We start from the raw sequence: 72,089 nt of genomic DNA, 5'->3' as shown, positions 1-72,089 counted from the left end.
TTTCCGTACGATTCGAACAAAACACCGACCGAACAGAAACTAAACACAATTCCGATCCTGAAAGGAGCCGACGTGACGTCGGTACGCATCCAGCCTACGTTTCACGAACCAGGAAGTACGATTCGAACCGACGTCATCCCGCACGGAAAATATTTACTGGCTGCCAAAAACTGCCGGGAAATCAGGACGACACACGCAAGGAGCAGCTGGACGCGACGAACAGACATGGACCCGAACCTACGTGCCATCCCTGCCCTCCTAGCAGTCCACCTGGCGTACAGGAACCGACGCAGACGCCGCAGAAGGTCAGCACAACAACCAGGGGCAAAGGGGGGGGCAGGGGCAGGACACACAACACCAACACATGGTACCAAATCACACATGGCCTGGACATACCTGACCATCAGGGCCTGGTCACTTCCAGGGGGTGGGGGCGAGGCCAGCAACGCAAGCGTCCGCCACAACGGAAGTGGATGGTCACGCGAACCGGTACGTACCCTACCCAGGCCGCAAGAGCGTGGGTACGGAACGTACCACGCGTCCCCCTACGTCACTCCAACAATAGCGGTACGGCCCGTACCCACGTCAGAAAGGCCTTGGTACAGCTCGTACCAGCATTGCTGGGGTCATGTAGGGGTACGCGTGGTACGACCCGTAGCCACGCCCCCAAGGCCTGTGTACGGTGCGGACCCCACGGCCCCGCAACAATGGTGGGACGCACCGTACCCACCCACCAAAGGCATGGGTACGGCCCGTACCCAGGCACGCAGAGCGTGGGCAGGGGTATGTACGGACCGTACCCCCACCCGTGGAAGTACGGCCCGTACCCCCACCCGTGCATGTACGCCCCGAACCCCCACTCGTGTATGTACGCCCCGAACCCCCACCCGTGTATGTACGCCCCGAACCGCCACCCGTGTATGTACGCACCCAAGCGCCACCCGTGTATGTACGCCCCGAACCCCCACCCCACCCTGGTATGTACGCCCCGAACCCCCAGCCGTGTATGTACGCACCAAACCCCCACCCGTGTATGTACGCACCAAACCACCACACCAGCCGTGTATGTACGCACCAAACCCCCACCCCAGCCGTGTATGTACGCACCAAACCCCCACCCGTGTATGTACGCACCAAACCACCACACCAGCCGTGTATGTACGCACCAAACCCCCACCCCAGCCGTGTATGTACGCACCGAACCACCACCCGTGTATGTACGCACCGAACCCCCACCCCAGCAGAGTATGTACGCCCGAACCCCCACCCGTGTATGTACGGACCGAACCCCCACCCCAGCCGTGTATGTACGCACCAAACCACCACCCGTGTATGTACGCCCCCGAACCCCCCCCAGCCGTGTATGTACGCACCGAACCACCAGCCGTGTATGTACGCACCAAACCCCCACCCGTGTATGTACGCACCTAACACCCACCCCAGCAGAGTATGTACGCACCGAACCACCAGCCGTGTATGTACGCACCAAACTCCCACCCGTGTATGTACGCACCTAACACCCACCCCAGCCGTGTATGTACGCACCGAACCACCACCCGTGTATGTACGGACCGAACCCCCACCCCAGCAGAGTATGTACGCCCCGAACCCCCACCCGTGTATGTACGGACCGAACCCCCACCCCAGCCGTGTATGTACGCACCAAACCACCACCCGTGTATGTACGCCCCCGAACCCCCCCCACCCGTGTATGTACGCCCCCGAACCCCCCCCAGCCGTGTATGTACGCACCGAACCACCACCCGTGTATGTACGGACCGAACCCCCACCCCAGCAGAGTATGTACGCCCCGAACCCCCACCCGTGTATGTACGGACCGAACCCCCACCCCAGCCGTGTATGTACGCACCAAACCACCACCCGTGTATGTACGCCCCCGAACCCCCCCCAGCCGTGTATGTACGCACCGAACCACCAGCCGTGTATGTACGCACCAAACCCCCACCCGTGTATGTACGCACCTAACACCCACCCCAGCAGAGTATGTACGCACCGAACCACCAGCCGTGTATGTACGCACCAAACTCCCACCCGTGTATGTACGCACCTAACACCCACCCCAGCCGTGTATGTACGCACCGAACCACCACCCGTGTATGTACGGACCGAACCCCCACCCCAGCAGAGTATGTACGCCCCGAACCCCCACCCGTGTATGTACGGACCGAACCCCCACCCGTGTATGTACGCACCCAACCCCCACCCGTGCATGTACGCACCTAACACCCACCCCAGCCGTGTATGTACGCACCGAACCACCACCCGTGTATGTACGGACCGAACCCCCACCCCAGCAGAGTATGTACGCCCCGAACCCCCACCCGTGTATGTACGGACCGAACCCCCACCCCAGCCGTGTATGTACGCACCAAACCACCACCCGTGTATGTACGCCCCCGAACCCCCCCCACCCGTGTATGTACGCCCCCGAACCCCCCCCAGCCGTGTATGTACGCACCGAACCACCACCCGTGTATGTACGGACCGAACCCCCACCCCAGCAGAGTATGTACGCCCCGAACCCCCACCCGTGTATGTACGGACCGAACCCCCACCCCAGCCGTGTATGTACGCACCAAACCACCACCCGTGTATGTACGCCCCCGAACCCCCCCCAGCCGTGTATGTACGCACCGAACCACCAGCCGTGTATGTACGCACCAAACCCCCACCCGTGTATGTACGCACCTAACACCCACCCCAGCAGAGTATGTACGCACCGAACCACCAGCCGTGTATGTACGCACCAAACTCCCACCCGTGTATGTACGCACCTAACACCCACCCCAGCCGTGTATGTACGCACCGAACCACCACCCGTGTATGTACGGACCGAACCCCCACCCCAGCAGAGTATGTACGCCCCGAACCCCCACCCGTGTATGTACGGACCGAACCCCCACCCGTGTATGTACGCACCCAACCCCCACCCGTGCATGTACGCACCGAACCTGCTATAAGAATGGGGTGTGCAAAACACCCCCAGCAGTGCCCAGACACAGGAGGGGTGGGTGCAGGGTCCTCCCAGCAGTGCCCAGACACAGGAGGGGTGTGTGCCTATCACTCCCAGCAGTGCCCAGACACAGGAGGGGTGTGTACCTATCACTCCCAGCAGTGCCCAGACATCGGACAATATACCCCATCAACAAGTTCAGTGACCTACAAGGGTGATACCCCAGATGCAGGCGGAGCCATCGCTGAGCCAGCATGGCTATATTGAAAGGCAACCCTCACACATCCAGGAAATGTAGACACAGCACAGCACAGCATTTGGGAGACACCCTGCAGGAAAAATGGCCTGGGCCACAGAGGATGGAACACACCTTGGGACAATGTCACCATACAGTGAGAGCAAACATGACCAAATACCATTTGCAGAGACCTTTGTGATGGCACGCAGATGGCAGGGTACACCCCATGAGCAGCACACTCCAACATTTCACAGACCCCTAACACATTATCACCACCCCAACGCAGGGAGCACCAGCACCAACAGCAAGTCCAGGAAAGCATCAGTGTGCAAAACAAAAAGAAAAGGCTTTATTCAGCAGGAAAATATATCAGAGAAAATGTCCACTATGTACAAGGGCCATGGGCCAGCCCAGCAGCAATGTCCGGGGGGGGGGGTACACATCGGGACGTGTGTCCCCTAGCTTACCTGCACAGTTCACAAGTCTATTTCATCCACAGAAGAGGGGGCATCAGGGGGGAGGGTGGAAACAGGCACCGCAGGGACAGGAGGGGAAAGGGTAGGTGTTGTGGGTGCAGGGAGGGATGAATCTGCCACAGGGGGGGTGCCAGCGCCAAAGGTGGAGGACAGAATGGCGCTGCACACGTCGGCAAGTTCCCCCAGCGACTCCCCCGTACCCAAACCAACCACAGGCCCCAAGGAGGGGGGGGGGGCAAAGGGATGGGTCGCAGCGCCACTGGGGGAGGGTGTGGACAGGGTGGGGGACTCAACTCCCCTGGCCGGGTCCCGCCTCCACCGCTTGCGGGGTGGTGTCATCCTGGGGCTGGGGGGCACACTCGCAGTGGATGATGCTGTCACTGACTGTTGGCCAGGAGAGCTAAGGGGAGTGGATTTGGAGGGAGTGGGTTGTGTGGAATGCGGACTCCCACTGTGGCTGCGTGTTCTACGTTTCTCCCCCGACCCAGTGGGTGTGCCTTCCTCACCCTGTGTGTGCGTGACAGGAGGTGTGCGCTTCGCCTTCCCTGGTGGTGTGGTGCCTGTGTCTGTTGGGGTGCGTGCACGCTGACGTCTGGATGTGCGTGGGACAGGCACGGGAGTGGGAATTGTGGATGGGGCAGGGGTAGGGGGTGTTACGCAGCGCTGCAGGAGATCCAGTGCTGCAGTCAGTGTGGAGTCTATGGACCTCAGCAACTGCCGTTGGTCAGACTGCGCAGCCGACATGCCCTCCATGTATGCCTCCATCTGGGTCAGCACCTGGGTGTGGGCATGGAGGACATTTAGCATCGCAGTCTGACCAACCTGCAACTGCCTCAGGATGTCCACAGACTCCGCACTCACCGCAGCAGTGGTGACAGGGGCAGGGGGTGCGGTGCCTGGCAGGAAGGAGACATGTGGGGACCGAGCACGGAGGGAAGGGCCACGAGCATGTGGGAGGCCGGTGATGGAACCTGAGGTGGCGGGGGGATGTGGAGGGCTGCCATCAGCTGGGGGGGCAGACTCCGCCACCTCTGGGAGCTCAGCCTCGGACCCGTCTGCGTCATAGTCTGTGTTGGCAGTCAACAGGTCCTCCGCCTCACTCCCTTCGGCCTCCGTGCCACTCCATGTGCCAGACAGGACAGCACTGCTGGTACTGGTGCTCAATCTCTCCTCCCGGTCCGTGCTAGTGTCTCCTTCCGTGTCCCCCGGCGATGCTGTGGGCAAGGTGAAGAGACAGGAGAAAATCAGACACCTGTACACTTATGTCACATGAGTCAAATATACATAGGTCACATTGCATAGCCTGAAAAGCAACAGGAGTAACACCTACAAAACAATGTACACATGTAGGCCATGGAACACACAGTTTTTCTACCCACCATGCCACTGAGACACAATGGAGATCATGACACAACAGCAAATCACTGCACCTGAAATTTTAGAGAGGAGTCAGCCTCTGGGGACAAATGTGCACAGCACCTGCACCACACTGCGTCGTCAAAAAGGGATGAGCATGAATCATATCCATTTACTCTTGCCGCATGCTGCAAAGGCAATACATGAAACCAGGCCACACATGACAGGGTCACTGCACCTTGAGCGTATGTCCAGTCAAACATCACACACAGGCTAAACCCAGCAAGGAGGATGAAGCTTCTGACATGTAGGCCTTGTACGCACAAACCACCCACACCTGAGACAATCTCATTGAGACGGAGGAAGTATGTACACCTCTTACTCTGGGATGGAAACACATGGCCTCCACTAATTCATGACTGTACACACACAGCCCCTGGTGGCCATGTCCACACATCATTGACAGGCAAACATCATCAGATTGTCTCAACAACACACACAGGTAATGCCCACTATGAGTATGCACAAGCAAAATGGGTCCCCCTGTACAGTGGACACATGTAGCAACCTGTAGGTCCTAACAGTTGAGCCCAGGGTACAATGCCACCCTACGCAACCCATGGCAAAGACACAGTGAATGGCCATATTGTTGGATGACGCACATGATACCTAGGAAGAGGTGCCCCAGGGCACAGTAGTGCCCACACTCCTCCATGGTCCAGGATGGACATGACTGCAAATTAAGCAACCGTCCCTGCACTTAGCAGGCCTCCCACTCAGGCACATCATGTCAGAGGGCACACAATTGGACATGCATGCTGGAAGGCTGTACATTTTGGAGACACACCCCTATGTCGTGATTCACAATCAGTGCCAAGTGACATGGACACCACAATGACTGAAATTGGCCATGGCACACGCAAGGTCCCCATACCTGTGGCACATCACCCCCACACATGATGCTGATAGCATAGGGCACCTGCATGAACTGCCTGCCTAAATAACCGTGTGCAAGAGTGGCGACAGACCAGGGAACACATTGCAAGGAGGGGAAGGGAGGGAGTGAGAACAGCACTGTGCTACTTTGTGGAGAAGTTGACGCACTGCACAATCAAACCCTGGCAGTGTATCCATGCAACTGCACACTTACATTGGCTGGGGACACACACCTGACACACATGTACCTACCCCCTTCCTGCTGCTGCCTCTCCTGTAGGCGCCTGTCCATATCGGGGAAGACCACCGCCAGCACACGCTTCTGGATGTGGGTCAGACGACGGCGGCCACGGTTCTTACGGCTCTCAGGTGAGTCCCCCAGCAGGAGCCGTGCAATCCTCCTCGTCCAGCACCGGATGTCCTGCCAGCGTTTCCTCACCTGAGACAGGCTCCGCCTCCGACCCTCTGTACCCCTCACGGCACTGACGGCTTCCCTCCAGATCTCCCCCTTGGCAATGGCGCCTACCTGTGAGGATGCAAAAGAGAGAATACATTAATCCACATGAGCAAAGACACAGAGACACACATATAGAACAATCCTCATTATGAACAGGCCATGGTATGCATGCAACTAATTGCACCTTTGTCATAGGGACATTATCCACTGTGGAAGGCCAAATGCACTACGTGCCAGTGGAAGCACACGGGTGGCATGAGGGGTACCACACACTCACTGACCAGGGATCACACTGTGCCTCACAGGCTACACCAGGATTATGTACAGCACCTCACAGCAGTCACCTGCCCCAGCACACTGATGCTACCTCAGCAGAGTACACAGACACACACAGGTACAGGACAATCACATGGCATTGCCAACTGCGGGTACACACCTCACTCTGCCCATGTGCCAGTAGACGGGGGTGTCACAGGTGTGGGGCTGGCTCAGCACGGCATGCACACAGCACTGCTCCCTGCTCACATCCGATGGCCAGGCCATATCCATCCCTCATGCTGCTTGTGTGCAACACTCCCCATATGCACTCACCCACATGACAGGGGACTAACACACACACCAATGTGCAGGGGACGAACACGGCCTTTGGACACTCACAGCACAGGTACACTGAACAAACACACATCCATGGGTACTGACACCTGTCACACTGGGGGGAACACAGGATCACATCAGGACTGTGGAAACAACATCCCCAGGAGGAGTATGCAGGCAGAATGTGGCATGCACCTTGCATTCATTGTCACAGTAGGCACTATGCAAGTGAGGAGTGCACACAGGAAACACAGCATGCTCTGCATGGGTGACATGAGGCCTTCCACACCCTGGGACCCACTCCAAACAACAGTGCATGTCTGTCACACATGGACACAATGCCAGAAGTCACTGTCACACAAAAGGGGCACAGTCTAAGCTAGTGGAGTCTGCACTCACCTGAACCCCTGGTCGACCATACAGGCTCTGGAACTGTGGGAGGATCACATCTATCAGGGCAAGGTTCTCCTCCTGGGTGAATGGCTGTGACCTCTCCACAGTCCTGGACATGGTGCCAGAGGAATCACTATCAGCAGCAGTGGTCATGGATGAATGGATGTGCAGGCAAGTGCTCTCTCATGGGACCTGGCTGCCTTATATATGCCTGGCTGGCCTGTTCATGTATAGGAGTACAGATTGATTGGTCAGTCACATTAGCATCCTACGTTTCATCCAATCCCTTCAAACCTACCCCAGTGTGTGGCTTTGCATGGTTTCAGTTTTGATAATGATGTCAAGTCAACATCCACATTGCAACAATGTAGATGCTTTCAAACTGACTTCTGCTGTGCACCTGGTGCTCAAATTCAAAAATTTAACTCAGTCTCCATGGCAACCATCAGGCATTTAGGCCCTTATACTTGTCCCTCATGTGTCCCCTATGTGTTTTCATACATTTACACACAGGTACGGTGCGTTCCACGCCCTAGGCACCCCACAAGCAGTGATACCGACCGTACATGCGCTTGTACGGTCCGGATCACAATATGGGCGCTGGCGTATGCGTACGCCACAGTAGTACGGACTGTACACGCGCTTGTGCGGTCCGGATCACAATATGGGCGCTGGCGTATGCGTACGCCACAGTAGTACGGACTGTACACGCGCTTGTGCGGTCCGGATCACAATAAGGGCGCTGGCGTATGCGTACGCCACAGTAGTACGGACTGTACACGCGCTTGTACGGTCCGTACTACTGTGGCGTACGCATACGCCAGCGCCCATATTGTGATCCGGACCGCACAAGCGCGTGTACAGTCCGTACTACTGTGGCGTACGCATACGCCAGCGCCCTTATTGTGATCCGGACCGTACAAGCGCGTGTACAGTCCGTACTACTGTGGCGTACGCATACGCCAGCGCCCATATTGTGATCCGGACCGCACAAGCGCGTGTACAGTCCGTACTACTGTGGCGTACGCATACGCCAGCGCCCATATTGTGATCCGGACCGCACAAGCGCGTGTACAGTCCGTACTACTGTGGCGTACGCATACGCCAGCGCCCTTATTGTGATCCGGACCGTACAAGCGCGTGTACAGTCCGTACTACTGTGGCGTACGCATACGCCAGCGCCCATATTGTGATCCGGACCGCACAAGCGCGTGTACAGTCCGTACTACTGTGGCGTACGCATACGCCAGCGCCCATATTGTGATCCGGACCGCACAAGCGCGTGTACAGTCCGTACTACTGTGGCGTACGCATACGCCAGCGCCCATATTGTGATCCGGACCGCACAAGCGCGTGTACAGTCCGTACTACTGTGGCGTACGCATACGCCAGCGGCAATATTGGCCCAGGGACCCTATACACGCGCTCCGAGCGTATGTACGGTGCGTATAACAACTGTCAGTGGTGACAGGCGGCACACAGACAGGAATGGAGCGGACAGGTATTGCCAAGGGTGGACACAAATGCATTGTCTGTGCAATACCACCTGTGTGTGACACAGGTGTGTCAGGATGTGATGTGGCACTTTACCCCTGAGGTGTGGGCAAAGCACATGTACGATGAGCTGTGTACACATGTCGTGTGTGATGGTGCGCATTGTACCACACATCCCCTGCACTCCTTTGACATGTGTGCATGTCGTACACACTAGTGGAGCCATGAGTCACTTGCATGTCCCAGTCACGGACACCCGCACCTGTCCCCTGATGCCAGGTACACGGAATATTACATATGACACGTGTATGGCTGCGTTGCATGCTGCAACCATGTCATGTGTGTGGCATGTCTTTCCATGATTTTGCTGTAGGTGTGTGGTTCAATGCGTCAGCAGTTGCTGCTGCCAACATGTGTCTGTGTGTCGATGGGCATGGCACACTGTTCCGCACACCAGCCCACATATGTGATTTGCCATGAGGTGTGTATGTATCCAACTACACGGAGTATCAACACAAGTACATATCCACATGCTCCCTATGTATGTTCTGTCTCGACATGTACTCCTCAAAGGCAATGTGTGTGGCCTGTCCTATTCCTATGACATGTGACCAGTGCATATCGCATCCAACTACCTGTCTGTACCATACGCATACTACTTCTGCACATGTGTGGATGTCTGTGAATCCTGTGATGCGTGTGCATGTTCACTTACACTGGCCCACAGCTAGTCTCATGCCATGTCATCGTGATCTTGCCCCCCTTCGTTAGTGGCTGTCCCTTGGTAGGAGTGTAACCTGACTGGCGTACGTGTCCAGGAACTGGGGCACAGACCTGACTCACAACGTGGCATATGTGTATTGGCTGTGTAACATGTGCTCAGTGCATTGACGATGTTGTTGTACAGTGCTCACTCTTAGGTGTTCCTTCCATTTCACTGCAGGGCTCCGCCTCTCCCTCGACGTATGCCAGACATTGCTGCCCTGCATGAACGGGACTGTATACGCCGCTACAGATTCAGCCAACGGTTGATTGATGAGTTGACTGGCCGGCTGGAAGCACAACTCCTCCCGCGCCACAGGTATCCAAGTGCACTGACACCCAAGTTGAAGGTGATGGCAGCCCTACATTTCCTTGCCACGGGTACGTTCCAACATACCATTGCTGATGTCGGGGGCATGTCCCAGACGATGTTCAGCCGTGTTCTGCATGATTTCTTAGAGGCCATGTTGGTTCACCTGGATGAGTACATTAAATTCCCAAATCGTGAGCAGTTGACAGATGTCAAGCGTGAGTTCTATGCCCTGGGAGGGATGCCCCATGTCATTGGGTCCATAGATGGGACACATGTTGCGTTGGTACCACCACAGGCACAGGAGGTGGTGTATAGGAATCGCAAACATTATCACTCCATTAATGCCCTTGTGGTGTGTCTGTCCAACATGGTGATTTCACATGTCTGTGTTCGCTTTCCAGGATCAGCACACGATGCCTTCATCATGAGGCGTAGCAGGGTGCCAGAAATGATGCTGCAGCTGCGGAACGAGCGAGCATGTATTGTTGGTGGGTAGACTCTGGCAGTTCAGTGTTTGGCGTCATCTTCCAATCTCACTGCCTGTGCTGACACACTTCTGTCCATGATGTTTCCTTGTAGGGGACGCTGGCTATCCCAACATGCCATGGCTGATGACGCCTGTCCGCAACCCCAGCACGGCTGCCGAGCACCGCTACAACAACGCACATGGGCGGACCAGGAGAGTCATTGAGAGGACGTTTGGACTTCTGAAGAGCCGATTCCGGTGCCTCCACAAGACCGGCGGAGCACTCCCATATGCCCCGGTGAAGGTGTGCAAGATCATCATCGTCTGCTGCATGCTGCACAACATGGCAGTGGAGGAAGCTGTTCCACTCATACTGGATCAAGATGACCAGGACCATCCACCCGTGGAGGATGAAGGGCTTGGTGACGGGGCAAGTGATGTGGAGGAGGAGGAGGCTGTGGAGGACATGCGGAGTCGGCTCATACGCAACTTCTTTGCTTAGTGGTGAGTTCCAGTGTCTGAGTGTGCACGCATTGGGCCGTGTGTGGCATGTGTTGCAATGTGTGTGTCCATCTGCATGTCTGCCAAGTGAGTCAGTGGTGTGTATTGAAGTGTCACTCAAGTGATGGCGCAATGGAAGGATGTTGTCTGAGGGTCATCATTGTCACCTGTCATGTTAACAACATGATACGTGTTAAGTACATGCTTGCGGATGTGCTCCTTTGTGCTGAATCCTTGTGTGTCTCTCTTCCACAGGTCCATGTGCATGCTGTCTGCTGGTGGCATTGTTGTGCTCCTGCTACTCCTCATGAACACAGCGACATGTGCTGATTCAGCGTCACATGCACGGGCAAGTGTTGAAATCTCCTCAGGGTAAGGGATGCCTCACGTCGTTTTGGGTGTGTGAATTGTTTGTAGTCTGTGTGCACTTCTCCGGTTCATGTGTGTTCCATTTGCATACATGGTGATCCTACATGGGGAACATGACATGGGGCAGGCTTCACCTGGAGCCATGCTCAGACTTGGTGACTGTCATGTGGCAGGGGATTGGGGATTGTGATGAGGCCATCATTGTGTGTAACACTGGCCTCGGAAACATACAGGTTGCACCGGGTTGACATGGTGTGTGATTGCCCCATCAGGGCCTCAATGGTGTATAGCGGCCTCTCCGTGGCAGCAGGGGGTGTTTAGCTGTTATCCGTCACTTGTGTGCCAGGTCAATGGGATGCCAGCATCTGTGTTGCAATGGGGGGTGCCAGTGTTGCTCCCACATGTACATCCACATGACCTGTGTATGTGTTGACAGAGTATCATTGTCATTCCAACACACATGACTAATAAATTTGTCCCTCTGTCTCCAAGGTGCCTCTTCCCTGTCAATGGTGCCCTGTTGCCACTGTGCGTGCCGCAGGTCTGGCATAGTTTTCATAGGTGGTGCATATGTGTCTATGTGTAGAGTGACAAGATGCTAGGGGTTTGTCAGGGAGTGGGAACTGTATTATGCACAAGATGCACAGTTCCATCCACCTCAAGGCAAGAGAGACCATCCCCCAGGGCAACTACAACATCCGTGTCGAATCCTACCCTGCAGTCTACGGACATGTGCCTCACGACTCCCATGGTACTTGTCCATATCCGGAGTGCATCTGCACAGCTCTGCTACTGCGTCGGGCAACCAGGCCACATCAACGTCCTAACGGGATGGGGGGAATGTTTCACAGCCAGCTGCAGGATGACCTTCTAGATCCACGCCCACACTCATGATGCAGCCCACAACCCCAACACAACCATGTGGCACAGTGATCCTAAACTGCATTCTGGCATCTCCATGCATCCAACCTTGGCCTAGCCACCATTCTCAACATCCGCCTGACGCAAGCATGCTGCACATTGTAGGGACACATGTCTAGACATACCTGGGAGCGGCAAGCCAGGTCACTCAACATGATCCCTGACCTCTGCGCATGACTGTTGCTCCCCTGAATGTGTCTGTAGCCACAGTTGTGCGGGAACCACTCAGCTGGTTGGGCCCAGCACAGGTGAGTTTGGTACTCCATGTCTGTATCAGATGAGACATTGGGACCCATGTGTGTCCTGGGCAAGACTGCGACCCCACGGTTTGGATGGTTGGAGTTAATTCTGAGATCAGGCATGCTTTGACTGTACGACACACACATGTATTGTAATAATGTAGAATCACGGCATCATCTTGTAAGTGTGATTAATTTATTTGTGGTGGGGTACGGGTTTGTGGGGATGACAAGAGGTGCACAGCGGGAGTGTAGAATCCAAAGTTCACTGGGGGAGTTGGTATCCTTGTCGTAGCAAAATGTCAGAGTCCATGCCACAGTCTTCGTCAACATAGGTCAGACAGTGACCAGCAAGTCCATGTGGCAGAGAATGTCATGTGCTGCTATTGGGCCAGAGGGCCAGGTGCCAGGCCAGGTGACCTGGGAGATGGTGATGTTCTGCTGACTCTCACAGTCTTTTTCGTGGACGACCCACCTTCCTGCGGGGACCCTCGGAAGCAGTCCGTGACGATGTCTGTGACGCTCCGTCGGATGAATCCTCCTCCTCCTGATCCCTCCCTGTGTCTGGTAATGGCCTTCGCCTGGTGCCACAGGGAGGGTTGCCCATGTTGTCGGCAATCCGACGGAGTACACCGGTCATTTGGGTTTGCACCGCCACGAGCTCAGCCTGTCTATCCTCCATCCTTCCTTGGTGTTGCAGTTGACAGGCATGTTGCTGGGACTGCAGGGTCTTCATCTCCTGGAGGGTCCCCTTGATGTCATTGAGGGTGGACGCAATCTGGTCCATGCCCCTGGTGTCACGCCGGTATGTATCCAGGATGTTGCTGACCTGGGACACTACCGGGTCCTGAGCTGCCTGGTCAGGTTCGCGCCTCCGCCGTCCTCCACTCCCGCCACCCCTGCCCACGTGCACCTGGCCTGCCGTTGTGGGTGCATCGGGTCTCCGGGACCCCTGAGGGATGGCATCTGCGTTGCCGCCTGCCTCCTCCTGGGTGCCCGGAGGACCGTGTCCCTCCTGGGCAGACTGGCTGGGTGGTCGTGTGCGGGCAGGGCTCCTGGACGTCTCCTGGGATGTGGCAGGAATGGGGGTGGTGGTTGGCACAGTTGTACCTGACGCAGGTGCTGCAGGTGGTTGGACACCAGAGGGGCCAGGTTGGTCTGGGTCATCCACGGAGTGGTGAGAGTCATCGCTGGCGGTGGGGTCATCATCCCGCGGAGCCTGGTCCTGTGTGACTTCCCCCCCAGTGTTGGGGGGTGTTCGTCGACGTTGACCTGTGTGTGAGAGAGACAATGTTAACAGTGTCACATGTGGCATCCATGTTGCATGCATTTCTGATTTGGCACTCTTCCTCTGGGTAGTTGGATCTGTCCTGCATTCCTCTCACAGTGCACTTGTGCATGGCTATGTCCCTTGGCCACAGCTGTCAGGGCTTTACGCATGTGTGAGACACAATCTTAGTTGATGCATCTATTTGGGTACACAGTCAGCAGTGTGGTGTGCGGGCGTAGCGAGCCATGCAGAGGCGCCTTACGTGTTGCACTGTACGTGGCCAAATGGTGTTTTGGCAAGGCAATTTGATGTTGCAGGTAGGGGACTGAAGCATTTGTGACAGGGTTCTTACCGACACGGTGGGTGGGTATACTGGGTGTGTGGTTAGGTCTGTGCCTGCAGCACGGATGGACTCGTGCACAGATTGACACATGGACCGGTCTTCATCTACGGAAGGGGGGGTTGAGGCACTGCCAGACCTGGTCTGCATGCACACAGTCCACCGGCTGACGAGTGGACATGGCCACACCACCCAAGGGTGATTTAGTCTCCCTGTGTCTCCCTTCCTCCCTCCCTCTGTCACCCTCCTCCCTCCCTCTGTCGGTCTCCCTCTGTCACCCTACTCCCTCCCTCTGTCTGTCTCCCTGTGTCCCCCCTCTGTCTCCTTCCCTCTCATTCCCCCTCTCCCTCCCTCTCTTTGTCACTCTCTGTCACCTCAGGCCAGCTTCCTGGGCACACACAGTTAGCCGGTCTTTGAATGGCCATTGGCTTGTTCATGTGAGTTAGTCCCTGTTCTCCGGGCACCCATTGGGCAGTGTGTCTGAGTGTAGGCTGCTGCTGTGGCGGTGTGTGCTGAGACTCTATCAGAGCGATGCATCTTCATTGTCTGCTGTTATGTGCAAATTGTGCCTTCAGACCCATGGCATCCTGCATGGCAGCCATCATTTGCAGGCAAGACAGTACTGTGTGGGTACACACAGTTTGTATGGCTGTGCCCTGGGCCATATGGGCTGAGGGCATTGTTGTGTGCTTGTGAGTTGCTCAATGTTAGTTTTGCTGCCCCCACTCCCAGCATCGACCACATCCTGTGTTGTGTTGGTGTTTTGTGTGGCCTGTGACTTGGCATGGCCCTGATTGATGCATGGGGCATGGAGGCGCCAGTGGCATGTGTGTGTTTGTGGAGTGTTGTTGTGTCCGGTGGTGGCTTGGGGGGGGGTGGCATGCATGATTGATTGTGTATGGCATCCCCCCCATGTGAGGTGAGTTGTTTGTGTACTCACCAGGGTCTGGGAGTCCTGGCAGTCCGTGTAGTCCCTCCACCGCCAGCGTGGACATCACCTTCTCCTCCCAGGGATGGTATTGTACCGGTCTGGGGGGCGGCCCTCCTCCAGTGATGTTCCCCTGGTTGTGATTGTCAGTCATCTTCCTCTTGACCGTCCTCCGCAGATCGTACCACCTGGATTGGCACTCGTGCCTGGTCCTTCTGGTTGTCCCAACAGCATTCACAGAATCGACGATCCTCTGCCACATGGCGGTTTTTTCGGATATGCTGGTCTGTCTGACCAATGTCCCAAAGAGCTGTGGCTCGACTCTGAGGATTTCGTCGACAAGGATCTCCAGCTCCTCCTTTGTGAACTTTGGATTCTTGGTGGTGGACATGGCGTGGGGTGTGGTTGTGGGGGTGTGGGTGTGGATGGCTGTGGGTGTGTGGGTGTGGTAGTGGAGGTGTGTGTGTGAATGTGATGAGGGGGTGTTTGTGTAGGTGGTTGTGTGAAGGTATGCAAGTGTGAGGTTCAAGTATGGTGGTGTGGGTCGTCTGTGGGCTCTGGCAGCAGTGGGTCTGTTGCAAAGGCTCATGGTTTGTGTGTGTGGTCCATTTTTATTGGTCCATTTGTGGGTGTGGCTGTGTTTGAAATTTGTGTGGGTGTGTTATGAGGAGTGATTGAGTTTTGGGCCTCTGTTTGGCAGTTTGGCAGTTGCAGGTGAGTGTATGTGATGTTTGTGGGGTTGTTGGGCCTGTTTGGTGGTGTGGGGAAACTCTACTTGACTCTCCTTGTGTAAATATGGTTTGTCCGGGTTCAGTACGTGTTTTTTTGGCGTCAGTACGGTCCGTACATGCACTGGTGGGGGTGCGGTCCGTACATTCCCTGGTGGGGTGGTGGTTCGGTGCGTACATACACGGCTGGGGTGGGTGTTTGGTGCGTACATACACGGGTGGTGGTTCGGTGCGTACATACACGGCTGGGGGGGGTTCGGGGGCGTACATACACGGCTGGTGGTTAGGTGCGTACATACACGGCTGGGGTGGGGGTTTGGTGCGTACATACACGGCTGGGGTGGGGGTTTGGTGCGTACATACACGGCTGGGGTGGGTGTTTGGTGCGTACATACACGGGTGGTGGTTCGGTGCGTACATACACGGCTGGGGGGGGTTCGGGGGCGTACATACACGGGTGGTGGTTCGGTGCGTACATACACGGCTGGGGTGGGGGTTTGGTGCGTACATACACGGCTGGTGGTTCGGTGCGTACATACACGGCTGGGGGGGGTTCGGGGGCGTACATACACGGGTGGTGGTTCGGTGCGTACATACACGGCTGGGGGGGGGTTCGGGGGCGTACATACACGGGTGGGTGTTTGGTGCGTACATACACGGCTGGTGGTTCGGTGCGTACATACACGGCTGGGGGGGGTTCGGGGGCGTACATACACGGCTGGTGGTTCGGTGCGTACATACACGGCTGGGGGGGGGGTTCGGGGGCGTACATACACGGCTGGTGGTTCGGTGCGTACATTCACGGCTGGGGGGGGGGTTCGGGGGCGTACATACACGGGTGGGTGTTTGGTGCGTACATACACGGCTGGTGGTTCGGTGCGTACATACACGGCTGGGGTGGGGGTTTGGTGCGTACATACACGGCTGTTGGTTCGGTGCGTACATACACGGCTGGGGGGGGTTCGGGGGCGTACATACACGGCTGGTGGTTAGGTGCGTACATACACGGCTGGGGGGGGGGGTTCGGGGGCGTACATACACGGCTGGTGGTTAGGTGCGTACATACACGGCTGGGGTGGGGGTTTGGTGCGTACATACACGGCTGGGGTGGGGGTTTGGTGCGTACATACACGGCTGGGGTGGGTGTTTGGTGCGTACATACACGGGTGGTGGTTCGGTGCGTACATACACGGCTGGTGGTTCGGTGCGTACATACACGGCTGGGGGGGGTTCGGGGGCGTACATACACGGGTGGTGGTTCGGTGCGTACATACACGGCTGGGGGGGGTTCGGGGGCGTACATACACGGCTGGTGGTTCGGTGCGTACATACACGGCTGGGGGGGGTTCGGGGGCGTACATACACGGGTGGGTGTTTGGTGCGTACATACACGGCTGGTGGTTCGGTGCGTACATACACGGCTGGGGGGGGGTTCGGGGGCGTACATACACGGCTGGTGGTTCGGTGCGTACATACACGGCTGGGGGGGGTTTGGTGCGTACATACACGGCTGGTGGTTCGGTGCGTACATACACGGCTGGGGGGGGTTCGGGGGCGTACATACACGGCTGGTGGTTCGGTGCGTACATACACGGCTGGGGGGGGTTCGGGGGCGTACATACACGGGTGGGTGTTTGGTGCGTACATACACGGGTGGGGGTTCGGGGCGTACATACTCTGCTGGGGTGGGGGTTCGGTCCGTACATACACGGGTGGGGGTTCGGGGCGTACATACGCGGGCGGGGGGTGGTGGGGTGTTCGGCGCGTATGCGGGCACATGTCTCCATGGTTGCTATGGGAGTTCGGTTCGGACGGTGTTTTTTGCGTACGGTTGTGAAATGGGGAGGACGGGAGGGATCGTACTTGCGCAGTCGGACTTTATTTTTCCGCACGGTGGGTTTCTCGCCCGGGGACGTGTCGGTGACTTTTCCCGACCCGAGGACGTGTGGGGAAATCTTCCCAATGCGATTCGTATGGACTTTTTTCCGTTCGAATCGTACTTGGCAGTTTGTACGCTACTTTGACGATTCGGACGGAAAAAAATCCGGATACGAGTCGGACGGGGAATTTTTTTACCGGATCGGAATTGGCACCTAAGTGTTTTGCACACTTCTGTCATTGGGCTATATTTGGGCTACATCTGGGTGATTTTGGGCTACATTTGGGCTCTTTTGTCTCCGGTGGCCATCTTGGGAGATTTATTTGTTATGAAGTTTCCTAATTTCCTCATGTACTGCAGTCTCCTCAGTAGGAAATGCTTTCAGTTTTTTACGTTGATTCCATCATGAAGGTATTCAGATATGTCACACATTTGCCATAAATTCTGAATGTTAGCACTCTAGTTGCTCATTAGATCACTGTAGTAAAACTACTGTTCACCATGGAAGTCTGCTCCTGGTATTAAAAGTGCATGTTTCAGTCTGCATGTCAGAATTTTTTAATGAAATAGAAGAGGATTTGAGAAGTCACTCAAAATGTGCCCTCATTTTCTTTCTTCAGCATTAATGATAATTTCTATGGCAAAATGAACCCCCTCATTGTGTTCCTTTTTAAATTAAATGTTTTAAGTCTTACCAGTTTATTCCAATCAAGATGGCTTCAGGTGTGCCATACTTTTGTCATAATGATGACAGTAAGCGCTCTAGTTGTTTTTAAGAACATTCTGGGACATTCTGTCATTGGGCTATACTTGGGCTACATCTGGGTGATATTTGGGCTACATTTGGGCTCTTTTGTCTCTGGTGGCCATCTTGGGAGACTTATTTGTTATGAAGTTTCCTAATTTCCTCATTTACTGCAGTCTCCTCAGTAGGAAATACTTTCAGTTTTTTACTTTGATTCCATCAAGAAGGCATTCAGATGTGTCACACATTTGCCATAAATTCAGAATGTTAGCACTCTTTTTGCTCATTAGATCACTGTAGTAAAGCTACTGCTCACCAGGGAAAACTGCTGCTGGTATTGAAAGTTCATGTTTCAGTCTGCATGTCAGAATTTTTTAATGAAATAGAAGAGGATTTGAGAAGTCACTCAAAATGTGCCCTAATTTTTCTTTCTGCAGCACTAATCATACTTTTTATGGAAAAATGAACCCCCGCATTTTGTTCCTTTTTAAATTAAATGTTTTAAGAGTAACCACTTTAATCCAAGCAAGATGGCTTCAGGTGTGCCATACGTTTATCATAAGTAGGACTGTTAGCGCTCTAGTAGTTCTTTGGAACACTCTGGGAAGCTGCAGTAGAACACAAAGGAATCAACTGACAGTCTCTGCCCTTGTTGGATGTACATGTTTTACTGAGAATGTCAGAATTCATTCTCACATGACTGAGAAAGATAATGTGAATTTACAGAAAATAAGCTCTCAGTTTAGCTTATAGATCACCTTCCAAACCTCTGTGGTAAAAGCATGAGAAAATATTTTTCTCTCAATCATGATATCCCAGCAGAAGGCTTTTTCACATGGTGAAATCACCTTAGAACATACCACAATTCCTAAAATGAGTATGGTACCATCAACAAATGATTTATAATGTAACTAAAGTCTTAAAACCTTCTATTAACTGCAATGCTTTTTAATGAGGTGCTATCATGTATATTGGTCCCAAGATGGCTGCCAACACTTTTGGATGAAGTGCTGACAGCCAATCAGATCTCAGGATGAGATGTGTGGTTAGGCTCCGCCCACATATATATATGCTTTTAAATGCTATTTTCTCAGGAAATACTGAACAGATTTACACCAAACCTACAAAAGGCACTTCCTTGACCTGAGGACTACCTCTCTGCCAAATTTCAAGTAAATCTGTTCAGCCGTTCGGGCTGTAGCCCTGTCTAAAGGTCCTATGGAAAAATGCATGGGAAAAACGCGTTTTGGGACCCCCCTTTTATCTCAGCCCCCGCTTGACGAATCCCCCCGAGACTTTTAGGGTAGGAGCGGAGCGTAGCGCCCCACCTATTTTGAAATATTCGCGAGGATTCGTCGACCGGCGCCAAAGTTATTCAAAATAGAATGTTGCGGATTTCCTATGGAAAAGGGGTCCTAACTATAACTACCTACTGGCGACCGCCAGTAGGTAATATATATATATATATATATATATATATATATATATATATATATATATATATATATTTTTTTTTAAGCAAATGACACTCGCACTCAGGAACCTTGATGAAATTTATTGTTAACAGAGTTCCCTTCTGTTACACCTACGCGTTTCAGCCCTGTCGGCCTTGTTCACGGTAGGTGATTGTACTTCCTGTTACATTTTAAAGCATTTCCTGTACAGAGTTGTGGGCCCGGCTGATAAGGGCGGCAATATCGTGATTCTCAATACCAGGGACTATCTAGAACATGGGTACTCACAAACTTTCTCTCGGGGGCCAAATTTACAGTGTGGTTTCTGGCTGAGGGCCGCACCGGTGGGGGCGGGGCCAGTGGGGGAGGGGGCGGGGCTAGAGCAAAACATGGGTACTCACAAACTTTCTCTCGGGGGCCAAATTTACAGTGTGGTTTCTGGCTGAGGGCCGCACCGGTGGGGGCGGGGCCAGTGGGGGAGGGGGCGGGGCTAGAGCAAAAAAAAACTATGACCATGAGGTTGAACACAGGCCACTGCAGCAGACGCCTTCATCTACTGAGCCACCAGACCCAGTATGCACACCTATCTATCTATCTATCTATCTATCTATCTATCTATCTATCTATCTATCTATCTATCTATCTATCTATCTATCTATCTATCTATCTATCTATCTATCTATCTATCTATCTATCTATCTATCTATCTATCTCCCGCCCTATCTATCTATCTATCTATCTATCTATCTATCTATCTATCTATCTATCTATCTATCTATCTATCTATCTATCTATCTATCTATCTATCTATCTATCTATCTATCTATCTATCTATCTATCTATCTATCTATCTATCTATCTCTCTGTCTCCCGCCCTATCTATCTATCTATCTATCTATCTATCTATCTATCTCTCTGTCTCCCGCCCTATCTATCTATCACTCTGTCTCCCGCTCTATCTATCTATCTATCTATCTATCTATCTATCTATCTATCTATCTATCTATCTATCTATCTATCTATCTATCTATCTATCTATCTATCTATCTATCTATCTATCTATCTATCTATCACTCTGTCTCCCGCTCTATCTATCTATCTATCTATCTATCTATCTATCTATCTATCTATCTATCTATCTATCTATCTATCTATCTATCTATCTATCTATCTATCTATCTATCTATCTATCTATCTATCTATCTATCTATCTATCTATCTATCTATCACTCTGTCTCCCGCTCTATCTATCTATCTATCTATCTATCTATCTATCTATCTATCTATCTATCTATCTATCTATCTATCTATCTATCTATCTATCTATCTATCTATCTATCTATCTATCTATCTATCTATCTATCTATCTATCTATCTATCTATCTATCTATCACTCTGTCTCCCGCTCTATCTATCTATCTATCTATCTATCTATCTATCTATCTATCTATCTATCTATCTATCTATCTATCTTTCTATCACTCTGTCTCCCGCCCTATCTATCTATCTATCTATCTATCTATCTATCTATCTATCTATCTATCTATCTATCTATCTATCTATCTATCTATCTATCTATCTATCTATCTATCTATCTATCTATCTATCTATCTATCTATCACTCTGTCTCCCGCTCTATCTATCTATCTATCTATCTATCTATCTATCTATCTATCTATCTATCTATCTATCTATCTATCTATCTATCTATCTATCTATCTATCTATCTATCTATCTATCTATCTATCTATCTATCTATCTATCTATCTATCTATCTTTCTATCACTCTGTCTCTCTATCTATCTATCTATCTATCTATCTATCTATCTATCTATCTATCTATCTATCTATCTATCTATCTATCTATCTATCTATCTATCTATCTATCTATCTATCTATCTATCTATCTATCTATCTATCTATCTATCTATCTATCTATCTATCTATCTATCTATCTATCTATCTATCACTCTGTCTCCCGCCCTATCTATCTATCTATCTATCTATCTATCTATCTATCTATCTATCTATCTATCTATCTATCTATCTATCTATCTATCTATCTATCTATCTATCTCTCACTCTGTCTCCCGCCCTCTCTATCTATCTATCTATCTATCTATCTATCTATCTATCTATCTATCTATCTATCTATCTATCTATCTATCTATCTATCTATCTATCTATCTATCTATCTATCTATCTATCTATCTCTCACTCTGTCTCCCTCCCTCCCTCCTCCGTTCTCCCTCCGTCTCCCTCCTTCTCCCTCCCTCCCTCTCCCTCTGTCTCCCTCTCTGTCTCCCTGTCTTCCCCCCTCTCCCTGTCTTCCTCCTCTCCCTGTCTTCCTCCTCTCCCTGTCTTCCTCCTCTCCCTCTCTCTCCCTCCCTCTTCCTCCCTCTGTTGCACTCTGTCTTCCTCCCGCTGTCACCTCACCCCCTGCTCTCACTCCCTGCTGCCCTCCATCACCTCACCCTGCTGTCCTCTGTCACCTCACCCCGCGCTGAGACGGCTTCCAGGGAATGCACACGGCCGCCGCACCCAAGTACTTCACAGGTCTTTTAAAGACCATTCACTTGTTAATGAGACTTTGTTGTATTTCACCTCTTCTTAGCGCCCCTGCATCTCCACTCAATGAGAGGGGAGATGCAGGGGTGCTAAGAAGAGGTGAAATACAACAAAGCCTCATTAACAAGTAAATGGCCTTTAAAAGAATCGCCCGGCCTCACAGCTCCGCGCTGCTGTAACCGGCGGTGTTCGCTGACAAGCACAGGGCACAGGCACTGTCTGCAAGGTCCGCGGGCCGCCAAGGAAGGCTTGCCGGGCCGCCAACGGCCCGCGGGCCGTACTATGAGTACCCGTGATCTAGAAGAAGCCTACCGCCAATTAAGTGATACTGAGAAATATGCTAAACTCACTAACAATCCCATTTTTAAAATGCTTCAGGAGATTGAAAAAAACCTTAATGAATGGCATGAACACAACTTACTCAATATTGAGGAGAAAAAATTTCTACTAAAAGAAAACCCAACAATTCCCACGATATATTTTCTGCCGAAAATACACAAAACATTGATCAAACCACCAGGGAGACCAATTGTATCCTCCTGTGATTCAATATATGAAAACATCTCTTTGTATATTGACCGATATCTCGCACCTCTGGTAAGAAATTTGTCTTCATACATTCAAGACACAAGTGACCTTTTACGGATTCTTGCTAACACATCGTGGAACCCCAACTATCTTATGGTAACCATAGATGTAGTATCGTTGTACACATCCATAGAACATACTATTGGCCTGAATGCCTGTGCCTACTTTTTGCGTCAAAAGAGCATACATGAACTGGAACACTCAGCCATGTTATTGACAATGATTGAAATCTGTCTAAAGAATAATATATTTCTCTTCAATCATCAATTGTACCATCAACTATGTGGCTGTGCCATGGGAATTTCCTTTTCGCCCAATTACGCTAACCTCACAATGGGATGGTGGGAGAAGGAAATAGCATGGGGTCCACAGAACAACACAGCACTAGATAAAATCGTTTTGTGGTCTCGATACATTGACGATCTGTTTTTAATTTGGAATGGAGATAAAGAAGACTTTATGACATACTTCAATACACTTAACAATAACAACATTGGACTCTCATTCACGTGCAACACCAGCCGTCACAAAATTGACTTCCTGGATATATCAGTGTACATCGAAAATGACCAAATTGAAACAACTTTATTTAGGAAGAAAACAGCCACCAACAGCATCCTGCATGCAGACAGCTTCCACCCTAAGGCTTTACTTAGAAGCATCCCTTACGGCGAATTCATTCGCATGAAAAGAAACTGTTCAAAAGATGAAGATGCTAACAAACAAATTCTAGAGTGTACCAGCAGACTTCAAAAACGTGGTTACAGAATGAGAGACCTCAACAAATGCATGGAACGAGTACAAACAAAAAGCAGAACAGATATTTTGGTCAAGAAACACCCGGAAACGAATAATCAACATACCATCGCACGTCAGACAGCACCGAAATTGGTACTCACATACAGCAAAGAATCGTATAAAATCCGACAAATCATCCAAAAGTATTGGTCAATACTACAACAGGACCAAGATCTAGTGCACATCATCGGAACACAACCATCGATCGCATACAAAAAGGTCCAATCTATCAAAGACCTTACTACAAAGAGTCATTTCCAAACTATCCAAACTGCAGAACCAAACTGGCTTACACTACAACAAATAGGCTTCAGAAAATGCAATAATTGCAAAGCATGCAAAATTGGGAAAAACATGAGAACGCTCGTAGACCCAGAAGGCAAAACCATTCACATCAAACAGAAAATAACATGTACAACAAAATTTGTAATATATGTAATCCAATGTGACTGCGGCATGCTCTACGTAGGAAGTACTATTTGCATGCTAAAAAAGCGCATTTTGGAGCACGTTAGAGCGGTCAAAAACAGAGACCTCTCCTATGCTACCGCGAAACATATGCTGGCATGCCAGAAAGGAAATTGGATGAATATGTCATTCTTTGCTATTGACTCCATTGAAATCAATGAAAGGATGGGTGACCGGCAAAAGAAACTAAGACAACTTGAATCGAAATACATAATACGACTACGAACTAAATACCCGAGAGGGATGAACTCGGATGAGGAACTTTATGTACACCTCTAGTAGAACTCGGCAATATAAGGACTTCTGGCATACGTACCCATTCTTCCAGTTCTCTCTCCCCCCCTTTCTGAGCAAAGTGCTACTAATAGCTTCTGTAGATTCTTTGATCAATCTTCAACTTTGTAACACTTTTCTAAAACACTGAGACTGGTCACTAATACCAGTTTACTGATTTGAACTGTTATACACAACCATTTAAATGTCTTTGTAATCAGGCTACTGACAGCTATCGTATATACTTTTTGTTATCAATCAGTATTGCGAAACAATTCTCCCTAACATTGAAACTGGTCACTAACACTAGTTTATTGATTTGTACTGTCATTGACAACTGTCCAAATGCCTGTTTAGTTAGAAACCTATTGAATACGTTTTTCACTGTTACTAGGTGATTACCTAAAATTTAATTTCATTTTGACAATACTTTGAAAAACTTCAGTTCCCAGAATCCTATGGGGCCCACAACTCTGTACAGGAAATGCTTTAAAATGTAACAGGAAGTACAATCACCTACCGTGAACAAGGCCGACAGGGCTGAAACGCGTCGGTGTAACAGAAGGGAACTCTGTTAACAATAAATTTCATCAAGGTTCCTGAGTGCGAGTGTCATTTGCTTCAAAATTGATTTTGGCTGCTGGCTTGGCCCAACACTCGCACCCGCTGCTGAGCGATCCGAATCCAAGCCGCATTGTAAAAAAAATAAAAAAATAAAAATATATATATATATATGTTATTCCACACGCACAGTGATTTGCAGCAGCGTAAATAGGAGAGCACCCGCAGGTCCTCATCAAAGGTTATTTATTGGTGCACAGACCCCCCCGCACTGACAGAAGCGTTTCGGCAATCTGCCTTTTCGATGTCAGTATCCCCAAGTGAACGACACATTTTTACGTAATTACGTGAATAAAAAAGAAACATCAAAATCAAAGAAGGCCTCGTAAAGTCACTGCATTATGCAGAGTGCATGACGGCCACCTTAGAACTTCCGGAGTCAGGACAAATTCAAATAAATTCAGCAGTACTCAAAAGTGATATGTACAACTATTTGCAACTGGTTAATAAATAAAAAAATAGAAATATATATACATATTTCGTGATGGAGTAATCTAGAATTCAAATCTCATTGAACAATCGCATGATGTTTTGCGATACTTCAATCAGATAAGTCAAAATTTCGTCATAGCAGCTAAAGGCCAGGTTGAATACCTTTTTTATCTAGCCTAAATGAACATTAATTCTGCCGCTTAAATACCACAGAGTTATAATGGCATACTAGGTCAATTATGCCCTGAGTGGGCAAAGCCACTCCAAGTACTGAGATTGAAACAAAATTGCACCCTGAATGGACTTGGCCCTTTTTGCAGGGTCATCCCTGAACTTTTTGCCTTCCTCCTGTATTTTATTTACCTGTTGTTTTCTATTTTATGACTCTGGGCACTTTACCACTGCTGATCAGTGCTAAAGTGCATATGCTCTCTCTATTGTAAATTGATGTATGGATTAGTGATTCCCTGTTTGGCTTGATTGGTTTACTTGTCAGATCCTAGTACAGTGCACTGAGTGTGCCCAGGGCTTGTAAATCCAAATGCTGCTGGCGGGCTTGCAGCACTGGTTGTGCCACTCACAGAAGCAGCCTTGTAAAATGTGTCTCAGGTCTGCCATTGCAGAGCCTGTGTGCAGTCTGGTACTGCCATGCCAACTTGGCAAGTGCACCCACTTGCCAGTCCCTAAATATTCCCTTTCCTGCATATTAGTCACCCCTATGGTAGACCCAAGGGCAGGGTGTATTGCAAGTATAAGGTAGGACATGCCCTAGTGTGTGTGGCATGTCCTAATAGTGTATTACAGCCATTTTCGTTTTTCACTATTGCAAGGCTACCTGTTCCCTATAGGCCAGAATGGACAGTTTGGTTATAACATCTTATAATCCTAATTGACCCAGGGAACATGGTAGAAAAACAAATTTAGTATGCCTAAATTCAGAATGATAAAATACATCTTTTAGTGAAGTTGGTTTTAAAATTCTGGGTTTGAAAATACTACTTTTAGAAAGTAGGTATTTTCTTGCCTAAACCTTCCGGTGTGCTCTGCTGTTTTGAGTATTAGCTGTCTGGCTTTGGAGTGACAGGAGCAGGGTGAGTCAGCAGTGGGTTGAATAGGAGGGTCTGCAGGTGAAGTAGGGGCGAGGAGTTTTGCTTTCACTCCCCTGAGCCACATAGAATATAGAGTATGGGGAGGAGTTGCACCTGGGACCTGAATAGGGCTGTGCCTTCCCTCTACAATGCTGGCTCCGGCCCCTGCGGTGTGTCTGATGGCACACCCCCCTCACTGACAAAGGAGAGGAGCAACCTTGTCAACAAAGTGCTCCAGGACTGCACAGAACTGGGTTAAATTGGGCACAGGCCCCTCTGCCCTCAGACAACAAAGGATTTTGGGGTATAAGTATTGGGACCCTGATCCCAAGAATTTAGATCACTTCTGGAATTTCAAGACGAACCTCTGTCGCGGAGAGTAACCAGAGAAGCTGAAGGAACTAGACTGCCCTGAGCCAGTGTGCCATTTTATGGGGTGGGCCTGCAGTGGTTACTGATTGCTAAGGAGAGGGGAAAGGAACTTTTTGTGTACTTTCATACTGCTTGAAGAAGAATCTCCAAGGACCTGAAGAGAGCTGGCCTCCTGTTATTTGAAACTCAGGGCTACAAAAGTTTCCTTGCAACATCTTTCAAACCTATGTGAAGCTGGCCCGACTGCAGAGTGTGTGCTCTAATTATTATTGACCCTCCAGTCTGGTGCGCGTGTCGGCGCACAGCTGTTGGCTGCCGTGAGGTCTGTAGTGCCAACTGAGTTTCACCGCCGCAGGCCTGTGGGCAACAGCACTGCCTGTGTCCCCCGCTGCAGAGTGGGCTCTGATCACTTATTGCCCCTCTGGTTCGGTGCGCGTGTCGGCGCACAGCTGTTGGTTGCCATGAGGTCTGCAGCGAGTGGGCTCTGATTAATAATTGCTGATTACCGCTCCGGCCCGAGTTCCAGTAAGAGGAAGACCGCGTCACAAAGGAAGGTATGCTGTTGCCTGGTGACCGAGGACGCCTCTGCGAGGGTGCGCCAGGAGCGTTACACCCCGCCCAGCAGGACACCGACAACCGAAGATGACCTGCATGGAAAATCGGAAAGGCTGTCCCGACCCCTCCGCGAGGTGCAGTGGAGGGAGGAGAAATCCCGTCTACTGATTGCCCTGGCGGGGGCCGCAGGACCAGCACAGTTCCCCAGGTAAAGAACTTCCACCCGCTTTGCCGCTTCGCATTTCCTAAGCGGGTTGGAAGTTGGCGCGTCTGCCGAGGGGGAGCTTGTATGCGCAGAGATTGAGGTGAACACTTATTTTAACTGCGGGTCAGCCTAGGATCGTGCCAGTATTCCGCTAAAGCAAGCACCACGGCCTGTCCCTCTTGCTGGCCTTTGGTTTCTTCCCTCCTTGGGGACCAAATTCACAGCGCACCGATAGACCGTATCTGAGGGCTTGGGCTCGTGCGTTGGTGTTTACACAGCTCTATCATAAGCATAACCTTGACTCACGGAGTGCCATATTCCTGATAAAGTCATTGTTGCTCACATTACTGGCCCCACACGTCTGGGACATTTGTTCATTGTGCCCAAGGAATACAGAAACCTGCAAGTTTGTTTTCATAAGGATTTTACTAAAGAAGAAGATTTGTGTATGTGCAATTTTTGTCGTTGGTCTTGTGATAAATCTATATAAAAATATTTTATTTTTCATACAACCTGCGTGGTGTCCATCTGTAGTGTTAACTGTGTTACTGTGTATATTCACAAATGCTTTACACACTGCCTCTGAGATAAGCCAGTCTGCTCGTGCTACGTTACCACAGGGTGAGCAGGGGTTATCCAGGAGTGTAACTCCCTTGTCCTGACTAGAAGCAAGGGTCCCTATTTGGACAAAGGTGTAAACCATTGCCAACTAGAGACCCCCATTTCTAATACCAACCAAATCGTATGCGTGATAAAGGCCTAAAAATAATTCATTTATACATATCAGGGATTAAGAATTTACAGTTGATCATTCCATTAATGTTTATAAAAGAAATGCATACATGGAGCTAAGGGGAAAGGATGGGCAAGGGAGGGGAGTAGTAACAGAAAGAAGGAAACTTATCAGAAAATCTTCAATTTAGTCCAAGTGAGCCTATAGCTCCTCGTCAATATTGAGGCCTAGGGGAACCCTGGTTTGGAGGTCTATTATATGTTTGGATTCTAAAGCCCTCAATGCTCTTGTCCTGTCCCCTCCTCTTTCACTCTTGGCTACCTGATCAATACAGAAGAATGTAAGCTATTTTGGATCACTTTTGTGCATAAGTTCGAAATGACGGGCCACCGAATAGGTCTGATCTTTACCTGTGATGGCACGCATATGTTCCAATATCCGTTTCTTTGCACGGTGGATGGTACTGCCCACGTATCTTTTAGGACAGGGGCATTCTAATACATATACAATGTATTCTGAGTTGCAATTTAGCAACCGATTGATCGTTCTGATTTTTTTATTACCCACCCCCATTTCCAGAGTTCCATATTCCAATACTTTCTGGCTTAGTTTACATGCCTTACAGTTAAGGCATGGAAAGAATCCTTTTAGCATGGTCGTTTGTGGTATCGATGGATGGAAGTGGAAGTGTACAAGATGATCACCTATTGATTTGCCACGTCTATATGTGATCAAAGGATATTCAGGAATTACTTTCTTTAAAATGGTATCTGTTCGAAGGATGTGCCAGTTTCTTTTAAAATTTGCACTACTTCGGGAGATTTCACATTATAGCGTGCGATCATTCTCACAGGGTGACTGTAGGATCAATAGTTGCAATCTGTCTATTTTCTCAGTTCTATTTGAAGCCTGTTGTAAAATATCTGGGGAGTAACCTCTGTGTCTAAACCTTTCGAGAACCTCCTCTCTGGCCTTCTCATATTCTTCTGGGGTTGTACAGTTTCTTTTTAAATGGAGGAGTTCTCTGTAGAGGATGTTATTAACCATACTCCTAGGGTGGGCACTACTGGCGTGGAGCAGGGCATTACCCGCCGTCGGTTTTCTGTATTGGCGAGTTGCGATCTTGGAATTATCAATATAGACTTCCACATCAAGATAACAGACACTGGTGTTGCTAATTTGACCACTGAATTTTAAATTAAAGTTGTTACTGTTCAGGGAGGCAACGTATTCCTCAGCAGCAGCACGGGTGCCCTTACACACGATGAATAAATCATCAATGTAGCAGGCCCACAATACAATGTGATCCAACCATCATGCCGGTGAATCCCACCAGGCCATGTGCTTCTCCCAATAGCCAACAAAAAGATTTGCATAGCTGGGGACGAAGCACGTGCCCATCGCTATCCCCTGCTGTTGTTTGTATAATTGCCCTAAAAAAATAAAAATATTATTTTTTAGGCAAAAAGTGAGCATGGTCAAAAGCATCTCATTATGCTTAACATACATGATGGGTCATTTGTTGAGGAACCACTTAACAGCCTCTATACCATCCCTATGTTTAATACATGTGTAGAGGCTGGTGATGTCTAGTGTGATGAGGAGCATGTCCTCCTCCCAAACGACGCCCTAAATCATTCTTAAAAAATCGCCAGTGTCTTTTATGTAGGAAATAAGATCTCTGACCCATGGTGCCAAGAAAACATCTATGTAGGTAGAGCAATTCTCCAATAAACTGTTGATAATGGGTCGCCCTGGTGGTCTACTGGCATTTTTGTGAATTTTAGGGAGGTGATAAAACGCGGGGACTACAGGGTATTCACAGAATAAAAAATTAGAATCATCTGTGTCAATCAGGCCCTCCCCTTTCCATGTCATCAGTAGTTGGTGGAAAGTCTTTATGCAGTCAGCATACACATTTCTAGTAGTTGGTAAATAGCAATCTGTATCCCTCAGCTGGATTAAGGCTTCAGTAACATAGTGTTCTTTTGAAAAAACAACAATGTTGCCGCCCTTTTCTGAGGGCTTTATTATGATAGAATCATCATTCCTAAGAGAATGAATAGCCTGCCATTGTTCAATTGGGATGTTATAACTTGTATTACTTTTAAGTGATTTTTCATTCCTCGGTTTTTTTAGATCAGTGACAATAGCATCGCTGGAGACATCGATTGCATCAAACATCGCCCGCGGTGTTTTCCTAGACTTTCTCTTTAAACCACTTTTACCACCAGTCTGTGTGATCCCCGCTATCCGTGAAGCATTGCCATCCACTGGCTGTGGAAAAGAATCCGTGTCTGATTTGAATGTTTCTAGTAATTGTAAAGTGAAAAGAGTATCTAAATCAGAGGAGATAAGTAGGTCCCTGTCATTAGTTGAGACAGTCACTTGATTTGAGGTTTTTTGAGGACATAACAAATGTATTTTCTGTAGTTTCAGTTTTCCAGTGTATTTAAACAGATCCACTCTGCTTTCCACAAAGTCATAATCCGCGGTGGAGCAGAAAGTCAATCCTAGTTGTAGTACCAGTATTTCTACTCGATTTTAAAGGTTGATAACTGTTTTCGTTGCTACCATCTGCCTGGCTTGCCCTTGCTCCTGGTGACTCTGGGAGATGGTGCCTCTTTGACTGCTTTCGCTACCCCTTCTCGTTTTTTGTTTCTTTTTGATGGTTGTCGGGCCGGTGAAGGAGTCTCTGGTGGTTCTTGCGAATTAACTGAAATTCCTGAAAATAAATGGACCTAGTAGCTGAATGGTCGTCCTCCGCAATCCCTTGTTCTCCCTCTGAGACTTCCACCTCTGACTCTGAAGTGTCTTTGTTATTCGCTCTCCCTCTGCACTGTTGTTGTGTGAGATTTTTTCTAGGGATATCATACTTGCAGGCAAATGTTAGGACGCAGCCTGTAAGGTAGTCCTGCTCATCCCGCTGAAACTTCGTTTGTTTACGCTTGCGTATCCCATTCTCATATTCTTTGAGCCTCTTTATCATTGTTGTTTTTAAATCTTCACTCTGTTTTAAGTCTTTGTCCTTGCTAATCATATCATCTAGTTTCTTAATTTCCTCTAACAATTTGATCTGGTCACTCCAAGCGTATTTAATCAGGATTCTGACTATCCCTTTCGATGACTCTGTTGTATGCTCAGACCAGACTTTTAACAGCTCCGCATCTGAGTTTTCATATGTGTATATATATATATACATCTACGGATTTACACAATCCCCTCGTATGAGAACCCTGACCCAGCGCTTTTGGAGGAATGGGCAGCACATACGACAGAGTCCTCAGTGGGCATGTTGAAAATCTTGATTAAATTCGCGTGGAGCGACCGCGACAAATGTCTCAAAGAAATTGAGGAGCTAGAGGCCATTATTGCGACTAATCCAGACACGAAAACAAAAGAAGAATTAAGACAAGCTATGAAGGACCGGTTAATTAGCTATCAGGAAAAAATCAAGACACGCAAGCATAGAAAATTCAACAGAGATGCAAGAGACTATGCACAAGGAAGAATACTTACTTTTGCACGCAGATTCGACGGACCAAGAAGAGCACTAAAGAGTACTGTTTCTCAAGATCAAGAAACCCGTGATACTTCTGAATCCAATGTGAGCACGGATGCAGAACAATCAGGAGATGACGCTGGTGAAATTCTCATGTCCTCCTCTATACAAAGCCGTTTTTTAGAAGAGTTCCATCTGATGCGAAACGCGCGACAAAGAGGGGGACGCGGCAGATTCCAAACGACAAGAAGACGAAATGCGGCCGGAAACCAAGACGGGGTGGCCGCACAAAGTCAAGATCTAGGTCAAGGAATCGCATGGCAAACTCGCAGCAAGAGGGGGTCCAAAAAGTAGGAGCAAATGATGACTTAACTATCGTCAATCTGACTCCGAACAAACTCACGGAAGATCAACAATCAGTACTCAAAAAAGGACTGACTTTTTGTCCAGCTAAAAGATGTGAATATACACAGACTCGGATTGATTTATACCTTTTCTCTAGGAAGTTAAAATTGAAAAAATTCTTTAAACTTAAAGGTATACAGGATAACATCAGTGATCCATCTAATCCGATCTCTGCACCGCCGAACTTACCTCACTCATCAACTGCCCGCACAGGGGAAGATTTGAATACATTACGTATTTTATCCAGTCAGCAAAGCTCGACAGTATCTGATGTTACCTATGATGTTGGTGCAGATCAGAGCTTCCGAATCCCCTCTACTTCCACGGACGGAGTGATTTCGCAGTCACACGCACACACACACATCACACGCTGGTGGGGCCCATTACACCAACATTCATCCTACCACTCTCTCCGTGCCATGTATAAGGGGAAAACCACGTTCCTGTACCTAACTGATCTGCATATACCTTGAGGTCAATGGCATCAACTAGTTGCTTTTAAATCTAGTGAAAAACCAACATCATTAGGCTACGTCCCCTGCTATTTTGGGTTCGTCTTTGGCGAACCCCGGAGCTAGCCAAATACACAGAGGGTCTGAGAGAAATTATGAACACAGCTGGCTCCCAAAAAATAAGCTGGCTTCGTAATATTAAAAAATCTTTTATCCAGCTTGGCTTAACCGATCTTTGGGAGCATGGAGTCTCGATTAGTAAGATGGATCTCAAAAAAGCATATTGGGCCTGGATTGACAACAGGGATCTTGGTAGCTCAAGTCATGGTAGATTAACTGAAGACTATTTTACCTTTAAGCAGACAGTTAATTTTGAGCCTTTCCTCGAGTTTATCCAAAAACCTAGAGACAGATCACTGTATTTTCAATTCAGACTCGAGATCCTCCCTACCCGTGAATTTACTAGTAAATGGAAGCCTCCATATCAGACTCCTGCCACTTGCATAACATGCCCCGAAAAAGTAGAAAGTATAGCCCATATAATGTTCGAATGCCCGGCGTACAGTAATCCGAGAAAAAGATGGCTAGCTCCTGCTTGCCGACTCCTGGGCATTTCGAACTATCGTGTTGCTCTACGCATTCTTCGTACTGACACAAGTTTGGTGCTAGTCTGTGCCGTGGCTAAATTTCTGGCCTGGTCCTGGATTATCAGAAATAAATCCAATAGCTGTATCAGTTGAGTTACTGAACTGTTTTTATATTTGTGTTTTTTAACAAAAAACTGTATTTTTTTATCCTATTTCTATTTTTTAAATTGTATTCTTATAATGTTTTTTACAACCAGTCATTAAGCTATATCATGATCTCTTGTAAAATACGTTCCCTAATGAACTTCTATTTTTACTATGATTCTTTTGTACATGCTTTTATGATAATTTTTATCGAAATAAAGCTTTTTGACTGACTGACTGACATCATAATATTCTCTATATTCAATAAAATATGACAATAAAATAACCACCCGACACAGTGATTTGAACAGAATACATGTTTATCTAAATTTATATGAAAAGCCAATTAAAATGCAAGTTAATTTCTCTCATATTTACCTATTCTGGCTAAATTCAGAATCCTAAGTCAGAACCGGTCCTCAGCAAAATAGAGTTTCTATCCGTCATGTAGAGTCACCGTTCTCTCCGTCAGCATCGGGACCTCTGATCATCAGTTCGGGAAGAAGTCGCACTAGACCTTTCTAGTCTACTAATATTTATACTAAAAGTTTCATTCCAAATGTTACAAACATGATATTAAAAACGGATGAACAGCGGAAATAATGTCGTCTTGATACACCAAAGAAAGTTCACACGTATTGATTGTCTCAAAAATGAATAGAAATAAAGATTCCATAACTAATTTGTTACTTCTACGGATGTCTCTTTTGGATAAATTGTATCCCATTTATAGGATCATTATGAGTTCATAAAGTCAGTATTCGATTTGGCAACATCTCATGTTCAGGGGCTTTTCTGGCATCCGCCCCAGATTTGTCGTCATGGTCATGGCTTTTCGGTTCACCACGCAGGCAAGGTCACAAGCAGCGCGAAGCCTTCTTGTAAAATTTTCCATCAACTCAAATGCAGGCTGCGGGTGGTGGCCATTTTATGGCAGGCCACAATGGTCAACTTAATCGAAGAAAACACAAAACATAATTACTGCACGGAAAATGATTATACAGTGTTATTCCCCTACTTATACCCTTATGTGTATGTACTAATCTAGCCATTTGCGACATTAAAAGCCATTAATGCATATTAAGTATAAGCGCAAAACACAATAACATCACAAAGCAACATCTATTTCTGTCAGTTTGCTCACCAACTTAGTTCACTTATTATTTTAGCCATGCAATAGCATTCCCACGTGTAATTCTTCTGTTAATAAGGTTGATTAGACTTATCACGATACATTTTAATAGTTATTAATTAATCAGTAGTACTTTTAATTATAACATGCGAAAACGAAACAGGTATTTGGTTTTAAAGTAAAAACCCTGCTCCATCAATCCCCCCTTTGGTGATATCTTATCACCACAAAAATCAAAACCCCAAAAATCAATTTAGTTTCCCCTTTTTGAAGAAATTCAAAATGTTTTCTTCTTTGTTTTAAACCATTGTCTCCATCTCATCCTTCTTTTTAGTTTCTATATACATGCTTTCTCTTAGCTCTTCTAATTCTATTTCTTGTAGATCTCTTTCTGGTTTCTTTTGTCTCTTTTTAACATTTTCTTTTGTTATTTTCTTTTTATTTCTTCTATATCTACAACACATACACCCTAGTCTTAGAATCAATAATGCACCAATTACACATGTTAATGGAAATAATATTTTACCAAAAATGGTACTACCTATTTTAGCTACAAAGTTCTTAATAGCAATCATTTTATTAGCCATTTTAGTCCAGATACTTTCAGCTTCCAGTGGTACTAATTCTTCATGCAAATCAGTAATATTTTTTATATAGACTTTTAGATCTTTGCTTTCATCAGGAATGTAAGTGCAACAATGTTGAACCTTCAGCATTCCACAGACTCCACCCTCCTTTGCCAATAGAATGTCAAGGGCAAGTCTATTTTGCATCGCCATTGCGCGTCAAGCAACCATTTCAGTATTTACCAAAAGAAAGCCTCCAGCGGTGCTTGCTGACAAGCGATCCACTACTGTTGACAGCTTCCGAATGCCAAAGGCATTCAAAGAAATTCCCACTGCTGCTATCAAAGCTCCAAAAATATCTCCTACAATTTCTGTCCATGTTTCTCTTCTATAGCGTGTTAATGGATTAGTTTGTTCAGCATTGTCTACTCTATCCATGTGAAAAATCTTTGGAAAGACCAGGCCAACATAGCACGTGCCAAACCAATGGTCAGGCAAACGGTAATAAGCCTTGTTCCCACAAATATAATACACTCCCGGAAACACGGGATCTTCTCCTCCTCTAAAACCCCATCCGGTTGCAATAAAGTATGTATCATGGCACTCACTAGTCCCTTTGAAATAATAATCATACTGGGATCTCTTTCTGGTAATGCACAATTTGCCTTTCTGTGGTGCATCTATAGCCATAGTTGGACTGGCTCCATCTTTCAATTCCTTTTCTTTCTCAGTGTCCCACATTGTTTCACTCATTTTATGTCCTTCTGCTTTCTTGTGCATGTTCAACCTTCTTCTCTCAACCATGTCTAGAAAATTCTTCTCTTCTCCTTTCAAACTGCAAGTTAAATTGTTTTTGAAAACATATTCTAATGTTAATTCTGTAGTTTCTATAAAAATCTCACCTAAAGTGTTAGCTTCTTTAGCAGGATTCAGTTCCTTATTCATAGGCATTTGCCAAGAATATTATCTATGTTAGACATATTATAATCTAATTTCCCTAATTGATAAAATATACTAATCAATACACTACATGAAATTCCATACGTAGCCGGAAGATGATGATAAGTCACTCCTTCCGAAACAGAAGCAGGTAATTGCATACAGACATAGCCATCCCTTACATCCATTGTCTTTACGTATTCATACAGCAATTTTGAAAAAACATTGCTAGAAAAATCATTGATTGACCTATCCTTATGAATATGTACATTACTAGTTCTAGTTGGAACTATCATCTGTGTACTCTTCCCTATATTAGTCCTGTTCTCAGTATGTCCTTCTAAAGTGTCTATTGTTAATCTAAAAGAGATCAGTAGAGCAAGCACGCTCCAAAGCAGCATTAACAATCCTGTACAGCAGCAGCACATTTTGCACCATCTTTTCAAGAAGATACATCTACTTTGATTATTCTCAGTGTTAGCCATCTTGTTAATTTGACCGTGTCTTTTGACTTAGCCTCTTCTACTCCACTACCGAACTCTTCAGGGCAGCTAGTACCCACCAGATTATTACAATCTATCAGTTCTTAATTTTACTTCTTCACTTTCTTCTTTTGGATCTATTCAATTTGGATTTTCATCACTTTTCACTGTTTCTTCATCATCATCAAACTGTATTAGGTCCTGAACATCTGTCTCTTCTCCAATGTCGGACAAGATAACTCTCAGGATTCCCACAGCTTCTTCTTCATCAACCACTTTCAGCAAAGCCTCCTCTGGACTCCTTTGACTGTCTGCCTCTTCTCCTTGTTCAGGCAGTGCCACATACGTCCATTCTGGTGACTTATACTTCTGGTTTGGTTTTCTGATTCTTTTAGTTCCTTCAGATAACTTTGTTTCTACTTCCTTTGTTGGATTCTGACTTGACACTTCGTTCACTTGTTCAGCTTTCGAAGAGTTAACTCGTGTCAGTCTATACCTCAGTCTCTTTATCTTGTTGGGCCAAAGATCTCCTTTAGAATTTCTCTTTTGTCTTCCTTCTTTATTGTTTCTTTCCCCAATCCAAGTTCTTTTTCTCAGAACTCGTCCTTCATGTATCTCATTTTCACTTTCATCAGATTCTGTCTCAATTTTAGGCCAATCTCCCTGCTACCAGGGGTGAGCAAGGTGGCTGAAAGACTGGTCAACTACCAACTCTCGAATTTCTTGCAGGCCAATGGCCGGTTACGGGATTCCCAGACGGGATTCCGTCCTGGACAGGGCACAGACACCGCCCTTCTGGCCATGGTGGAGGAAGCCAGATGCATTCTGGATTCAGGAGGGTCAGTGGCAGTGATCCTCCTGGACCTGAGTGCGGCTTTTGATACCGTTAATCATCAGGTACTACTCCAGCGGCTGGAAGGGCTGGGTGTCACAGGGATGGCTCTGGGATGGCTTGCCTCCTTTCTAGGAGGACGGTCATTTGAAGTCTGGGAAGGAAATGAGAAGTCTCCCCCCTTTGCCCTCCAGTGCGGGGTCCCCCAGGGCTCGTCGTTGAGCCCTACACTATTTAATGTATATATGGCCCCCCTGGAGGATGTTGTGTCTCCTTTTGGCTTTAACATCATTAGCTATGCGGATGATACGCAGATGGTGGTGGGGCTTTCTCAGTTAGAAAAGCAACCAGCGGTGCTTCATTCCTGCCTAGAGGAAGTGTTTAGGTGGATGTGTAATTCATCCCTTAAACTGAATGGCTCAAAGACCGAGCTTATGATCTTAGGTCAATCTTCCCTTTCCCTGTCCCCCAGTAGCTGGCCCGACTGCATGGGAGTTCCTCCCAGCCCGAAGAAGGAGATTAAGAGGCTGGGGGTATGGCTGGAGCAGGACTTGACGTTTAGAACACACGCCAAAAAGACCGCGGGTGTATGTTTTGGTATGCTCCGGTCAGCCCGCAGGATTCTGTCACTCCTCCCTGAGACCTCACGTAAGCTGCTTATACAGGGGCTCATCATTTCGAGGCTGGACTACAGTAATGCACTCTTCTTGGGCGCGCCGGATTCCACATTTAAGAAGTTACAGCAGGTGCAGAATGCAGCAGCCAGACTGCTGACCAATGTTCCCAGAAGGCAGTCCGCCAAACCGGCATTGAAGGCGCTGCACTGGCTCCCAGTGCGGGAAAGAGTAACCTTTAAAGCACTCTGCATGGCACAGAAGAGTCTGCAGGGGAAGGGTCCAGCAATCCTGAGGAACATGATCCAACCCTATAAAGCAGCAAGGGCTCTCCGCTCGGATCATAAATTCCTCCTCCAGTCTTCTAGAGTAAAGCGTGCCCGCACCGGAGGGAGAAGGTTCTCAGTGAATACGGCTTCCGCTTGGAACTCGCTTCCTCTTATGTTGCGGGCAGAGACCAGCACTCTGCGCTTTCGCAAACTATTAAAAACTTATCTGTTCCCGGTCTAATGTGTCATGTGCTGGCGGTGGTTGATCTAGGGATAGCGCTGGGATGCCCAAGGGTAACCGTGCGCGATATAAAACTCCAAATAATAATAATAATAAGTTGCTTCTTGTTCATCAACGGTTTTCTCTTTTCCAACTGCTTCCTTTTCTCCAACAGTCTCTTTTTCCACCAATTGAGATTTCCCTACTTCTGTCCCTCCTCGGGTCTCCGACACGCAATCTTCTTGCTGTCTACTTGTCCCTTCAGCTAGCTTGTTGTTGATGTTCCCTACACCTACTCTGGGTTTCTCCGCAATCTGTCCCTCTCTGTCCTTTCCTGTCCCTTCTTCTTCAAGAATTATCTCAGGTGGATCTTGTTCAATTATCTCATCTGATTCTGGTGTCACTTCTGTTGGGATGTTCTTTTCTTTTCTTCCTTTCTTTTTGTGTTCATCACTGTCAGTTGGAACTTCAGGCACTTCTTCAGATTCTGGACTTGTCTCGGGAGTTTGCAATGTTCTCTTTAGAACTTCTTCTGGTGGGATGAAGATTTCTCTTGACTCACTTTCCCCACTTTCAGGATTCTTTCTTCTTCTTACTGCCTCACTGTCTGCATCATCACTGGAATCCGATGCTTCAAAGTATTCTTTTCCAGTGCCGTCTCTTGGATTTGGAACTCTCAATGGGTGACTTGCATGTCTCCAGTTTTTCACTCCAGCACACTTTACAGCAGTCGTTGTGGTCAGAACGACTTGCCTTGGCCTTCCCCACCTTGGAACCAGGCAATTCCTTCTTCTGTGGACTTTTATCCTTACCCAGTCCCCTGGGCTCAGATCATGGGCTGGTTTCTTTTCAAGTGTGGTGGCGTCTTCTCCAACCTGGTGAAACACAGAATGAACTGCGTCAGCCAGGCCCTTACAGTAATCCAAAATCATGTCATCAGTTATAGTCATCAGCTTGTTGACTGGTACAAATGCATGTCTCATAGCACGTCCCATGATAATTTCATGTGGACTCAAACCTGTTGTTCTGTCTGGAGTAGACCTAATGGTCATCAGGACTAGAGGCAAGACATCGGGCCATTTCATTCCTGTGGCTAGGCACATTTTGCCAATTCTGTTTTTGATAGTACCATTCATTTTTTCAACCACACCAGAACCCTCTGGTCGGTAAGCACAATGCAACTTCTGCTGTACACTCAATGCTTCACAGATCAAACTCGTGATTTCATCATAGAAATGTCCCCCTCTGTCTGATTCAATGGTTACTGGGAACCCATACCTTGGGATGAACTCTCTTAACAGTAACTTAGCCACTGTTATCCCATCATTTCTTCTTGTTGGATAGGCCTCCACCCACCTGGAGAACAAACAGACCACCACCAGGACATACCTCAATCTGTTGACTTGGGGCATTTCAATGAAGTCTATCTGCATTCTTGTGAAGGGTCCTCCTTCCCTGCCTATTGTTCCTAGGCTCACCACTGTTTTCTTTCCAGGATTGAATTGCTGACATATCAGACATCTCTGACAGAGACTTTCTGCTATCACCCTGAATTTAGGACTATACCAGGTCTACTTAAAGGCCCTTATCATAGCATCCCTCCCCAGGTGTCCTTGGCCATGATACATCCTTGCCATTGTTGACAACATGCTATGGGGCATGACTGGTCTTCCATCCCTATAGACCCACACATGATCCTTTTCTATTGGCGCACAACCTGCTTTCACCCAATCTTTCATTTCCTCATCTCCTGCCTCATCCTGCAACTGCTTCACTTCCTCCCATGTTCCCACTTCATTAGTAAACATTAAGGAACAAGAAGACATTTCTCTTTCTTTACTCCGATTAATAGAATGATTATTCCTTGCACAATATTGTGCAATGTCATTTGCAAATTTGTTACCAACGGTGACAAAATCATCACCTTGACCATGAGAAGCACATTTCACGACTGCTAGTTCTTTAGGCAGCTGTATCGCCTCTAGCAATTTTCCAATCACTTCAGCATTCTTTATGGGAGTTCCACTTGAGGTCAGGAAACCTCTTTGTAGCCATAGCTGGCCAAAATCATGGACAACTCCGAAGCCATACTGGCTGTCAGTCATCACAGTCACTCTCACATTTCTTCCAATCTTGCAGGCTTTTGTTAAGGCCACCAATTCTGCCACCTGAGCGGATTTAACTCCCTTCAAAAGTGATGCTTCCACAACTCTTGAAACTGTACACACAGCATATGCAGCACTCAGTGTTCCTTCATCCGTTCTCAAGCAAGATCTATCCACAAACAACACATGATCACTCTCAGGCAGTGGCAAATCTCTTATGTCTGGTATTGGTTTTGTACAGTAATCAAGCACATCCAGGCAGTCATGAGCAACTTCATTCCTCACTCCCACACATTCAGCATCAGGCAACAGTGTCGCTGGATTCACGTTCACACATCTCTCCAGGCTCACATTTGTTGCACCAAGAATGACTTTCTCATATTTAGTCAGCCGACTATGAGACATGAACTGTGTCCGGCTCCTTGTTAAAAGGATTGCCACATCATGAGGTACGAATACCCGTACAGGGTATCCCATTATGATTCCCTCACTTTGTTCCAGACTTTTGCATGTAGCAGCTACTGCTTTCAGGCAACCTGGTAAACCCACAGCTACTGGGTCAAGTGTTGCTGAGAAGTAAGCAATTGGCCTTCTCAGACGTCCATGTTTCTGGATTAACACTGAAAGTGCACATCCATTTCTCTCACTACAGTACAGCTCGAATTCCTTTTCATAATCTGGCATTCCTAGGGCAGGAGCTTCACATAGCCTGTTCTTTAGCTCCTTAAATGCTGCCATTTGTTCTGGGTTTAATTCTAATGGGTCTTTTACTTCACTTTTTGTCAATTTAATCAGTGGCTTGGCAATCAGGGAAAAGTTACTTATCCACTGACGACAGTAACCAACCATTCCCAGGAACATTCTTACTTCTCTTTGTGTCATTGGAGCTCTCATCCCTCTGATAATTTTAATCCTGTCAATGGTCACTTTTCTCAGGCCTTTCTCAATATTATGTCCCAAATACTGGACCTCTTTCTTGCAGAATTGCAATTTTGCTGGAGACACTTTTAATCCTCCATCTGCCAAGTGATTCAGTAAAGCAATGGTGTCTACTTCACAGGCTTCACGTGTTTTTGATGCCACAAGCAGGTCATCAATGTATTGGACCAAAACTGAATTTTCAGGCATTGTTAGAATCTCCAGATATTTCTTCAGCAGTTGATTAAATATTGAGGGGCTCTCTGTATACCCCTGTGGGATTCTGCACCATGCCAAAATCCTCTCTCCAAATCTAAATGAAAAAATCGTCTGGCTGTCATGATGCAACTGGATTGAAAAGAAAGCATGACACAAATCGATTACTGTATACCATTCTGCATCATGGGGAATCTGATACAAAATCACTGATGGATTTGGCACAATGGGACAGCATGACACGACAATCTTGTTAATTTTCCTCAAATCCTGTACTATTCTGAACTTTCCATTAGGTTTCTTCAGTCCCATTATCGGTGAATTATATGGACTGCTTAGTATTTCTCTTAACACCCCTTGCTGGATCATCTTTTCAATTATGGGTGTTATTCCTTCAATTATTTCGGTGTCAATCTGTATTGTGGAATGTTCGGGTAAATCACTCCCTCTTTTACGGAAATTTTTACTGGATCTACATTTCTCATCAGATCCACATCTTCTCCAGTGAAATCCCAGACCGCTGCTTTTACTGTCTGTTTTAATTCTGGGGTAAATGCATCTGGATTAAACACAGCATATGTTCCCATAGCCTCACATTCCCTGTTATCCATTGTCATTCTGTATAGCACATCCTCATCTGGTGTTTCAAAAGTTATTCCATCTGGAGTACAGAAAATAGTGCAATTCATTTTGCACAGCAGGTCCCTACCTAGCAAGTTCACAGGACTAGTATCACACACCACAAATCGGTGCATTTCTGAAAATTTCCCTATTCTAACTCTTACTGGTTCCGTAAGATGAGTTTTGATCTGTGTGTTGGACACACCAACTACTTGGATTGCTTCATCCGAGAGAGGAAGATTCTTTATATCAGCTGACCTGACAGTTGATCTTGTAGCTCCTGTGTCAACTAAAAAAGTAACACTTTCACCATTGATTTTCCCATCTACAAATGGTCCTGCCTGGTCTATTTCTAGAGTTGCGCCAAGTACGCACTCTCCTTCCTCTCTTCGGCACCGTCAGAATTCTCCCTCAGAGTCACTTCCCTCATTCTTCATCCAATATTGAGATACAGCGCTTGCGCGTTTTGGCTTGATTACCTGTTCTTCATCGTAGAACCCCGACTCTTGACTGTACTTCTGGGATCCTCTTCTCTGTGGCAAGGGTGGTTTTGGCACCTGATTCTGCTGCTTATCAGCCTTCTGCTGTTGCTGATGCTGACCACACCCCTCACTCTGCACCTGTGAATTCAATGATGGATTGTCATCATTAGTAGACGGTGGATTCTTACACTCGGATTTCCAGTGCCCTAATTTTCCACAGTTGTGGCAGGGGAACCTTTTCTTGGCTTCTTCGATATTGCCTCTCCCTTTTCCTGTACCAAACCTGGGTTTATTTCCTGGGTTATTTGCTTGTTCAACCAACTGAGCTTCCTGCCTTTCTGCAACTTTCACCTGTGCCCACATTGCCTTTTCCTTCAGTTTCCTTTGCTTTGCCTCAATTTCATCACTGAAGTATTTTGCATGTCTCAGTATCTCATCAATCTTTTTGCTCTGCCAGTCTACAGTATACTGCCTTATCATTTCACTGATTTCAGGTCGCAAGCCATACACAAATCTATATACAAAATGGTTCAGATCCTTGTCACCCAGATGTTCCTCTCCACTGAACTGTTTAAAAGCCAATATTAGTCTTTCATAGTAAGCATGGACTGATTCTTTCACTTCCTGATGTGTTCGATCTATTTTTACCCAGTCTGTTTCCTTGGGGGGTATCTTATTTTTCAGGAACACCATAACCTGTTTGTACTTCTTCATAACCTCTGGGTCTGGAGCTCCTGTCTTTGGATCTCTTGGGTATTCTTTAGTGGGCCAGTCTATGACTATTTTACATTCAGCCCACAGGTCTGCTGGCACAATTATATCAAACAGACTATTCAGGTCGATCCACAGCACTTTCGACAACTTCACAAATCTGTCGACCTGTCTATACCACTCGACGGGCTTCTCCCTTAGTCGAGGGAAATCATTAGTAAATGACAAACTATCCTGTCTAGTCCATGGGACATGTACGTACCCACCTCCTGGAATCTCCCTCATGGGGTAGGCTGTCACTGCTTTCTCTTTTTCTTTCAGGGGGAATGCTGAGTAAGTTCTTTTTGCTGCATCCTCTCGCTTTTTATACCATCTATCTTTCCATCTCTCCACATCTCCCCATTTTCTCAACAAAGCAATCATCTCCTTAATCTGCCCTGTTCGGCCTGCATTGTTCAGATTCTCAATGTCCTTATCTGTAAAATCCACTCGGTAAGGCTTTTGTAAAGCTTTTACCTTGTCCATGTCAATCCCCATTTCACTGGCTATTCCTTTCAACCTGTCATGTATGTTCTTTGCTCTCCAAGTGATGCTCTTACACAAGAATAAAATCTCCCCTTCCTGATAATTTTTCAGTGTTTCTGTAGGGATTGTTCCTACAATCAGCTCCTCCATCTCCATACATATCCTAGCTACATCAATTCCCTGGGATTCTCTTTCTTTCTTCCGCAAGGCCTTCAGCCAATCATTCAAATCCTCAGCAGTTATTCCCGTAGATTTTTCTGCACCCCCTGGTTCCGACACCCTTTGTGGTTCTAGGATTGATCCTCTGTTCCCTTCCAAACATCCTGAGTTCAAACTTGAGTTAGTCTGCACACTCAATTCTCCTCCACATATGGTATGTCTCCACTGATTTCCTCCCGTTCTCCACTGTTGTTCCTCTGCTCTCATTTCTGCCTGCTCTGGAGAAACCATCAATCTATTGCCCACTTATGGAACCGTCAAACCACTTTCGCCCGTCCTCTGCTTGTCGAAAATCGGCATAACCGGACCTATTGTCACAGGCACCGTAACTGCCTCAAGATTTTGAGTCAGTTCCCTGATTTTCTCTGTCAATTCAAAGGTAGTCCTTGCTAGTTCTCCAGTCCTCTCATCCTCAACTTCATTCTCCCTTTCTCTTTCTTTTTCTCTCTCTTTTTCTCTTTCTCTTTCCCTCTCTCTTTCTCTCTCTCTTTCTCTTTCTACCAGAGAACAAACGCTTTTCAAACCAGGGGTGGTACCCTCTGTCTTAATAATCCGCAGGGTGTCTCTCATTGGGGTCACTACTGTTCCTACTTCTGGTTCTTGTCTATACGGGGGTGGTCTTTTGTAGAGCATGTCATCTAAGACATCATCTTCAGACTCATTCGCCCCATATCTCCTTGGTTCTATATTATGTACTTTTTCTGTACATTTTCTCCCTTCTGACTCTTCGTCTGTTCTCATAGGATATAATCCCTCAGTCATACTGGCATCACGCCATCTTCTCATCCGGTCATGATGGGTTTTGCGATCATATTTCCGCCCAAACATGTACCTGTAATTCCCTCCACTCCTCTGCTTTTCTCGCTCATGCACTTCATCTTCCCATTCTGTCAGTGCCTCAAATTGTGTAGGCCTAGGCCGAGGCTCTAGGCCCATCATCCTTTCCCGTAAGTTCCTGATTATGGCCAGATTAAATGAGCCATGCTCTGGGAAAGCTAAAACTCCATCCTCTCTGGTATATTTTACCCAGTTATCTAACCAAATACAGGTATGATACCCATATCTTGCAGCCATGAAGGATGCGGGGGTTCTTATTGGGGGAAGTAACTGTCCTTCCCTAGTCACTATATCCTTATCCTTGTCGAACCATGTTTTTACTTTACTAAACAAGGATTTCTTCTTCTTTTCCTCAGCGTGGTAATACATTTTCTTGTTTTCCGGAACCCTCTAGTGTTTTCTACAACTGTACGATCTCATGTCCAATTGCAGCGCGACTCACACTAACGCACCAATCCTGGAGCGTCTACGTCACTAACTCAGTCCACAAATCCCAGCGCGACTCACACTAACGCACCAATCTGGAGCGTCTACGTCACCCTGTACGTCTCCCAATCCTTGCGCGGCGTACAGTAGCACACCAATCACAGTGCTTCCACTGTTCTAACCCACCGTCCAATCACAGCGCGGTCTTCCTGACGTCAGCAGTCGCTGCAGCAGCTTCTGCTCCTGTCTCCTGTCTCTCTCGTCTACCCCTCCTTTACAAAACTACTCGGTAGACTTTGTTTCAATCTCTACGAATCTGTTAGTTACAACATACAAACATCTCCATTGTCTGCTTCGCTAGCTACAGAACAGCAAAAGACCTTTCCCGCGGGAATTCTGTCTTTCCCGAGAGCAGCGCTTACCTCTGCCCTACTACAGAATCGTTACTTCCGTTGATAAAGTAGTACATCCCTCTACTCTACCCTTCTAACAAGCATCAATTAACTGTTTTCTCCGGAATGCTCCTAAGAGTTTCACAATTAACCAGAATGCCTTCTCATTCACGCACTTTCACACCAGAAAATGTAGCACATTCACACAGAATCCTGTCTTTCCCGAGAACAGCGAACAGTCTGTCCTATTACAGAATTATATCACACGTTAACAAAACAGCGCTTACCTCTGCTCTGTCCTTCTAACGAGCTCAGAGAGTACCTATTACCTTCCCAGTGTTAAGCGTTAACGGAATACCATAAGGATCCCTGATACCTAAGACCAGAACTTCACAGATAACCTTCGCTATCATATACACTTCTTTCACACAGAAAATACGTTTCTAATGGCAACACACGGCGATGCTACCTCATCGAACCCAGACAATGCGACGCGCAACTTCAATTGTCACACGTTTTCCCCTGTTTGCATACAGGGCTAACAATCCCGCCTCTTCCGAGAGCAGCGCTTCCCTCTGCCCTACTACGGAACTGTTACCGACTTCCTACGTCCCAGAAGCCGTACACACTACACAAAACTGAATACGACTTCAACATGCAGTGTTAGTACAAACATCAATCAATAATCAATAAGCTTATGTACACGCAAATTCACCAGATCAAGACAATAGTTAACCATCATTCTGCTAACAAGAAACTGGTGCAGATCAGAGCTTCCGAATCCCCTCTACTTCCACGAACGAAGTGATTTCGCAGTCACACGCACACACACACATCACACGCTGGTGGGGCCCATTACACCAACATTCATCCTACCACTCTCTCCGGGCCATGTATAAGGGGAAAACCACTTTCCTGTACCTAACTGATCTGCATATACCTTGAGGTCAATGGCATCAACTATTTGCTTTTAAATCTAGTGAAAAACCAACATCATAATATTCTCTATATTCAATAAAACATGACAAAATAACCACCCGACACAGTGATTTGAACAGAATACATGTTTATCTAAATTTATATGAAAAGCCAATTAAAATGCAAGTTCATTTCTCTCATATTTACCTATTCTGGCTAAAGTCAGAATACTAAGTCAGAACCGGTCCTCAGCAAAATAGAGTTTCTATCCGTCATGTAGAGTCACCGTTCTCTCCGTCAGCATCGGGACCTCTGATCATCAGTTCGGGAAGAAGTCGCACCAGACCTTTCTAGTCTACTAATATTTATACTAAAAGTTTCATTCCAAATGTTACAAACATGATATTAAAAACGGATGAACAGCGGAAATAATGTCGTCTTACACCAAAGAAAGTTCACACGTATTGATCGTCTCAAAAATGAATAGAAATAAAGATTCCATAACTAATTTGTTACTTCTACGGATGTCTCTTTTGGATAAATTGTATCCCATTTATAGGATCATTATGAGTTCATAAAGTCAGTATTCGATTTGGCAACATCTCATGTTCAGGGGCTTTTCTAGCATCCGTCCCAGATTTGTCGTCATGGTCATGGCTTTTCGGTTCACCACGCAGGCAAGGTCACAAGCAGCGCGAAGCCTTCTTGTAAAATTTTCCATCAACTCAAATGCAGGCTGCGGGTGGTGGCCATTTTATGGCAGGCCACAATGGTCAACTTAATCGAAGAAAACACAAAACATAATTATTGCACGGAAAATGATTATACAGTGTTATTCCCCTACTAATACCCTTATGTGTATGTACTTATCTAGCCATTTGCGACATTAAAAGCCATTAATGCATATTAATTATAAGCGCAAAACACAATAACATCACAAAGCAACATCTATTTCTGTCAGTTTGCTCACCAACTTAGTTCACTTATTATTTTAGCCATGCAATAGCATTCCCACGTGTAATTCTTCTGTTAATAAGGTTGATTAGACTTATCACGATACATTTTAATAGTTATTAATTAATCAGTAGTACTTTTAATTATAACATGCGAAAATGAAACAGGTATTTGGTTTTAAAGTAAAAACCCTGCTCCATCAATGTCTCTTGCATCCAAAGCTTTGGCATAGAACAACGTGCCCTGAGAACCAATTTCCAACAACCATCAACTTTTGTACCAATGTCCTCTTTTGACACCATAGACATTTTTGAGGAATCCGTAAAGAGAGATCTTATGAAGTTGAGACTTACAGAATCCAAGAATTTACATAATAATCTCACTTTGAGACAAAGGACTGCCCTTTTACAACTAATGGGTGACTCTGATCTAATTTGTAAACCTTCTGATAAGGGAGGGAATTATTATTATTATTATTAATGGCATTTGTTAAGCGCATGGTTGCACAAGGAACAGTGCGTCCCCGCGCTGACAGTACCACCGACATCACAAAGTAACAATAGTGGCGGATGAGGGAAAGCAGGAGAACCATACCAAATCAGGCTTTGGGGAAAAGACGAGTTTTCAACATTTGTCTAAACCTCGTTTCAGATGGTTCCATTCTCAGTTCGATGGGAAGGTCATTCCAGCCCTTACTGGCAAGGTAACGAAAGGATCGTCCTCCCATCCTAGCTCTGTGAATCCGTGGAGCAACTAACAACATATTGCCCATTGACCTAAGAGAACGTGAAGGTCGATAGACAGGAAGCAGAGCTTGGAGATAAGAAGGAGCTTTTAGATGAGCAATGCGATGAGCAATGCACAACATTTTGAATGTAATTCGTTCTCTTATCGGGAGCCAATGTAAGGAATACAAGGCATTTTTCCCAGAGGCCCTTCTAGGAAGGTTCAAAACAAGCCTAGCAGCTGCACTTTGAACACACTGCAACTGCATTAGACCTTTATTACTTAGTCCGCACATGAGGGAGTTCCCATAGTCTAAGTGGGAAGTGACCAAGGCATGTATCATTGTTTTTCTGGCGCTAGGAGGCAATAGGTCAAGAATCTTCCTAAGGACCTTTAAAATACCATAGCATTTACCAGCCACATTACCCACATGGTTAGTGTAGGCAAGATTGGAATCAAGGAGTATGCCGAGGTTCTTGACTGTTTCAATCGGGACCGGAACCGAACCCAGTTCTGAGGGCCACCAAGCGGATGTCCAGATGGAAGGACAAGGACCAACAATAAGAACTTCCGTCTTATTGCCGTTAAGGCGGAGGTAGTTCAACTTCATCCACCCGTCCAGTGCTACCAGGCATGCCGAAAATGTCTCCGCCTCCACAACTGGGTCACGAGACAAATTGATCACCAGTTGTGTATCGTCTGCGTAAGAGACTATGGCAACACCAAATGACTCCACCAGTCTTGCAAGAGGTTCCATGTACAAATTGAATAATGTAGGGCTCAGAATCGAGCCTTGAGGAACCCCTTGTTTGAGACATCTGATACTGGATTTGCACGGAGGACAGTGCACCTGAAATCTTCTGTTATTAAGAAAGGACGTCAACCATTCATGGGCTTGACCAGTTATGCCCATCTCTCTCAGACGGTCCAGTAACACGGAGTGTGACACGGTATCAAACGCCGCACTTAGGTCCAATAGGACCAGTGCGGTCGTGTGACCCTCATCCGCCTGGCACCGCAGCAGTTCCGTCGACAGAAGGAGAGCGGTCTCCGTTGAATGTTTGGCTCGAAATCCCGACTGAGACGAGTGAAGGATCTTATTATCTTCCATGAATCTCACCAATTGTCGGTTGACCAATTTCTCAACTACCTTCGCACAATAGGGGAGGAGCGAGATAGGTCTCAAATTGTCCAGTTGTGATATGCTGATATGAGCTTTCTTTTTTATCGGGACAACTTGGGCCAATTTCCATTCGTCCGGAACTAAGCATTCTTGGAAGGAGAGAGAGGCCAAATTCCCTATGTGTTCAGCTACCTGGGGGAGATGACTGCGAAGAATCCTCGCTGGAACAACATCTAAGGGCGAGCCAGAGTGAATATTCGATAGAATATTAATTAACTCCTCGGTTTGGGGGACCACCAATTTCCCCAAAGTATTCTTAACCTGTATTTCGCGGTAAGAATTGGGCCGATCTGTATGTTCTGAGGTGGTCTGGAAAGAATCATAGATCTTTTCTACCTTCCCAACAAAGAAGTCAGCGATCTTATTGCATGATTCAGTCGAGGGGCTAGCTTCCTCTGAACTAGCTAACGGGGATGAGAGTTCCTTTAAGATCCTGAATAGCTCTTTCGAGGTATTTTCTGAGCAGTCAATCCTCTTACTGTAATAATCTCTTTTAGATTTCCTGATTAGTTTATGATATGCCTTTAGTTCGCTCTTATATACTTCGCGTAGTGAAGGGGCATACTCCACTCTCCATCTACGCTCAAGAGTTTTACATTTAGTTTTGGCTGCTCGTAGCTCAGTAGTAAACCACGGAGCAGATTTCAAGCTCCGAGCCATAGCTTTCTGGGTCCAGGGTGCAACATTATTCAAGGCACTCTCAACCCACTCGTCATACAACCTGCACGCCTCAGTCAGGTTATTACTGGGTTTTGGGTGTCCCTGTCCTAAGGCATGACTGAATCCATCATGGCTAAATTTCCTCCAGTCTCTGCGCCTAGTAGCCAAGGGTTTGAGTGAAGACCCTCTGTTGGTCAAGTAACTAAGTTTGAAAGGGATCAGATAATGATCTGACCATACGATCTTAATCGGGTCAGATACACTTATATCATCCCAGTTCGTAAAGATAGGATCCAACAAATGACCTGCTTGGTGGGTGGCCTTATTGTTGGCCAACACAAACAGAAGAGCTTCCAACGATTTAATCAGGGCTACAGCCTCTCTACATTTGTCATCGTCCAAGTGTATGTTGAGGTCTCCTACAATCATAAATTTATTATGAATGTGGTGTTAATGACCAGAAAATTTTATGTGGATGAGGCCCTGAGACTACTCTCAGATAAGACATGTTATTGTCCAATCTCTAAACTTGAGTATATTGCAAGTATTGACGAATATCACATGCTTATTCAAAAATGGTTAGATCGTCATATGCTCAACTATAATGAATTCAAGTATCTAACATGCCAGTATCCCATCACAGCTACCTTCTACCATTTGCCTAAAATACATAAAAATCCAGTTAGACCACCAGGTCGTCCTATTGTATCTTCTATAGGATCCCTTACAGAACATATGTCTCAATACATTGATTTTTTCCTGAGAGAATTCGTACAGACACTATCTTCGTACATTAAAGATACTACACATTTTATTAGGAACATTACAGACACACCATGGGAATCTGATATGCTCATGATTGTTCTTGACATTACAAGCCTTTACACAAATATAAAACATGAACATGGCGTTCATGCAGTTCAATATTTTTTGAAAGGGAGATCTCTCCAATTTACTGAACACAATGCCATGCTCATTGAATTCATCCTGTTCTGTCTCAATAACAACATTTTTCTATTCGATAAGCAACATTATCGACAGATCCAAGGGACGGCCATGGGCACCTGCTTCGCCCCCAGTTGCGCGAACTTGTTCGTGGGCTGGTGGGAGAGGCAGGTGGCCTGGGCCGATACATACAATCACTGGACTAAAAGTATCATCTTATGGTACAGATATATAGACGATTTGTTTATCTTATGGAAGGGACCTAAAAGTGAGGCAGAAAAATATATCGCAGCATTGAACAATAACACCCTGAATCTCCATCTGAGTGGACAACTCAGCACGTAACAAGTTCCCTTTTTAGATCTCAAGGTCTTTGTCCAAGATGGGAGAATTTGTACAACTCTCTTTAGAAAGGAGACTGCAGGGAACTCGGTACTGGAAGCGCACAGTAGTCATCAAAGATCACTGAAAAATAGTATTCCTTACGGAGAACTATTGCGCCTGAAAAGAAACTGTTCTTGTGATGTGGACTTCCAGTATGAGGCATCTGCTGCAATTGAAAGATTTAAATCACAAGGTTATTGTTCTGATCTACTAATGAAAACCGTAATTAAAGTCAATAGAATTTCCAGGCAATCTCTATTGGGTACCCAACGTGTAATGGAAAAGACAGAACAAGACACTTGTAGGTTTATCACGACTTTTTCTAATGAGACTGATGCCTTGAGAAAGATCCTTTGTCGGAATTGGCACATTCTGAAATCAGATGGAGTTATTGGTGATTCCCTACCAGCTTATCCACAAATAACATTTAGGAGGAGCAAATCCCTAAAAGATAAACTGGTTCAGAGCCATTATGAACCTACACCGTTCATTCAACAAATCAGTAATTTAACTGGCATTTTTCCTTGTCTTAAATGCAAGGCATGTAGGTACAGTAAAAAAGTGTTAACATATAATGTTCCTGGAATGAAGAAACCAAGATATATTAACAAATTCTTAACATGCAACACACCATTTTGCGTATTCTGTCTTACATGTCCCTGCCAGAAGCAATATATTGGCAGTACGATTCACCCTACCAAAAAACGCATCTTAGAACATGCACGAGCTATTGAAAAACAAGATCCTACATATCCCGTGGCTAGACACTTTGCCCAATATCACAACAGTGATAGAAATTTACTATCATTTTTTTGTCTAGACCATGTCCCAATCAGTGACCGGATAGGAAATCGGGAACTTAGACTGAGAAGATTAGAATCCCGCTTTATTATTGATCTTCAAACTACTACTCCTTATGGTCTTAATACAGAGGAAGAACTGGCATGTCATCTAGGGTAGCGTGTAGGTATTCAGTTATTTGGGGACCCATTAACTACCATTCTTGCTATGTTGAAGTCAATAGGTTGTTTTTTCTTTTCTTTTCCCTTTTTTCTTTGGGATGTTCACTTGGCCTGCGTATTTGAAATTGCCCATACAGGGCTTTATTTAACACGCGGATCTAGTGTTCACAACTTTCTGTGCCCTATTTATATGTGGCACAATGAGAATTACAAGCAAGAATATTTCGCCTGCCCATACAGGGCTCAATTGTGTTTTGGTTACTTTAAACTCTGAAGGTTAGATATTTAATTAACCAGATATTTGTGCAATTACGCAAGATGAATATTCATTGCCTCAAATACGATCGATTGTTGATTATTGCATACCTTCTGTTTATGTTATCACTGATGAATTTAACCGGAAGCGAGTATATCAATCTGGATGAAATTACATGATATGGGAATGTGATTATGTGAAATTTTTCATTTTCTGCAATTGTAATTTGATTGACAAGTAAGTCTTTTGTTTCTGTCAATGATCAGTGAACCGGAACTAGAATCAGTGATCTGGATATAAATATACTCGAAAAACTGCACTCTGTAAACAAGTCGAAAAAGGCGCGAATGCCGAAACGCGTCCTGGTTGGTGTCATCTCGGTTATGAAATAAAGTTTTACAGAGAAAACCTTGCTGAGTGCGGTCCCCTTCATTCACTGAGTGAAGTCTTTGGAGCTGTATATATATATATATATATATATATATATATATATATATATATATATATATATATATATATATATATCAACGAAAATTGGAGTCCCAACGCGCTCTCGGAGAAAAACAGAATCACCAGGGAAACGAAGGTCACTTAGACACAGGTAGGTTTATTAACATCATAAACCTGCTGCAACGCGTTTCACCCGCGAACGGGCTTGTTCACACAGCGTGTTCAAAACAATTGTCACAATACATACTGTTTCGTAAAGTAATCATAGAAAGAGGACTTCTATTTGTGTGTCAACTTACTCACAGCGGCTTTTTCCCTCCACTCACATGAGTTTCATTGCCTGAGTCCATTATAGGCTACCCCCAGTCACTATTTGACATACAATGTCCGCTATGCGATCAGATGTTCGCATAAAGTTTTATTTGCACTAACTGCAAATACCCTTGCCTAGAGGAAGAGCTGTTGTTGTGCGGTCACGCGATCGCATAAAGTTTCATTTCATTCATTTTTTTCACTTGTACAAACATGTAATCTTGTTTAAGTGCACAGAGATATTAGAGATCCCAAACTGGATAGAGCGCAGACCAATCTGATATTGTGAGGAATTTTGCGCCACCCTGCCGGGAACTTACACATTTTGTGGCCATTTAATAACTTTTATATTTTCTCTATGCCTAATCGCTATTTACACTATCGTGTAAAATGTTAATTTTCGACTGAAAAATCATGATGTGCGATGACTAAAGGACATGTTTGGGTTATTACTTAACACTGTTTATCGACATGAAACAGAGTCCAATATGGCACTGTGTGTTATTAACCGTTTCTGTACTGTACTGTGAGTAGAAAAAAAAGTTAATAAACCTACCTGTTAATAAACCTACCTGTGTCTAAGTGACCTTCGTTTCCCTGGTGATTCTGTTTTTCTCCGAGAGCGCGTTGGGACTCCAATTTTCGTTGATAGTAATTACCGGTCGTCTCTGCCGGTTCGCGCCACCCCTCTTGGGGCTTGAACTTCAGAAAGAGTGACTTCGTGAACAAATATATATATATATATATATATATATATATATATATATATATATATATATATATATAATCTACTGGCGGTCGCCAGTAGATAGTTATAGTTAGGACCGTGTTTCCATAGGAAATCTAAAAATTCTATTTTGAATAACTTTGGCACCTGGTGGACGAATCCTCGCGAAATTTTCAAAACTAATGGGGCGCTCCGCTGAGCTCCTACCCTGAAAGTCTCGGGGTGATTCGTCAAGCGGGGTTCGAGAAAAAGGGGGGGTCACAAAACGCGTTTTCCCCATGCATTTTTCCATAGGACCTTTAGTCGCAGCTACAGCCCGAACGGCTGAACAGAATTACTTGAAATTTGGCAGAGAGGTAGCCATAAGGTCAAGGAAGTGCCTTTTGCAGGTCTGGTGTAAATCTGTTCAGTATTTCCTGAGAAAATAGCATTTGAAAGCATATCAATATCTATACGCGCGCAGGGTGCGCGAAGTGTGCGCGCACCCTGCCGTGCACGAGCGCAATTCTGATTGGTTGTTAGATCTCGGTAAACATTCGAATCAGTAGAAACCAGGAAGTGTCGGCCGCCATTTTGTCTCTCGCAGTCTGAGGGGGTGAAAAAGAAAGGTGGAGAACGTGAAGTGGGTGCAGGGTGGACAGTTCCTGACCCCCTAGCCTTGGTCAGGGGGTCTCAGAAGGACCCCCAAGGGCCAAAAAAAGATTTTATTTTTTTACGAAAAATCGCGGAGTGCGTGCACCCGGCGCGCACGGTAGAAACGGAAAAAATTCCGCGAAGTTTGCGAAACGTGCGCGCACGGTGCACGCAAGCTAAAAATTCAATAAAAAAAAATACATACATAAATTAGCATTTAAAAAACCTTTGAAATTCACTGAAAAAACCATAGGTTTCAGGCACGTTATAGTTAGGAATTAGCATTTAAAAAACCTTGCAAATTCACTTAAAAAACTATAGGTTTCACACATGTTATAGTTAGTTGGACATTTCACTCGTAAAAAACCATTGAAATTCCCCCGTTATAGTTAGTGTTGGCAACTATAACTCACGCGACCGCAATCCTCTGCTGATGACGTCAGATATTACATCACTGATGACATATGTGTCTTTCTGAAAAATAAATATTTGTAATATATGTAGAGCAAAAGATTAATGGAAGAAGACATGGGTAAATAGGTGTCTAAATACAGTGATGTAATATCTGACGTCATCAGCAGAGGATTGCGGTCGCGTGAGTTATAGTTGCCTGCACTAACTATAACGGGGGAATTTCAATGGTTTTTTACGAGTGAAATGTCCAGCTAACTATAACATGTGTGAAACCTATGGTTTTTTAAGTGAATATATATATATATATATATATATATAATGTAGATTTGTGATTATTATAGCACGTGTAATAGATCATGAGTTCTCTTACATTATCAGAGGTACCAACTGTCTACCAGGTGGATTTATTCATTGTAATGTAGATCCATCTGATTTCAGTGTAGGTTTGTCGTGTGAAACTCTTGTAGGTCTTCCACAACTTGCTTACTTAGGGATAACTGAAGATGAGGCTAAACAAAAGGGAGTAGTCTGTCTTCTAGTCCACGAGTATTTTGCCCACGAAAAGGAATAGTAAGAGTTTCCGGTAGATTAAGAGAAAAACTGTGAGGTCAAGCCTTTCTTTAAAAAATCTTCCCTGGGGAGACAGAGAGAGAAAGGGACTCCTTTAGGCCATATAATTTCCACATACAGGAGACTCTGATAGGATGAAAATACATTGTCGGGAATGAACAGAAGGTACAAAGACTTCCTGGTTCCATGGCCCCAAGATGGCTCTTTTGATAACACATCGTTAGCCCATGTAATATCATATATCTTAGTAGCAGGAAATAAAAAAACAAAAAGATTATTGTCATTAGACATGTAGAAGATATTCAGTCAGGATTCCCATGTGGATTCCACAGCACCACCCCGACATATTCGAGATAATTAAACGGCCTTTATGCTGTCAGGGTATGTATCCATCATTGTTGGTGGGAGATAAGGAATCCACTACCTCAATAGACTCAGTGGACACTGATTTTCCAGCAGTAGGCTACACAGACCCGACATTAATACCCCTGACTGACATTTGCCACTGGATTCAAGCTATCCTGGCTGATGAGGGGTTTTACCCAGAAACCGGTCCCAGGATGCTTGATTCCGGTCCAGGGAAGACATGGCTTGGTAGTTCGGGCTGGACTGTTCCCATGAGGCACAAGGTCAAGACTGATTTGCATATAGCTGGGTCTGAACTGGGGTGGCGAAGTGGGGCTAAAGAACAATGCATTTAACCCAGATCTGTGACTGGGAGGGAGTGTCTGAAAAGTTTCTGTGCTCCGTCCATCATCTCCTTCTGTTTGCCATAACCAAAATTACACCAAAGGTTGATGACTTGTTAAATATGGGGGAGGTTGATCTTGCTCAAACAATTAATAAAGATTCTCTTAAACCTGAAAAGGTATATGAGGGAACAGTGTCCCTAACAGAAGACATTTCAGTAAAATTAAGACAGGACAATAATGGGAAATTGATGGAACACAAGTCAAAAGACATATTGGAATGGGCTAGCAGGATTCCCCAAAACTCAAGTGATGGAAATTGATCTTATACCAGCACTCGACAGGCGAAGTTTGACTTATGGGCACGATCAAAGATGCATCAGGAAGAAGACAAGGGTTATCGTGACACGACCACCAGTGTAAAGGGAACACAGAACACAATTGAGAGACTGAGCCATATTGCTGTAGACTGTTCAAATATATGTAAATCTATATGATATAAGACAGATGGAAAGGCAGTTGTAAGGGATATGGGATATGATGTGGAAATCAAGAATGTGAAAAGAGAAGATGAGAAAGATGAGGAAGAGATCAACTCGGCGGGGAGTGCAATCAGAAGGGTTCTTGACCATGAACGCATGGAATTCTGGCAAGAGGTTGAGAACAGAAATGTTAAATAAATATAAGAAGATTAGAAGAACAAAGTACCTTTAGAGAACAAACAAGAGGAGAGCAGATGTTTCCCAGTAGGATAACAAGGTCAGGCTGTCTGTTTCGAGCAGAGGGTATGTTAGAGTTATGACAAAGTTCCCCTCTGGCTGAAGTAAGATCCCTTCATGTAGGAAATAAGAAGGGAATGACAAGTTTTATACAGAGAAAAGAAAGGATGGGAAATAGTGACTTGACAATCAAGGAAATAGTAGCGAAGGGAGAAAATAGTTGGTAATATGTTGTCCCATTTACTAATAACCTTGCAGGATGGACAGAGGGTATGGTGCCGCAGATGAAAGTGTGGCCAAGAACAGGATCCTTTGACCCTGCATTGATAAATATGGCTGATTTATGTATTTTTCAATGTTTTGGAGACCCAGACTGAGATTACGATTACATGCAACAAAGTTTGTGTGTGTGGAAGAAATACGTTATAAGGTCTGAGACACCTTAAGAGGGACATGGTGGCAGGAATACCGCTGTAATGCAGATGCCACTGGTGTATAAGACACAGGGAGCACAGTCTGTCAATGTTCCATGGCAACACATGGATAAAGAAAATTAAAAAAAAAAAACCTGCCTCCATTACATGAAGGAGTAGGGAAATGGATATAAGCATTTGAAAATGCAACAGCTGGGATACCTTTAGCTCTTGGGGATGTTAAGAGCCTTTTGAGCTCCATAGTGGGGGATGAGGTGGACAGTATAATGAGAAGTGCAGGGATACAAGGAGTAACTATTACTAAAGGAAAACATGATGGGTCTGCTTTTGGAGTTGTGCGCTCTAGGGTGTGGACTGAATTAAGGAACAGGTACCCAGACCGACCAAACATTGGAGCATTGATGACACAAACTATGTCTCCAGGACAGCCCCGTGCAGACTACATAACAAAGTTGAAGAGAAAGTGGGAAGCAGATGTGGGACCTGTAGACATGGGAGGAAGTTGTAGATTAATCTACAATGTTTTAAAACAGGGGCTACCAGGAGACATACAAGACCATTTAGATCAGGTCGTGGTCTTAGATGTAAAACTCTGGGCAGAAATGCAAGCACATATTATACATTTTTGTAGAAAAAAAGGAAAGGAAAAATAAAGACCAAAGTGATAGTGCCCAAGCCAAATTGGTGACACAAAAAATACAGAAAAATGAGAAGGAAAATAAATGACTGTGCAGGTTCCTGTTGCAGCCAACGAGCAACGAAGGGGTCAAAGAGAGGGGAGACAGGTGTCAGGAAGGAGAAATGTTAATGCCATTACTGCGGTAACATTGGACATTCTATTACTGAATGCCGCTCTAAGAAGAGTGATGAAGCACCGGGAGTGATAGGAATAGGGAGAGGGAGGGGAAGACAAAATGTGCACACGTCAGGGCCAGCAACTCAATATGGTCCTTATCAGTATGCCCCCTACCCTCAACAACAAATAACAACACTACCACAGATTTATAATACAACAGCAATTTGCTTATGTACCTGTCCAAGTGACTCCAACACCTGTAATACAGACAAGAGGCCAGCCTCAGGTACAGACTATCGCAGTGGTGAGCACAGGGAGTAAAGGACAAAGGGGCGTGATTGTTCAAGGTAGAAATCCCCTTTATCATACAGCTTGATGGGACGAACCAGGGAACCCCATTTGTTCTGTGGTAGCTAGGAATCTAGACCCAGAGGAAGAACCAATGGTAGAAATGATTATAATGGGAAGGAGGTATGCTTTCTTGGTTGATACAGGGGCAACAAAATCTTGCCTCTCAGAAGTAAATGTTCCTTTGCCCTCTGCCACCATGGATACGCAGGGCTTCTCTGGTGAAGTACAGCTCATTCCGTGCACAACATATGTGCCCATAGAGGTGGCAGGAGTGCGAGCGCAGGAGCGTCTCCTTTATTTTCCAAACTCACCAGCAATTTTTTTAGGAAGGGATATTATGACCAAATTACACATGACAATAAGGCTTTCCTCTGATGGGTCTATGACATGTGAAATACCAGATCAAACGAAATATGGGATACATCTTCTAAGAATACCAGAAAAAACATTGTTTGGAAGGGCAGAGCCAGTGAATTATAAATTGCTAGCAGATGCAGTACTTAAGGTTCTACTTTTACATTTAGGGAAATGGATGGAATTGCCGCCTAGACTAGTTTTTCGGATGCAAGTTAGTGGTGACGAACTGGGACAGGTGAGTACCCTTTACCTTGAGTGTATAGAAATAAACAGTAGGTGATTTCTCTTATGCCTGAACTGAAGACCACAGGACATTTCTGACTCAGAACTCTTTTCAAACGATCCCACCAGGACTGAGATATTGAAGCGCTTGCAGCTGTCCTGCCTTGTCTCTGGACACCAGCTCCAGACGAGGTAGGACTGATACTATCTGCAGAACCATTTAAGATAAAGTTTAAGCCAAGTGCACAATTGCCCCGTGTAAAACAGTATTCACTTCCCAAAGAAGCAAAAGGAGTTATCAGAGGGACAATACAAAGACTGAAGGATCAAGGAGCCCTGGATTCCTGTCCATCGCCATGCAACACCTCAATTTACCCTGTGAAAAAAGCTACAGGTAATACTTGGAGGATGGTACAGGATTTTCGCCCCCTTAATGCCATAGTATTAGCAGAGTGCCCCATAGTGCCAGACCCATGTGTGATATTGACTAATATACCAAGTGACAGCAAATGGTTTTCTGTGGTGGATCTAAAGAATACTTTTTTTTAGCATACCTTTGCATCCTGACAGTCTCTATTTGTCTTCAATTTTGATGGTGAACAACTTAACTGTAAAAAATACTTTTATTTGATCTATTAAAATCATAAAAAGTGTGGAACATACCACCATGATGAAAGCGTCATAATTCAGATACAGAATAAAAATTACATTAAAACATTTTTAGTTGTAACCCTCGTGTGGGATGGAACCAAAGAGCAGCGGATTATTATAACACCAATGAAAACATGTCCATGCTTTTTGATGTAATTAAAGTGCTAATGCCAACGGAAAACGGGGAGGGAACAAAGTTCAAAACTGCTATCCATAATTTTCTATCCGGTTTCTTAAGTCACTATGGTTTCATATCCTGGAACATTTAGTGGTATGATCATGTTTGTGCCTAGGGCTTGTCATAGAAAGGGGCTTTGGAAGAAAGGGGAGTACAGAAACAGGTCTGAAAAAGACTTAGGCCGGCTGCTTTATACCCTTCTGCCAAGTTCTTATTTTGGTGGTTCATTCTTTCCAAGGTTTTGTGCTGTTTCTTTCTTTTCTAGTTCTTGTGCTGCTAGTGACAAAAATGTGATGGTGTTGCAAGACAGTTGAACTGAAGAACCGCTGAGGCATTTTATGACAGCCGCTCTGCAAGTCCGAAATTTGAGTTTCTCTTAGGATTGGCCTTAGAAGTGACGTCCTTATTTTATTTTAGACAACTCCAGGAATAATAAAATAAAAAAAAAAAAAAAAGACAATCAGAAGAAAAAAAAAAAAAAAAAAAAGAAGTGACGTCCTTAGGTTATGTAGTGCCGGACAGATGCACAATAGATGTAGTAGTGACTCTGCTCCGTTACCACAGAGGCGGCAGTCCAGGGATGACCAGGTCTGTAGCCATTTTGGGGTGAGATCTTTATTTGAAAAAGAACCCAACTCAGTAAGGTCAATTTCCGCTTGTAGTAGTCTCTGAAGCATTCTTGCAGATAGGGTTGTAGTTTCATACGCTTATAGGATGGGATCACCGACCATGCATGACTTTTACCGGCAAATATGGTTTTATCGGTTGGAAACGATCATTTTTTAAATGATTTGTTTGTGATTTTTTTTAAAACAGGGTATGACATGGGTGTTTGCCAGGCTTCCTCCAGAATTAGCATTAGAAGTGCTTGTTTTAAAATTTGGCATATCGAATTTTTGTACCTTGATTGTATTTCTACCTCCTCCCAGCAGTGGTGGGCAAGCGTGTTGTCTTCCGCAGCCCTCATACGCCAGTAATATTTGGCCAGGACACCTTGTCTGGCCTGTGTCTGGTTCGTTAATCCATATTCCAGGAGTATCTCCGCCTGAGAGATGTGTCGTGTGATTAAAAACTGTTTATTAAACAGTCTTAGCATTTGGGAGTCCGTAGTATTCAGCATTTCCGAGCCATATGTTATCGCTGGCAACATTTTTGCAGGAGATGGTTTGTTGAGCTGCCACTTAAGCTTTTCTGTAAAGTTTTGAAAGCAAAGCATAATTGTTTGGTTTTTGTGTTGGCATGTTCTAGGTGTTGTTTGAAACTTAATTAAAGAACCCCCAGATATTTATATACTTCTACCTGCGATAAAATACTTGAGTTTATCCTCCAGATGAATTTGGGGCGTTTTTTATGAGTGCTGGAAAAACATAAAACATTAGATTTTTTTTAGATTGATTGTCAGATGTTCTTTTGAAATGTATATTGCTAGTTGAGAGATCAGGCGCTGTAGACCAAGCGGAGTTTGAGAGACTAACACGATGTCGTCTGCATACTGCAGGCTTGCTATTGGTGTCTTTCCCAATTTGGGTGGGTCTCCATGAATGAGACTAAGGTTGCTTTCTAAATCAGCCGTGTAGAGGTTGATAAGACACAGCGCCAGAACGCATCCTTGCTTTAGCCCATTTTTTGTTGGAAATTTCTTGGTTAAACTCCGGCCATCCCCTTTTTTCATCTGAACCCAGGTTTGTGAATATAGGTTGATGATTTCTTCTAGTAATTTGGAGGGGATTCCCCAAGCTTTTATGTTAGCGCATAGCTTGGCTCTTGGCACTTTATCAAAGGCTGCTTTGAGATCTACAAAAGATGTGTAGAGGATGTTTGAATTGGCAATCGCTTTCTTTGCTGAGAGGGTGAGTGCTGAAATATTTGTTAAAGTCCCCATGCCGGCTCTGAACCCAGTCTGTGTTTTCGGGATTAGACTTTTACAGCTTACCCATATCTCCAAGTCTACCAGTAGATTTGTTGCATATATCTTGGCCTCTACATCTGTAAGGGCTATCAGTCTGTAATTGCTGGGGTCTGAGCGTGTTCCTGACTTATAAATGGGTTGAAGGATACTGCCCCTCCAAGAGTCAGGAATATTTCAAGTCTCTAAGCTCTTGGAGAACAGAGGGGTTAGATAGCAGGACCAAAACTCGGGGTCGTACCTGAACAGTGCATTCGGTGCCCCATCCAATCTCAAGTGGTTTATTGTATGCAGAATCTGCTTTTGTGTTATATTTACGGGTTCTACTCTTTGCGCATGCCTGATGGTGAAAAACTTGTGTACTCTAGATGCCCACAAGGCTATTGTGAGTCTCCATCTGTGTTCAATAGAGTATTGAGAGATGATTTGTTAAATTTCCAGTCAGACAGTTCAGTTTTGCAATATGTAGATGATTTACTAATATATAGTAAGAAAGAATCTGAATGTGTTCTGGACACTGTCAATCTCCTAACGCTACTTGCTACTAAGGGATTAAAAGTAGACAGGAAAAAATTGCAGTTTGTACAACAGGAAGTGCTGTATTTGGGCCAAGTGTTGTCTGCAGAAGGCAAAAAGATAGCAGGTTCTAGAATACAAACTATACGTGATCAGCCTCAGCCCAAGACAGCAAAAGACATGCAAAAATGTCCAGATCTTTGTAATTTTGTACGTCAGTGGGTATTTGATTATGCTACCATCATACAACCACTATTATATGCAATGAAGAACGCTAAAACTGACAACACAGACATTCAATGGAGTGATGACAGTGTAAGTGCATGTCAGACATTGAAAGAAGCAATTGCTTCAGCCCCAGTGCTAGCAAACCAAGACTGTACAAGGAGATTGTTTCCGTTCTCCACTGCCACAGAGGATTCCATGATATCAGTCCTTACTCAAAAATACCTGCTGGGTCACAAACCTTTTGCCTATTTTAGTGGACTATTAGATCCAGTAATGAAAGGTCACTTTCATTGTGAGCGAGCACTTGCGGCAGCAAAAAGAGTAGTACTTTTACGGCAGGATGCCCAGTAATGCTGGATATTGAGCACTCTTCATTTGCTGTGCTACAGAAAATTAAAAGTACACTGACCACTCAAAGAGCGACAGGTTATGAAGTAATATTGTCAAACCCTTCTATCGGCATTGAGCGAGTACACTTTCTTAGTGCACCCACTAGAGCCCACTGATCATGACTGTAGTGCTACATTGCAGGAGGACGATCACCTGGCACATGAGGACCCCTTGTCTGATGGACGACAATTGTTTATTGATGGTTCCTCATGGATAGACCAGGAGACAGGTAAAAGACATACAGGTGCAGCTGTTGTTGAGGCTATTGGTACACCTACTGATTATACCTTACGCACATTGCACCTCTCACCCTTGCCATCCCAAGACTCAGCCCAAGTGGCTGAATTAAAAGCATTGATAACGGCCCTACAGGCTTGTCAGGGTCAGCCAGTAACAATATACACTGATTCAGCATATGTAGCTTCCACAGTTCACTCAGGGCTGAAGAGATGGGAAAGGCGAGGATTTCTTAAATCTGATGGGACACCAGTAGCGCATCAACATCTTTTAACTGACCTTATTGCTGCATTGCAAATACCATGTCAAGTAGCAGTGGTTAAGTGCCAGGCACACACAAAAGGAACAGATTTGGTGTCTCGGGGAAATGAAGCTGCTGATACAGCAGCAAAGGAAGCTAGTTTATATGCAATGAAAACATGCAGTATGCACACTTTAGATGCAGGTGATGAGGTTGAGATACAACACTATGAGAATATTTCTACAGAGGCACTATTAGACCTTTAAAATGCAGCACCACAACATGAAAAAGATCTCTGGAGATCGAGGGGGGAGAGTGACTGGATTTCCAGATCTTCCTTATAGATCAGCAACTTCAGGCAAAGTCATAATGCCTCAGTCACTACTTAAAACAGCCCTTCGACAACTTCAGTTAACAGTATTCAATTCTAAAAGAGTAATGAAGGATGAATTAAACAAAAACTAGTTTATTTCTAATCTAGGACCATTACTTGATGTATTCCTAGCTTCATGTCATGAGTGTTATCAGTACACTAATAAGAGATCACCAAAAATGCCTTCATCCTCCATTCCAAGACCAATAGGTCCTTTCATAGAGTAACACATAGACTTTGCAGATATGATACAAAAATGTAACGGGTATATGTATTTGTTAGTAGTGGTGTGTCCATTTTCAGGATAGATTATATTGTGACACTGCTCCAGGTGTGATGCTGACCAGGCAGCCAAATTCCTGGTGAGAGAGGTTATACCGAGGTGGGGGGTTCCAGAGGCAATACGTAGCGATAACGGCAAACACTTCACTAACACAGTATTTCAGCATATTACTAAACTACTAGGAGTGGAACACCAGTTTACCTCAGATTACCACTCAGAGAGTAACAGAATAGTTGAGAGGATGAATGGCTTATTAAAAAGTAAAGTGTCCAAAATTTGTGAGACACTGAAAAAGAACTGGCTTCACTGCCTTCCCCTTGCTCTGTCTGCGCTGAGAAACGCCCCTTCAAGGGATCATCATTTGACCCCTCGCCAAGCTGTAACAGGTAAGCATTCAAATTGTTCTTTTAAAAAAAAACAAATGATTTGTTCTGATACTAAGTCTGCATCAGAAAGTGTTTGGCAAGAATTGAATACATACATGTCTGCCTTGACAAAAGCTGTACATGTTTATTCTAAACAGGTTCAGCTGCAACAGGCCAACAGTACTGCACCACCCCAGCCTTTGTCTTCAGCAATAACCATTGATTCATAGGTCTTTGTGTGAAATTTTGTGAGGACCTGGATGGACCCCAAGTTTCTAGGCCCACCAAGTAACACAGAGCATGCCAACAGCATTAAAGGTGGGGTGATGCGGAACTGGGTGCATGTAACAGAGCTCATTCCATTTTCAGCATCACTCCAGCAAAGGGGGGAGGAGGCAATGGTCCAATAGTAAATGAGACAGTGAAAAAACTGTTACATTATATTTTTTGTATTATAATAATTAGTTCAGTGGTGATGATTTTTACTCTGATAAAAAGTGCTATTGTATTATGTGCTATGTAGATGCAAATTACCCCATCCATAGGGAAGAAATATTACGTTTTCCCAGAGCTGTTTTTAATAAAACAGATATACATCCTATGCACGATTCTTTACTTGATAATATGTGGTAGAAAGAAATGCATACTATAGGTACCACTACACAAAATGATAGTTATTATGTATGCTCTCTTATTCCCCATGCCATAGAAACACCACATTTAGTGTATCCTAAAGTGCCTGTTATGATAACGGATCTGCTTATTTCATCCTTTCTTGTGTAGGATAAAAGCACAGTTACAACCAACTCATGTTAGTCCTGTGACTGCCCGAGTTCATACAACTTTATTTGATACAACCCTTGAAATTTTACAAATTCTGGCAGATAAAACAGAGGTAATGAAAGAGATATCCAGAATGAAGGGAGCAGGGCAGAAATATAGTTATGTAAATTGGGAGGAAGCGGTATTGGAACGAGGTATTCTAGGGAGATTGAATCCATCATCCACCTGTAGTAATTATTCTACCAAACCACTGCCGCCAGATTGTGCAGCCAGGCCAGTATTAAGTATTGAAGCATCAGTATTTGCCAATTATAAATGGTTTACTGGATCTAGGTTCACACGTAGGGCCATATCTTTATGGAATGGCACAGAAACAAATAGTCCTTGGAAATTTTAAAATGTAAAAGGATCATGTCAGCAAGTATGGAATGAAAACATACAGAGATATACATGGACTGGAACTAAACGTCATCCTAAGCTAGCTGTGAAATTAATTAAATTCTCTCTTTGCTTTCAGGGAAATGGGATTGTTAAAGTGGGACGGATTGTCAATTGTGGCTCAACTATATACAATGCCGATATGCAGGGTGGTACCTCCAGCCTTATGGATTTATTCTGGCAGTGTGCCGTTCGAATATACACTCATCTACCCCCCGACTGGAGTGGACTCTGCTCCCTGGTCACTCTGCACACCTCGTATATGGTAATACCAGCAAAAGGAATACAAGATTTGCATCTGCATTCTATGAGTAATGCATCGACTTTTCTGCATCATCACAGAAGAAAAAGAATGGCTGCGAACTTTGGAACTTCAGTGTGGCAGGATATGCCCAAAGAGTATAGGCTGTTTAATGATGCTAAAAAACACTTTTGGGGAGTCTGTTAACCATGTTTCAAGCAAAAGCAACTGCTCGCTAGGTGCAAATTACCCGGTGGAAGTTGATGAAGACTATTAATGCGACTGAAGATGCCTTTAATGCCATTAAAGAGGAACTGTGTTCAATCAGACTTATGGTAATGGAGCATCGATATATATTGGACTTGAGGACAGTGATCGATGGGGGGTGTGTGCAAGAATATTGGATACGTATGCTGCACTTTCATACCAGCAAACGATGAAGATGAAGGAAACCTGACTCAGGCCATATTGACTTTGCATAACTTGCATACACAAATAAAAAAAGAGGGGGATACTCTAGATGAGTGGTTCACTGGCTGGTTTGCCCGGTTGCCGTCCTGGATGTCGGGGTTGTCTAAGACCTTGTTGCCTATAGTAGTTCTGTTGCTATTGATGTGCCTAGTATTTCAGATTATCTAAGCATGTTGCAAGAGGGTTACAGCTAAGGTGTGAGGTATGTTTCCTATAATAAGAAATAACTTGATGCAAAATATAGAAGTGGGAGAAATGTACAGGGGTAGTGAAGAAGTAGTCGAAGACTCAACTAAAGAGGGGAATGAAAGGAATCAAAACCCTAGTTTAGCTTTAGGCCCTAATTATTCTGTTCATTATTCTGTTTTACCTGTCTCTCAACCAGAAACTGTGAAGCATTATTATTGTGTAAAGAAGGAAATTTTGGATGAGGCTGTTTAAATGTGTGGTTAAAGTGCATGTATACGTTGCACATTTATCTGTAAATAATCTACAGCTTCCTTTGAAAAACGGTCTAAATATGGTCTGACTTTTCCTCTTCATATTGAGTGTTTCTGGGAACCTTTGTGACTTGGATATTTTGCAGAAAGTTCAGGGCAGCAGAGGATGTTCCAAACTTAGATATGTAAAGGTAGCGTGACTGCTATAGTCACAAAAACAGGAAAGCTGCGCTCTGAGAAAATGTGTGCAGAGTGGGTGGGAAAGAAAGGAAAAGCAGGAAGCTTTTTCTGTTGTTAATATTGTATTGAAGTTATGGCTGTTTGCCAAAAATAGTATTAAAAGAATGGACTTGCAGCGTGTATACTTTGAGACTGGCTTGTGCTTCTCTTACGGTGCAGTCACTCTTCCAGCTGTTTTATTTTTTGAATATAGAATAAACATGCTTGCCTTTCCTTTGTTGCAGATTTGGAGATTAATGATTTTAGCTACATAGAGGATTTTTCCTGACAATTGCAAACACCAGAGCCTGCTATCAGCACAGTAACTCACCGCACAGTAACTCTTAGCACAGTAACTCTTGCACCTCCTCTGGCTCCTGGGATACACTGCAACCCCTATACTGAAAATAATAAATGGTTCTTCTCTATTAACTCTGCTTGCACTGAATGAAGAAGCATGCATTTTTCCTCTTTAACCAACATGCCAGAGGGTACTGCTTGCACTACTGAATTAGGTTTGTAGCAGGGTTTAACACAGGTGCTACTTTTCAAAACTTGTAGGGTAATGCATCACCAGCACTTTCAACCATGTGTGACATTTAAGCAGCCCCTCTTCTTCAATGAATCCTAATTTAATTTACTATCTCAGAACACGTCATCTTGAGCATAAGTAAAGTCTTTTTAAAAATTATAGCGGGCGCTAGGTTAGTGCCATTTCTGATGATTCGCAGCAGTTTTAAGATCTTCTTAGAGTTTTTTGTTGCTCAAATGGGTGCCATTTGTGCTTTGTTATGTTAAAGGATTTATAAAGTGCCTGGTTACTCCAAGGAGTGTCCCCGTCCTCGAGATGTAGCACCATATCAGTAAACAGGTAGAGTCAGGATCGTCTGGGTGGCCAAGCAGTTCTACTTTCTTTGCCTGAAAAGCCAGGTCTTGAGATTTTTGTGGAAACTCGCTTCTGATGGTTCGAGTCACAGGTCCCGTGGCACTGAGTTCCAAAGTCTGGCTGCCAAAAATCCAAAGGAACTGCCCCCCTGGAGCATTCTGCGCACTCTAGGGATTACAGTCAAAGCTGCATCACAAGACCTGAGATGTCTGGAGGGGGTATAGGCTTGAATCAGAGGATACAAATAACTTAGCCTCACTGATTCAGTATCCTATGTGTGAAACAGAGTGCTTTAAAAGAGACTATGTGCTTAATGGGGAGCCAGTGTAGTTCAGCAAGTCCCAGGCTAATGGCAAGCTGTTTCGGAATTTTTAATAGCATCTCGGCTGCTGCATTTGCATTCCCAACCTGTTTTTAGATACCCCCAGATAGAGTACATTGCCGTAATCAAGCCGGGACACCAGAAGCGCTTGAATTACTGTCTTTTTTGCTGAGTCCGGTAGAAGCCCTAGAATCTTCCTTAACAACTTCCACACTCCAAAACAGGCGCCTGCCGTGGCCTTGATCTGACTCTCAAAAGATAGCTGTGCATCAAAAAGGATGCCCAAATTTTTTACTTTCGGTTAAGGGATCGGGGTGGGGCCTAGTTCACACGGCCACCACGCTGTTTCCCGATCACCAGGCCCTCTGTCTTGTCACCATTTAATTTCAGGAAGCCGACATCCATCCATGCTGCAAGGTCTCCCAGACAAGGTTTGACGTTCGCTGCGAAGCTGCCGTCGTCTTGTGCCAGAGTTATGATCAGTCCTGCCAAGTACCACGCATAAGGTATTAGACTAACGCATTTCAGTGTGGTGCACTGCATCACCGCACTGAAATACATTGTCACGCATATGATGCATTCTCTATAGTGTCTCAGCAGAAGCGTGGCCTAACTGGCGTGTGTGGCAGCTGGCAATGGCATCACGTCACGATGGCGGCCTGTGCGCCTGCTCCTGCAGGCTTGGTATGCTCGCCACTGAGCTATGGTCTGCTGGTAGGTTCATACCTGCAGTGATACAATGTATCGGTCCCAGGAGGTTCCCGTGGCGCTGCGCTGCTCTGAGTCAGACAGCCTTCAGCTTGACATCACAAGGTAGTGCCCTAGAGCCGGGCCCATTTAGGTTGTAAGTGGGCGTGGGACATCACATCCTGGAGCCAGAGCTGGGAGTTCGTGAGAGGCTGGCTAATGGGTTCCAGCCGGAATCATGGTCGCTGCACGCAGCGCTGCCTACTGTTCGCACTGGACCGGGCGGGCCACCCTTATAGAAGGTCGAGTTTTCAGGTGAGTTTATCTGCAGTGAAGTTCTCATTTCCGAGGCCTCACTTTAGGTTTTGTGATTTTGACTGTTTTGTTGCTGCCTGGCCTCATTCACAGATAATGACCTCTGAAGGCCGGCCCCAGTCGTTCACTGCAAACGAGTTTCAAACATGCTGAAACATTGATATGTAGGAGTAGAAATAAAACTGTTAAAAGGAGCTTTGATTCCAGGCAAGTTTCTAGGAATACGTCATGGTTCAGGCTTTTTTGGGGGCGCGGCCTCCAAGGCCAGAGCCTTCTTCCCAGGCCTCCTCGGCACGCGCAGGTGGAAGCCCAATTAGGACAGGTTTTCATCTTTTGTGCATCAGGCAATCCTTGGCTGTGTAGGTTTACTGTGCTCTCTTAATTGACCAGTGATTCAGCCGGTGGCGAGCAGACCCCCCTGTAATTAAACATCCCTGTGCTGCAATGCAGAAAGTGGCGCCTGGGGGCTTACTGCAGTCTGCACCTGCCAATCATGCGGCCTGGGAAGAAGTGGGCGCAAAAGTGTGGCATGGATATACCTGCTATAATGCCATCACGGTGGGGTGGGCGGCATGGGCAGAGTGGTTAGTGCCCTTCCATTTATGGTGCTTTTCAGAAGTTGAAAGATTTTCTTGCAGTTTCCTATTGCTCAGATGGGTGTAATTTATGGTATGTATATGTTTCCTTTATCTTCATTGCTTGATTTTGAATGTTTGATTTTACAATCAAGAAAGCGTCACTCACAGTCCTTGAGATGTCACACATAATTTCACTGAAAGTATGAAAATGTCACACATAGCAATCTGAAACCTTAGCAGCTATAATCCGCCCACACAAGACCACATTCATATGTTTCTGTTCACTTTATTCCTTGATTTTGCTCGCAAGTGTCAATCATAGTGGGTGAATGTCACTCACAATTACACTGAAATTATGAAAATGTCACACACAGCAATCTGAAAGTTGGGGGCATGTTTGTGACGCAGTCCCTCTCGGCGACCAATCACAGGCCGCGCGATGCCGCCTCGTGGGCCAGGAACCGGCTGTCCCCACGAAGCACCTATCGGAATCTCGTTCCAGCACCTGTAACCAATCACAAGATGCATATGTTTTTGCTGGATGTAATATGTTGTATGCATTTCTAGTTTGACATGATTAGAGTTTACTTTATGTTCACGAGCTGCATTCTATTTTCACGAAGTTTCATTGTCTTCACGAGCTCATGTCTGTAGAAACATTCTGTTAATTGCATGCACGCAATTGCTGTTATGCGCGCATGCTGTGTAATTATGATTTAAATAAGCATTTATTAAATAAGCATTCCCGTGCGTTCAACCTTCTCCCTGAAGTATGAACGGTCTCTCACAACAGATTCTGTTTGGACTTCGGAGAGGAAGGACGCACTCCAGGGGTGTCATTACTTTACCTTGAATAAATCATCAAAACTACTTCTACTTGTTTTCCATTGGATTTACTTTATTCATAAGAAGATCCAACATTTAATTTGGTAACGATTTATCTCTTTTTCCTCTTTCAACACCAAAAACCTTGTGCCTCCTACCTTCACTGAATCAGCTGATTTGCCAACGGTCTTCATTCAAGGCACCGTTCCTCTGCAACACATATTTCTTCATTGATTTATAGTTGAGGCATGTCGGCTCTGTTGTACCGCTAAGGAAACTCCTCTTCTGAACGCCGTCGCGAACTGGCTTAAGAGGCGGGTTTCCGGATTAGCGCAGGACTTCCCCTCCTTTCAGTGACGTACCTCTCACAGGGTGAGTTCCGCTTTTGGCGTGCTAACCTCTCAATCTGGAAGCATAGGATTGATTGGTCGATGCATCCAACAATTCCCCTTCTTTTAAATGCGCACTGTGATTGGCCTCACTCGCGCACACTCCTCTTGCATCTTTATCGGAGCCCGATCTCCGACGCTCACTGGAAACTCTTCTTGGGACATTAACTGTACGTTTTAACACGCTCCACACGCGTGCAACGTTTTCTTGCTATTTATTGCTCATAAAATTTGGCAAACACCTTTTGACACTTAACCACCTCTTGTATCACAACCAGCTCTTTATTATTACAAGTACTGCTTATCAGCAAATCTTTCACTTGGATCATTTTCTA

At 45.6% G+C, this 72,089-nt stretch overlaps 1 long non-coding RNA gene across 1 annotated transcript; it reads right to left on the bottom strand.

Annotated features, from left to right (window-relative positions):
* Positions 1 to 34,006: 34,006 nt before the first annotated feature.
* Positions 34,007 to 71,681, bottom strand: LOC146813630 (uncharacterized). The gene is made up of 3 exons (XR_014962881.1): positions 71,524 to 71,681; positions 43,018 to 43,158; positions 34,007 to 34,575 (listed from the first exon to the last, which is right to left on the bottom strand). It is a non-coding gene; the product is annotated as an uncharacterized LOC146813630 (long non-coding RNA).
* Positions 71,682 to 72,089: the final 408 nt, after the last annotated feature.

The sequence above is a fragment of the Triturus cristatus genome, chromosome 6 (assembly GCF_964204655.1).
Source record: "Triturus cristatus chromosome 6, aTriCri1.1, whole genome shotgun sequence".
Taxonomy (NCBI): Eukaryota; Metazoa; Chordata; class Amphibia; order Caudata; family Salamandridae; genus Triturus; species Triturus cristatus.
The sequence above is the reverse complement of the archived record's forward strand: the minus strand, read 5'-3'. Positions and strand labels throughout refer to the sequence as shown.